This window comes from Bidens hawaiensis, unplaced genomic scaffold, assembly GCF_021521415.1.
Source record: "Bidens hawaiensis isolate Kalapana, Puna unplaced genomic scaffold, B.hawaiensis_p1.1 tig00052372_1, whole genome shotgun sequence".
NCBI lineage: Eukaryota > Viridiplantae > Streptophyta > Magnoliopsida > Asterales > Asteraceae > Bidens > Bidens hawaiensis.
The window spans coordinates 55129-127217 of NW_027499414.1; the positions used below are offsets into that span (position 1 = coordinate 55129).

Genomic DNA, 72089 nt, shown 5'->3' on the forward strand with positions numbered 1-72089 from the left:
TTTGTAGAAGACAAGTGTTTTAATTGATTACCAAGGTGTCACGAGTATTTGAAAAATTCTGGTATTTTAAGGAACTAACAGATAAAATTTAGTCCTGTAAACGAACCGAACGATAAAGAACAGCGCGTGATCGCGTTCTTTTAACTTTACCGATTCGAACACGAACAAATAAACGAACGAATTTTCTTGCCCGTGTTCATTCATTAAGAAATTGAATGTGTTCATGTTCGTTCACTAAAGTATATACGAACGGTTCACTAAAGTATATACGAACAGTTCACAAAAGTAAACAAACGAACACAACCGAACATATATTAACGAACAAAAGCTGAGCTAAATCCAATTAGAAGTAAATGAGAACAGCATGTTAGGCCTAAAAAGTTATTAAAACTAGACTAAATTGTAATGGGCATAGAAAATTTAAATGAATATATTAACGAAGGTAAACGGACGAACTAAAACAAATGTAAACTAACAAAACAAAAATGAATGCAAATGAATTGACAAACAAATATAAACGAACGTAAACAAATGTTCAAGAACATAAATGAACGAACTAGACATGTGCTCATGTTCTTTTGTTTATTAAATAAACGAACATGAACGAACTTCCGGCCAAACGGTTCACTGAAAGTTCAGCTCGTTTACAGGCCTTGATAAATAGCTAAAAAGAGACATTTTGTGAAATGAGTTACATCTGATTAAAAGAAAGGGTAAATGGGTAAATTTAGTTCTTCCCTAGATAATGATTTGTTTAACAGAAAGGTAAATAGGTATAAATAGTTTACCCTAAGATGCTTATACAGTTGTTCCATATGAGTACCAAAGTTATTAAGAAAAACCACAGGGTCACCAAGACAAAGAAGCAAAGTCACCAACGGATAAGCAACCTAACATAAACGAACAAAAACAAGCAATTGTTATAAACTTGTAATAAAAACTAATATAAGAAAGTCATGTAACTAAACTTACAGCTATATGCTTGCTCTGTTTATCGGTCCAATTCATAAGTTGAACTCGTATACGTGCAACGGCTTCATACCAGAGAGTAACCGCAGGGTCCACACCCGGTGGAGGCCAGTTGCCTTTACCGCCATCTGCAAGTGGTGCTAATATGTTTGACAGCATATTACAAAGAGCATGATAAAGTTCACTCTTTCGTTTATGAGGTGCACGATTAAGTGGATTGGCTTTCGCTACAAAGGAAGCTGACGCGTTTAACGCACCCTCGGTCTTCACCTGGCAAAACGTGTATATCAGAGTAGTATATTGTATTATTGTTCTCTCGAAAATAAATAAAATTAAAATGTACCCCAAGTTTTAGATAACGCAATCCGTTAATGATACTGAGGGTTTCACTTCGAGCGGCACTGGTATCGATTCGCCGAGTGTTAAGTTCCATGAAAAACCGCTCGGTTACAGGGCTAAATCTGTTGAAGGATAGTACATATGGATATGAATTTTTTTACGGTTTATAAGTTGGGAACTGTGTCTAATCGAGAACTTTGTATGGTTAACCTGATTCTTGATAGAGCACCGAGGAGTTGTGCAACTAAGTCGAGAAGGAGACCACGCAAATCAACCAGTGAAGGATATTCAACCTGACTAACAACCCTGCAACGAACAACTTTTCAGTTTTGTAGTGGGTGGATTATCTGGAATAAAAATATTGAAAGAATATGAAAGTTATAGAGCCAATTTGGTGTTACCTGTCAGCATTTATCAGCCAATCAAACACAAAGTTTTCAAGTCCGATCCAAAGTTTTTCTGTAGAGACAGTAAGCCTTAGGATATCATGACTTAATTTACAGAAAAAATGAAATTGATTATGCAGATGCTGAACCTGTGAGTCCTTCTTGTGGGCAACACTCCACAAAACGAATACATGCTGAGCAAAATATACACTCCACTGCAAGCTGCTCCATTCAGGGGAGATAATAGTTAAAGATCAGATAATGTATTCAAATCTCAGAACAATCACTGTTTTGTTCATGCTGTTCTCAAATTTAATCACACACATTTAGCCTATCTATTGTTCTCTGGTTAATAACATGGTATCAATAGCATAAAGGTTAAATAATGCATTCCTAAACAAGGTAAATAGCCATAGTGGCCTTCAGGGTCAAGGCATACAAACCTTTCTTTGAAATGTAGATGCATCATTTGCACCTTTTGGAGACTCGCTGAAAAAAGAAACAAGATATCACATGGTCAAACTACATACAAAAAGAGTCATGCGATACATGTCTCTGAAACCAGTCAGTGAAAATGTCAACGAAAAAAAATACCCATGAATCATATACAAATGTTTGCACAATACAATAGAGTTTACAGACTCACGTTTCTCTCCAACGAAGAAGTGCTTCAAGAAGAGGTACAGGTGTGTGCCGTGCCACCATAGCTAACGAATCCAATACTTGCTCATAGGCAGGGTCTGACGGCCTAAGGTATTGTCCATCCTGTAGTTTCCCGCATTTGATAAAAGAATAATTTCTCAGAAAACATTCATATGAAGTTATGAACCAACGTATGATTATAAAGATTAAAGAATAGCATACAGAAAACAAAATCTAAAAACATTCTTTTTATGGGCTATAAAACGAATACCATAGAAGCATCCGGGAGCCATAAACTTTAACAAAAAAAAATCAATCTGAAACTAAGTAGAAACAAACTTTCACATGCTCCTTAGTCCTTTTGAGTTTTGTCCAATTGTAAAGGTCAATTATAAATAAAGGTCTCAGCATTTACTACAATAAGTTCCTTACCATTTAATACTAGCATTATCCTAACCAATTTCAAGGTGTTGACTGTAGATGTTAACTAAAACCAGACATTTACTTAATGTGAAGCAAGCGTCCCATTAGCTACATCGATTGCATATGAAACTCAGTCCATTGTTCATGGTTACTTTTAAGTGTGAAATTATATAGCATGTTAGATCAGTTAAAAGTTACTTAAAAGTGAATACCCAATAACTTTGTTTACAGTTTTGCCCCTAGACGTAACATGAAATTCCAAAGAGATATCCCCTTGAAAAAACCTATAATACCAAACGCCTCAAAAGAATGCCTTTACTTCAAATGCGTTGGGGGACATAGATAGAGCTAAAATAGGATTGTTATACAATCGAAAAGTGGATACATAAATAGGAACATAGACGAATTTAGCAACTCCTATGATGATAATTTTCATAGACGAAATCGTCATCATACAAATAATAACATTAATATATCCTATAGGCCAGTGATTTTTATTCTCTACTATAGTACAACGAATGAAACACCTATTTCATTATTGTTACGATATCTAATATACTCCGGACAACAAGATCCAACAGCCGGAATATAGTGCATTAAGCAGATATGTTAAAACCGAACCGAACTGAACTCGGATTGAGTCAAACTTGTAAGCACCTAAATAATCACTTATACCTATGCATATGCTAGATCCATATAAACCTAAAGTCCTCAAATAAGTACAAGCAGATACTAGAACCACCGTATATGAGTATAATAAGCTTGTAATTATAATTGAAAGTAAAAGACAATGTGTGTTGTTACCTGTGCTTGTGCAGTTTCAATTCGACGTCTGGCAAGCGGAAGAAAGCGTTGCAGCAGTGCATCCACAATCAGCTTAGCAGCAATACCTGCCTTCATAATTAGGTTCGAATTTGAGCTTCAATTGGCCAGTTTGAAGCATCAATTGTGCCAATTAAGTTCGGAATGGAGAAAAGCCCCAATTTAATTTAGTTTAGTTGAGTTGAGAAAGCCCTAATAAAAGAGAGAGTTTATAGTAGTTTTGGCTACAGATGGAATCGTGTATGTGGCTTCATCCATCTGATCTGGAAAGAAAGAAAGAAAGAAAGAAAGGTTAAAACCGTTTTTTATTATATCAACTACTACAGTTGATTAGTAGTCTGACTCTACAGAGATTCAAAATTTTCAAAACGTTGTGAACGGTTGGTTCGCGGTTTATACTGGTAACCGGTCATATGAAACCAGACCATACTGTAAATGTTAAATGCATGTTAATGTTTTTTATTATTGATTATTAGATATATTTTGTAATATATGTTAGATATAGTTAAAATTTAATTGAACATAATCTTTTTATTACAAATAACTTGGCTATACAACTTCAAATTAACCTAATTGCAGTATGATTCCTTTTGTGATCTTTGTTGTTATTATTTTACGTCCTAGATCTTCCATTAATATTTACCATATATGTGGCTAAAGTTATCAATTTTTATTTATGATCCTCTCAAGTATATTATTATGTTGGTGTTTAGTTAAAATTGATGGTGCATTTAAATTAATAATTATTTTAAACTAAATTTATTACTAAAGTTTAAACTGTGAAACCAAACTGAAACCAGGCCGTTAGTAACGATTCAGTTTCAACTTTCATGGTTGAGTTTGGTTTTGGACGACAAAAAAATCAGTATTAACGGTTGGACTCGCAAGTTTAACTTAAAAACCATCAAAACCAACACTGCACACCCTTACGTAACATATTAATTTATTTAAAATGAAAAAAATTATAACAATATCATACCCAAATTAAATAGAATAAAATGCTCGTTTTTATGGTGTGATTTTTTTATTAAAATATTAACGTTTGAAAAGGCTATAGTCATTTAAAATTTATGGGTGGAAAGTTAGTTTACAACTTAAATTAAAAACATAATATGATTAAAGATGAGGGACTAAACTTGTAAGTTGAATGGATTGTATTTAAAAGACAAGTTTACCCTTACTAACACATATATCTCATGCTTTAAGTGTTGTAAATTACTTAAAAATGGGTGTCTTAATTGGGTAAAGCTAAAATACAAAAGACAACAAAAATGAGAAGGGTGAGAAGGAATCCAGTCCATTGATCTTATATTTGAATGACTGAGATTAATTTAATAAATAAAAATTGATGGAAAGGGCATGAAGGTAATAACTCATCTTTGTTGACTTTCTCTATTCACATGCAAGGCACATGTCAATTCTCACATCATTTTATAATGTCTATAACTTTTTCATATGACGTTCTTTTAAAAAAAAATTCACCATAATAATAAGCGATTTTTTATCTTTAATATGAGTATCATATTGTTATATAAAAATAAAAAAAATTAATGGGTGTTTTTAATTGTGTTTTTTTGTTGTTCATTGTGTCTTTTGGTTGAGTTTTCATATGAATTGTATTATAGATTTTGATCATTATATTTTTCAATTGGTACTCATATTAAAGACAAAAATTAAAACAAAGATTACGTCATTGTGTCGTTTTGTTCGTCATTAACTTTTAGTCATTGTGTAATACGTTCATTGTCTTTTATTCGGATTGACATATGTCAAATTCATTTAATTTGAGAAAAACAGTATTGTTTTCATTGTATATTACGTTCAAGTCATTATGTAATATGTTGTTTCTATTGTGTTTTACGTTTCAAGTCATTGTGTTATATATATTCACCATTGTGTCTTACGTTTTAGGTCATTGTGTTATACGTATTCACTTGTGTCATACGTTTTAGGTCATTGTGTTATACGTATTCACCATTGTGTTTTACGTTTCAATTTATTGTGTAACATGTATTAACAATTGTGTTTTATGTATTAGATAACTTGTTATTTTATCATTATTTTTACATATTACTATTACACAACGGTGTTATTATCATTTAATAAAAAACATAATGATGAGTTGAAAGACACAATGACGAAAAAAGACACAATGATAATCGAAAAGACATAATGGTGTGCGAAAAGACAATGACGAAAAAAGACACAATGATAAGCGAAAAGACACAATGGTGTGTGAAAAGACACAATGATGTGCGAAAAGATTCATTGACGAAAATAAACATGACGAAAAAATACACAATGATAAGTGAAAAGACACAATGGTGTGCGAAAAGACACAATAACGAAAAAAGACACAATGGTGTGCGAAAAGACACAATGACTTGATTTTTGTTTTAAATTTATATAACAAAAATCATACTCATATTAAAGATAATAAAACGCTTATTATTATGATGAATTTTTATTTTTTTTAAATACAATACGAAAAAGTTATAAACGTTCTAAAATGATTGGGGTATTAACATGTGCCTTGCATGTGGAGAGAGAAAATGTATACAATTACCTCTATACCTCTTTTTTTTGTCCCCACTTGACACATGTCAATTATTTATGGCTTCTCACACTTTTTATTTTTGTTACTCTTTGTAGAATAACTTGACCCGTCTTAATTACCCTTGTTTGGTGTATTATGTATAGTATAGATTATTATTATTAATATAACTTTTATTATCATCATTATTATTATAACTTTTATTATTATTTTTGGAGAAAATTATGGTTTGTGTGTAATATGGGCAGGATACCCATGAACCACTGATTCTTAAATTGCACATATTGAACTCATGTCGTTTTCCAATTGTCGATATGAGCCACTACATTGGTTAACCATTTAGTTTCAATGGTACTTTAGTGGTTAGATAAATAATAATAATAATAATAATAATAATAATAACAACAACAACAAATCATCATTTCATAACCTGCACATCGATCTCTCTTTTCCATCCACCACCACTCTCTCTCACTTCCCTAACTCCCCTTCATCCATCTCATTCACCAACAATATTCACCATCACAAAACCCTCATCTCTTTCATTATAATCAAAAATTGGTCACAACCGTTACCCGCCATTATCTTCATCAACAAAACACTACCGGCCACCATCTCATATCAACCACCACCATCGGTGCCCCCTCACCAATTTCGTCGCCGGTTGGCAAAAGCCGACGAAAAGTAGGGTCGGCGGTGGCGGTCCAGTGGTGCGGGTCTGTGGTGCCGTCTTCATCGGAGGCATGGAGACGGTGATGGTGCAATGGTGACGAAGACGGTGATTGAAGAGGTAGGTCCCAGCAGAGCCCAGTTGGTCCCGCAAGACTAACCTTGAACAGGGACGTCTGCGCAAAGGCCATCTGCTCCCGCAGGACCCACCATGCTCAGAGAACCTTACGCGCAGTACGCAAGCTGTACACGCAGGGAAAGCCTCCCAATGGTAAAGTACCCCGCCTGTTCCCGCAGTTGCGGATACAAGCCATCAGGGAAGGCTACCCGCAGACAGCAGGGCTACACGCACAAGACACTAGATACTTCAGTAGTCACATGAAGGAATGAGCAAGGCGGGAACAATCCCGCCTAAATGAGCCAGTCTGTATGATTCTGAAAGATCTTTTGTACTATACCTACCAAGGTATGGATAGGACAGACGATCTGACCAGAACAGCCCATGAGCCAATCACAGGGTGACAGCTCACCGACAACAGTGCGAGGAGGAGCACCCTCTAGTACTGTTTGTCACTATTAGCCGCTGCCTACTCACCAACCCTTACTGTGGGGCATGCGCAGCCTACAGTTGGTGGAATAGTGTTACTGTTGGCCGTAACCTATTCACCAACCAGCATGGCCTGCGTACAATCCACAGTAGGTGGGACGTGCATAGTCTACAGTTGGTGGAATAGTGCAGCCGACTTTGTTACTGTTGGCCGTAACCTACCCACCAACCAGTATGGCCTGTGCATAGTCCACTGTTGGTAGAACAGGAATACTATTCAGCCGGCTGTACCTTCTAGGAAACCTACCTTCGGCTATAAATACTCCAACATCTTGGAATGGTAAGACCATCTGCTATCCAGTTATCTAGCAATCTCTTAATATACACTTATATTCAGAGCAACCTAGTCTGATTCTCACGCCGGAGGGTGGTCACAAGGAGGAACCCCCCCTTCTCAGTGACGAGCTTACGGTGTTTGTTTTGCAGGTCTCCTGAAGAACAGCCTTCTCAGCTAGATCTCATCCGTGGGAAACATTACTTAACCCCCAGATTATCTATAATCTGTACCAGGTCCTGGCCGATTTTATTGCAGAAGTCCCCGCTTCGCGGGAGAAAGAGTGCCAGGAGGAGGCTCAACCCTCCCCAGCACAGGACATCAATGATGTCTGGCGACTCCACACTGATGGAGCCGCCAGTAACGAGGGTTCAGGCGCAGGGTTAAAATTAACCAACCCAGCAGGCCAAGAATATACTTACGCTATTCGGTTGGATTTTCCAAGTACGAATAACGAAGCCGAATACGAAGCATTCTTGGCCGGTTTGAGAATTGCGCGTAAGATGGGAGTGAAAAACTTGGAAGCCCACGTGGATTCCATGCTGGTGGCCAACCAAATAAATGGGACGTACACGGCTGTGAACGACACAATGGCCCTGTACCTCGCCCAGGCAAAAACCCTCATGCGTGATTTTAATGATTGTAAAGTCATACACGTCAAGCGCAGCGAAAACAAATCTGCGGATGCGTTAAGCAAGCTTGCGTCACTAGCCTTCACCCATTTGGGAAAGGACATCCGCATTGAACTCCTCGAAGCACCATCAGTCCCGCACAAGGAAATTTGTGTCATCCAAACCGGTACAGAAACGTGGATGACACCGATAATAAATTACCTTGCAGCATGAACACTACCGGAGTCAAAAACACAGGCAAGAAAACTACGCTGTAAAGCACTAAATTATCAACTTATCAATGACATCCTTTACAGACGTAACTTTCTTGGCCCACTCTTAAGATGCGTAGACAACCAAGATGCTGATTACCTCCTAAGGGAAGTACACGAAGGCATCTGTGGGGTACACGCAGGTCCCCGCGCTGTTGTAGCCAAGCTAAACAACGCGGGATACTTTTGGCCGGGGATGCATACGGATGCACTGGCATACATCAGAAAATGCAGGTCTTGCCAGCTTTACGCACCCAACACGCACCGCCCGAAGAATGAACTTGTTCCAGTCACTTCTTCATGGCCATTTCAGAAATGGGCCATCGATGTGACAGGCCCATTTCCCACGGCAGCAGGAAATGTTCAGTTCCTAGTGGTAGCCATCGACTACTTCACCAAGTGGATAGAAGCAAAACCTTTAGCCCAAACAACCGCAAAACATATCAAAAAATTTATTTGGGAATTTATTATTTGTCGTTTTGGACTTCCACAGAATTTGGTGAGCGATAACGGCACCAACTTTGCTGACAAGAAGCTACAACAGTGGCTAAAAGAACTTCAAATCACCCACACCTTTACCTCAGTGGCACACCCGCAAGGTAATGGTGAGGTGGAAAGAGCAAACAAGAGCATCGTCGATGGCATAAAGAAAAGACTCTTGAAACACAGATCCGGCTGGGTGGACGAGCTTCCGCACGTCCTTTGGGCAAACAGAACGCTGAAGAAGGCCAGTACGGGAGAAACCCTGTTCAGTCTCACTTATGGCACTGAAGCCATGGTCCCAGTCGAAATTGGTTTACCCTCACCAAGGGTCTTGATCCAGCCAGAAGACAATGATGCGGAAAGACGGTTAGACCTTATGCTAGCCGAGGAACGCAGAGACTTAGCCGCAGTGCGTGAAGAGAACTACAAACGACAAATGCAAAAGTACTACAACACGCGGGTAAAACTCTGCAACTTCAAGATAGGAGACTACATACTGCGTAACAACGAGGCTTCAAACCAAGAGCGCCCGGGAAAGCTGGCCCCGGTTTGGGAAGGGCCATACATTATCAAAGAAGTCCTGGGAAAGGGCGCATACCGGCTCGAAAGGCTCGATGGCACTCCCATCCCAAGAACATGGAATGGAGCTCAATTACGCAAATGTTATATGTAGATCAATTCCAAAACTTGTAAAGAAAAGGCCTAGAGCCACTTCTAATGGAAATGATTCTCCTTTCATAATGTGTTTACCTTTATCCTTATGAACTTCCCGCTAGTGCCGGTATTTACCGCATAAACGGGGAGAAGTAAGTCGTTACGTGTGTAAGGCGGCAAAACCCGCATAAACACAACGTTAAGGGAAACCTACACGCAGGTATGATGTAAGTAAAGTTTAGCCATCCTTGTAAGTGCAAGTGACGGTCCTACCCGCACAATCACGAACAAAGAAGCAAAACTTCAACCTATCATCTACCACGTTCAAAGGTTATCCTAAAAAAAAAAAAAAAAAAAAAAAAAAAAAAATGAGGAAAACCTACACGCAGGTCAGATATGGGTAAAGTTTAGCCATCCTACTAAGTGCAAGTGACGGTCATACCCGCACAATCACGAAAGAGGAAGCAAAACTTCACACCTATTATCTACCACGTTCAAAGGTTAACTTATCCTCAAATAAGGTAAACCTACACGCAGGTCAGATGGTAAAGTTTAGTCATCCTACTACGTGCAAGTGACGGTCCTACCCGCACAATCACGGAAGAGGAAGCAAAACTTCACACCTATCTACCACGTTCAAAGGTTAACTTATTCTAAACACTTGGAAAATTGCTAATTTAAACTTAAGTATGTAAGTCATATAACGTTTATAAAGCAAGGAATCCAATGAATCAAGCGGTCTTAGCCGCGCAAAGATTTACATTTCATAAATATTCGTTACAAGAATGGCCGGGTAACTACCCGCCTACAAGAAAGTAAATCTATACAAACTAAATCTATCCTAGTAGCGGGAAGGGATCTTCAGGATCAGGCTTCAGGGCCACTTCCACTTGGACCAGCGCCGTCAGTAGAGCGTGGCTGTTCAAGATAAGCCTTAAGGATAGGTAGCCCGTCATCAGCAGCAGCAATTTCATTCACCTTCTCCACCACCGGATGCGGGAAGGCGGCGTATTGATTTACTGCTTGGTCATATATGGATTCAGTATCTACATTGTACAAAGGGAAGTTGGATGGCGGGACGCCTTTCTCAACAAACCCTAGACCAAGCAGGAAGCCGACCCGTTCCCCATTCTCGTGAGAAGCGTTGAGGGCTGCGCTCATTGCATCGTCGTAAGACGTCTCTGAAAAGACCCGATGCACAACCTGCATAAGAAAATATACAAGTGTCAACACCCTATCTACAAAGAAAAGCGTGAAGACATGAAAGACTTACCTGAGACAACGCTTCTCGAAGAAGCCATTCCTTGGCAACCAGAGCTTCTTTAAGGGCGGCTTGAGCTTGGGTGCAGGCGCGTTCGGCTTCGCTTTTGTTAAGGTTGGCAAGTGGCACTTCCTTTGCGGCAGCCTCTTCGACGCCCTTAAGCTTCCGCTCTGTATGGTCAAGCACGCCCCTCTGGTCCAAGATCTCCTGGAGCTTCTTGGCATCTTCCATCGCCAAGGCATCATGAGCGCGTTGGAGAGCCTCTAATTTGGCCTTGAGCTCCTCGTTCTCCACGCGTAAAGGCTCAGCAACGGCTTCAGCCTTGGTGGCCCTCTCGGTCGCGTTCCTCGCAGTCTCCTTAGCTAGCCGAAGCTGTTCGTTAACAGCTTGGGCAGCCTTGGAGCGGGCCTCGAGTCGCGCTTGAACCTCAACCTCGAGGGCCTTGAAGGCCTTCTCCTTCTCCGCAGCAGCTGCGGACAGCTTTTGGTTCTCCTCCTGAAGAGCCCGCGCTTGGGATACTTCTTTGGCATGAGCTGCTTTCAACTTGTCATTTTCACGACAAAGCAGCTCGACGCGCGGCTGCATCCGGGCTTGGAGAACTCGAAGCTCGTTGGTTAGCCTACCCTCCTGGTAGCTAGCCATGGCTTCCCCCAACGCACCATGGGGAGCAGCGTGGCGAGCCCATTCCACGCACTCCACAGGGGTACGAAGGGTTGTTCCTCGGCGTATGTTCCATCGAGGAACATACACTTCATTGGAATCCGAAACTGCAGAAAACAAAAAGCAGTTAGGAAAAGATGATAAAATATATAAGTAGAAAAGGGCCAAAGGAACCCTACGCACCTGTAGGGTCAATTACAGGCCGATAGCCGCCGAACCCATCACCTGAACCCAATGGAAATCCATCCAAGAGGTCAGGCAGATGGGAAGGTGGCGGAAAGATGCGAGAAGCCCCACGCGTACCTGAAGGACCGGCCGTCGTTGCCGATGACGGGGGCATGGTAACAGCCGCCGTAGTCGCCGCCGCGGTCGCTGCCGCAGAATCCGCGGCAAAAGTAACCGCCGGCTCAGTGAAGGATGCTGTAAAAATTGCACTCACAGCCGGCGGTGACGTCATCTCGGCTGGAACAGTCGGCTCAGAATGAGCAACTGAACCAGCGGAAGCAGGCGCAGGCGCCTGGGTCGACGCCTCAGGTAGGCTGACCAAGCCTACCGTCATTGGCGGAGAGGTTGTACTCGGCCCCTCACCCTGGAATGCGCCAACATCCACACCTGCGTAAAGAAGAAAAGTGTTAAAAAGACTTGAAGATTAAACTAAGAAGATAAAAGCTAAGAGAGTTGTACTTACAGGGTTTCTTCAGCTTGAACGTACGGACGGGCGGGGACGAACCCGATGGAGCCGGTCTCTTGATGCCGGTCACCGTCGTCGTCATTGGTTCTCCAGAGGTAACAGTCGTAGCCTCCGGAACAGTGGTCTTCTCACTACCGGGCTTCCCCCCCGCCTCTTCACTATCTGACTCAGTGTCAGATAGGAGCACTGGATCGGCTGTGGAGGCCGCCTTCTCCTTCCCTTTCCCGCCGGCAGCCCGCTTCTTCCGCACTAACGAAGGACCATCTGCGGATTCCTCAGAAGAAGACAGGGTGTAAGGAATTCCAGCAGCGGGTACAGCACTGAGGGGTGGAGGAGAGAATAACGCCTTACCTGGCCGCCGGTGGCTCAGGATCTCGTGGCCCAGCGGATAAACCTCCACAAACCGATCCGCTGTTTGCTCCAGGATGGGCAACTCGTTCTCATCAAGAGCACGAGTACCCATCCGCACAGGATCGTCAGCTTCCCGCGGGTACAGGAGCGACTCCAAATTGTTCCCCTCTGAAAGAAAAGAAACAGTTAGAAGACAAACTCATATCAGCAAGAAAGACAAGACATACCATAAGGAGTAGAGTTCAAACCGTATTCGAGAAGGATGGGAACCTGAGACGCCTCCTTCCACACCCGGCTCATCCCCAGCATCACCATCCCGGACTCCGCAAACCGGTAAACCGGAGATTGGACCAGGGATATCTTCGAGAACCATTCCGCCTCCTGGTAGTTGGGGTCGTGAAGGCTCGGATTTGCTTGGCCATTTTTAAACTTCATGGCAAGGGGGACGGCGCGGGCGGATATGTAGAAGAACTCCCGCTTCCACGATCGGAGACTGCGCTCGGTCGCACAAATCTTTAAACCCTTGATACGGGTTGTCAGGGTGTACCACCCCTGGATGCACCTCCAAGTATAGAAGGTCATCAGGCGGTCCACATGGGGCTCGATGCCCAGAATCCGGCACACCCACTCGAAGTGGCGAATCTTGGCGACCGCCATAGGGTGCAGCTCGGTCAAATGAACACCGTGCCTCTCAAGGACACGGTAAACAAACTTTGTCAATGGGAACCTAAGATTCCCATAGACAAAGAATGCTGCATAAACCCCGATCTTGCCTCTGGGGGCATCGTACACGGTCTGGTGGGATTCAGGAAACTCAGGCTCGAGAGGATCGAGCATGAACTTCCTAACAACATACCGGTACTGATCGCCGGGCAGAGCACACTGGCACTCGCCAGCAGTACTCCTATCATCGGTCGTAGGCTCGAAACATGTGAAGACATCTTGCAAAAGGAAGAAGAAAACGATTTCAGGGGAATGCTCGACTAATTAGAGTATTCACCGGAAATCGCTGTAAAGATGAAGAGAAAATGTGAAAGTATGAATTGGAAAGGATCCTCCACCCCCTTTATATACTAATCGCAATTAATGCGGTGAATTTAATGCGGAGGAGAGAGAAATTGAAGGTGCAATGAAACTATGACGCGTGGCAAAAAGCAACCTGGCAACAGCTGTCAAAAGGACGCGTGCCAGTAATTTCGCGGCCACGCGCCCGAAAAATCGCGCCCACGCGCTTGAAAAAGCGTCTGGAATGACCATGTACTGTCACGTCACCATAACTTCCTGCACGTCCTGACACAGTCAGAAGAAACCGTCGCACGACGTTTCAGATGTTTGGACTGTTCTTATCCTTACCAACCTTTCGAATTTCAAAATTCAAAATTCAAAAAGATTCAAAAGTAAGCGGGAAAATACCCCTTACCTTGGCAACCAAGTAACCATAAGACGGATGCGGGTACAGTGTTAAGGCAAAACCCTTCACATACCTAGCACCCGCAGGGAATTGAAGCCAAGAAAACCCCGGCAACAAAGTAACTATAAGGCGGGTGCGGGTACAGTGTTAAGGCAAAACCCTTCACATACCTAGCACCCGCAGGGAATTGACGCCAGGGGTACCTTGAAAGTAAAGTAACTGTAAGACGAGCGCGGGTACAGTGTTAAGGCAAAACCCTTCACATACCTAGCGCTCCGCAGGGAATTGAAACCAAGAAGGATCTTTTGGGCAATGCTTGTGGAAACGGAAATAACATCCCCGCATAGCGGGAACGTCGAGAACTACATTGTTTGAGGCTCCAGGATGGAATTGGTGGTTTAAACATAACTGATCACTATGTTCAAAACCACTAAAACCTCAAGGAGAATCCACACAAGTGAGACTCAACGCTCCTGACTTGCGAGAAGGTTACATACCTACCCGCATCATACCCAAAGATCAAGCAAAAAAATCGGGAATTTTTGCAAGTGACATTAGGAAATCCGCGGGAAGAATCCCCACGGAGAACCTTAAAACTAAAAACCTTTTCAAAACCCCTTGCTTAAAGTCCAAAAGTTCACCTCACTTTATTGAACATTCATGAGAAGAACATTGGACTGGGGGGACTTGAAGAGGTAGGTCCCAGCAGAGCCCAGTTGGTCCCGCAAGACTAACCTTGAACAGGGACGTCTGCGCAAAGGCCATCTGCTCCCGCAGGACCCACCATGCTCAGAGAACCTTACGCGCAGTACGCAAGCTGTACACGCAGGGAAAGCCTCCCAATGGTAAAGTACCCCGCCTGTTCCCGCAGTTGCGGATACAAGCCATCAGGGAAGGCTACCCGCAGACAGCAGGGCTACACGCACAAGACACTAGATACTTCAGTAGTCACATGAAGGAATGAGCAAGGCGGGAACAATCCCGCCTAAATGAGCCAGTCTGTATGATTCTGAAAGATCTTTTGTACTATACCTACCAAGGTATGGATAGGACAGACGATCTGACCAGAACAGCCCATGAGCCAATCACAGGGTGACAGCTCACCGACAACAGTGCGAGGAGGAGCACCCTCTAGTACTGTTTGTCACTATTAGCCGCTGCCTACTCACCAACCCTTACTGTGGGGCATGCGCAGCCTACAGTTGGTGGAATAGTGTTACTGTTGGCCGTAACCTATTCACCAACCAGCATGGCCTGCGTACAATCCACAGTAGGTGGGACGTGCATAGTCTACAGTTGGTGGAATAGTGCAGCCGACTTTGTTACTGTTGGCCGTAACCTACCCACCAACCAGTATGGCCTGTGCATAGTCCACTGTTGGTAGAACAGGAATACTATTCAGCCGGCTGTACCTTCTAGGAAACCTACCTTCGGCTATAAATACTCCAACATCTTGGAATGGTAAGACCATCTGCTATCCAGTTATCTAGCAATCTCTTAATATACACTTATATTCAGAGCAACCTAGTCTGATTCTCACGCCGGAGGGTGGTCACAAGGAGGAACCCCCCCTTCTCAGTGACGAGCTTACGGTGTTTGTTTTGCAGGTCTCCTGAAGAACAGCCTTCTCAGCTAGATCTCATCCGTGGGAAACATTACTTAACCCCCAGATTATCTATAATCTGTACCGGGTCACTTAGTGTTTCTTCAGTGATGGTGCAACAATATGTTCTTCTTTTAACCCCTAAGTTCCAGTGAGTTTCAATTGTTGAAACATTTTCCGGTAGCCGTCGTTTTTCCGGCAAGGTCTCTCATTCCCAAAACGGGTAGATTTGGGATTTGATAGATAACGTTAAAACTTTGTTTGGAAGTAATAATGGTTTATGTTTCGTGGCCATTCATGTTGGCGCTTTGAACTGAAGAATGAAATAATGCCCATATCTTTAGCTGACTCTCATTTAGAGGAATTTTGACCCTATCCACTTCTATAGGCTCTCCATCTTAAAAGGGTTGGGCTTGACTTCGCAAATGAAATTCTTAAAAGCCCGTTGCAACCACCTTTCAAGGGCACACACCACTTTCTTTTTCAATCTCTCATCTGGATAGAAGTCTATTCCTCGCCATAAATGGATTCAATTCGAGCAATGCTTGAGGTAATCTTAAATATATATAAACGAAACCTTCTTATTTTTTCTCAAACCATCATATTGCATTATTTGTAAATTGTGGTTTCTCATGCATTTGATCCGAATTAATGGGTATGGGTCTCACCAAACCCATATAACTATTAAACGAGTTATAACATCTCATGATATTAAAATTTAATCTCACCAAATATTTTATATGAAAATCCTATAAAATAGGGATATACTAAAAATTAATATCTGATTTTTTAAAAAAAAAATGATATTATTTATAATTATGAAACAATTTTATAGTAAAAAATAAGCGGGTCGTGGGTCTCATCAAACCAAGATATCTTTTAAACGAGTTATAACATCTCGTTTATTTGTGAAATTCTTTCATCATCAAACCCTAAATATATTATTAATTTCCTTACAATAAGTAACATTAAAATACAAAAAAATATATAAATATTAGAAACGTAAAATTTAAAACAAACCCCGCAATAAAAACCTAATTTGATTTCTCAATATGGATTTAGTTACATTAGCGATTCCTTTTTCTTTTAAGTTTAACTTAAATAAAAAGTTTCATAAAATAATATCCAAATTATAACAAATGGACATAAACGAATAAATATAAAAATTAAGTAGATAATTCATTCAACGTTTCATTGAAAAATGAACATAACCCAACATAAATTAATCAGCATAGGTTCAAGTATATTATTAACTTCTTACAATAAATAAACTAAAATAAATATAAAATACATTCACAATATGTGAAACGAAAATTTAAAACAACCCCCGTAATACGGGAGATAAAAACTAGTTATTATATAATCATGCTTGTTTTTATTGTCTGAATCAAAGCCCTAAGGTTTTGTTTGCAATATGTGTTTGTCAAACTCGAATTTTTGAAATGATATTGGGTCAGTTTCTAGGGTTCTTGTTAGGAGAAGGAGATGAACTCAGACAACTGTTGGAGTTCGCAGAACCACTGCTTCCAACTTCTATGATTTCAATCTTTACAATATATTGAGTGGATTCAGTATGTTTTGTTGTGGATTCGGTATTTTTTATTTATTTTTTGTTGTAAGTTTGATTTAAGATTGTTGGTGAACATGAGGATGGATGATTTTCGAGTTTAGATTTTAGGGTTCTTCAACATTTTGAAGATATGGTGATGAAGATGAAGATAGAAGGGTAAAAGATAACATTTTTTTTAACGGGTCAAAGCAAAGTCAACTGACGGCATGGAGCATTTTGTGCCCGCCGGGAATTTACGGGGGGGTCAATGCACGCAATTTAAGAATCAGTGGTCCAAATGTATTCTGCCCATATTGTCACACCCCGAAAACCCATAATGATAATTCAGCGAAAGTCTTTACAATTAAACATTTTCGGGCGGTGACAATTGCCGATAGCCGATCACAATAACACAATGTTTAATATATAATATTAAACATATTTATTCAAATATCAGAGTCTTACATAGTTTTTATTATTAAAAACTACAATACGATCCCATACATAACTTTATTCCAACACCCACGCCTCTTTCTGCTCCTCCTCGTGAAACCATCATTTACCTGTAAAGCATATTTAAATAATATTTTGGTCAACACGAATGTTAGTGAGTTATTCCCGAGAAAAATTTATTATATAAATATAGACAATTTGTATATAAACAACACATGAATATAATAGTGTACGGCTATTATACTCCTAACAGTACCGATCTGTACGTGGTACGGCATAATAACGAAACCCACATTTTACCTTTAAGCACAAAAAGTGTTAGTTGTAAACTAGCTAAGAGTACAACGCGTGTATGACTACCAATTTGATAACTCGAAACATACCATACTCGAAATATTCCCACTTTTAACCAACGCGAATGGAAGTGGGGGGCATCACCCCGATAGATCTACCAACATTTTTGTGCCCTTACTAATCCGGTTAACAGTTATTTAACCAAATTGATTCATCCCACAATAACGTCAATTTGAAAAGTATAATGTGTTTTCAAACATATATATAAATACGAATATATATATATATAATATGCTTTTCGGAGGAAAAACTCACATTCGATTTCAGTAAGCGCCCAGATGCTCGTGTCCTATATTAGTACTCGTTCATTAATTCTAAGTTCGGGTTTGACCAAACTTTGTTAACTATATATATATATATATATATATATATATATATAACCTTAAACTAAGAATTCACACAAGCACACAAACATATAAAATTACTAACTTATAATTCTATAAATAAACACTTAAAATATAAACAAGTAATAATTAACCAATAACTGTTTTATTTAATAATTTAAATTAAATATTATAATTTATAAAAAACTACTCCTTTTAGTTGCTGGAGTGTTATGAAAATTTTAAGTTTTCATTTTATTTATAATTTTGACTTTATGTTAGTCGGTTTCGTCGGTTTTGAACTTAAAAACGAACAGGTTGTCATTTCGTGAAAATTTTTAGTTTTGAATTATCAAAAACACATTTTATATAGTTTTTAGTCATATTTTATTAGTTTTTCCATAAAAGTGATATTGTTTTACATTAGTTACGGATTTCTTAAAAACGTCAATTTTAACGTTTTCGTGTCAGTTTTCGCGACACGAACCTTGTTGGTTCAAGTTTTGCTATCTTTGACTTTTATTATACTTTAACTTATGTTAAATATAAGAATTTTATGACTTTAGGAGCTGTTTTAAAACAGTTCCAAAAACTCATGTCGGTTGACGTTAAAAGTCAAACTTTCCGACCGTTAATGTTGCCGACAAGCTATCTAAGTCATAATGTCAAAACCAAACGATTTGGTACAACAAATATACATCTAATAACAAGCAATTATCATATCCATGTTTGATCATGTAGCACCAAGTAAGTACACAAAACAAATTTTTACCACACATACTCAAGCCTTAGCTTAAGCTTTCAACAACACAATGAACATGTTATTTCTATAATTTCTACTATGTGTTTATGTATCAAACTTTTCAGATCCTAACAACCCATAATATCATCTTAATCCATCCCATCATCATCCTTTAAACACTAATTTTCTTAACTCTTTAACAACAAAGTTTTCATATTTTGCAATTCGGTTATTTTAACAACTTTCATTCACTTCAAGCTTTCAATTGAAACTAAGTATAACTTATATTTATCTCATTCAACTAGTTTGATAGAGAACTCTAACAACTTATTATACACTTAGTCTTAGATTTTCCATTTATCAACTAACAAAGTTACTATTATTAGCAAGTAGCAATTTAACAATTCAAATAGCAACTCAACAATTTTTATATTAGGGTTTACTAATGCAATCCTAATCACAAGTCTTTAATTATTTACACAACATTATGTTTATTAATCAAACCAAATTATTAAACATCTTGTACAATTTCAAAAAGTTTCTTTTATTAGTAAGTCTTAACATCAAATTCTTGTTTGTTTATGATACTAATTTTCATGACATCCTAGTACTTCTAGTTGATTTTATTCCATTCTATGTGTCATATTTGTGACATTCGTCAATTTCGGGTCCGATTTGTACTCGTTTTGTGATCTTTTATTATGTAAACTGACCCGTTTTGTAAACCAAAACTTGTGATACAATCAAAATGATGGTTTTTATGTTATAATATTGTTTTAGACTTGTTGGGTCTCGAAAACATCATTTTCAGTCCTTAAAACGCGTTAAAAACACTTAAAACCAACTCTGGGAGCCAAAACTGTCATTTATCAAAGTTTGAAATTTCCTGGCCACCCACCCATCGCGCTACGCGATGGGGGAGACCATCTTGGTCACGTGGCGCGATGTCTAGCAGACCAGCAGCTGCATATTATGTTTTCTTGTTTGTTCTATTATCCAAAATCCGGTTTTTACCCTCCAAATCACTTGTTTAACCCATTTAAGCTTATCCTATAAATACATGGCCCTCTCCCACATTAATCTCTGCTCATAAATTATTTCCTCACTTAAATTCAATGTTCTTTAAGGTTGTTTTTCATTGTTCTTGAAGGTTTGACTTTCAAAAGTCAAACTGATCAAGTCTTGCATTTTAATTAGTTTACTTAGTCTTAATTAATATTTGAAACTTATGGCACAACATATATATAATATACACCTCTTGTTACCTTTGGTGGTCATTTTTCCGGTCTCGGTCGGTTGAGTGTCGGGCCTCGTAAGGCAAGGCTACATGGAGGACTTTCGTAGTCCTTGATATATATATATATATATATATATACTTATATAATTTGTTTATACATATTAACATGCTTAACTTCTGCTCATTTTAGTTTGTACATCATATTTATAAAGTTCTATGGTTATGGGTTTGAAGAGACTAGCCTCGGTTTAACCGTAAATAGCTCTAAACCGTAAACCGAACTTGTTTACTAGTTTTGTTAAATAATTGTTTAAACATGTTTTATGTTAGATTTAAGTTTTTAAAATCATTTTTATAAGTTCTATGGTTATAGGTTTGTAGAATCTTACCTCCGTCTTAACCCAAAACAAGATCTGAACCAAAAACTGAACTTTTATTTAAAGACTTTATTATTAACCTTTTGGTTGCAAAACTTAAGTATCTTCATTTATACATTGTTATACAAGTCCTTTGATATTTGAGCATGTGGCAATCATCCATAAACTTATTGTGAGATGGAAACCGAACCGAACCGAACCGATTTCACTCGCTTAAGACACACAAGTGTGTTTCTAGCTATCAAGACTTGTATATTTCTTTAAAAATAATTTATAAACTGATTTTAATTATTTTCTTAAAGTACTTGAAATGTTGAATCCAACTTGATCTTATAACAAAGTTTGGACCGACAAAACCGAACACTCGCTTAACGGACGTTGTTAGTTCTAAAACAATAGAACTACATACTTGGTTAATTCTTATTAAATTTTATTGAGTTATCTCATAACATTTATTATTTTGGAAAGTTGACTTTGGGTCACTTTTGTATTTGTTTTATCATGTAACCCGACACGTTTTGTAAACTGAAACTTATGATATAATCAAAATGATGGATTTTATGTTACATATTTGTTTTAAACTCGTCGAGTCTCGAAAACATCCTTTTCGGTCCCTAAAATGCCTTAAAGACGCTTTAAAACAACTCCAGTGGCCAAAACTGCCAATTCTGAAAGTTCAGGATTTTCCACCAGGCACCTTAGCGCTGCGCTAACATCCATACCCTGGGATGTTAGCGCCACGCGAAGGGAGGTCTGCACCAGCTCGATTTTTTGGCCTTTTATGCTTTCTTGTGCTCATAACCAACCCAATTTCATGCAAGACTCTTTATACTTGACCACTTCAACTTACCCTATATATACATGACAATCTCCTTCATTTTACACCTGCTCATACTCCAAATTCGGTCTCAAATTCAAAGATCTTAAGGTTGTTCTTCATGAATTCTTGGCAATTTTACTTTCCAAAGTCAAACTAACCATAGTCTTCCATTTTAATCAACTTGTTATCTCTTATTAATACTTGAAGTTTGTTATACAATATATATATAATATACACCCCTTGTTACCTTTGGTGGTCACTTCTCCGATCTTGGTCAGTGGAGTGTTGGGCCTCGTAAGGCAAGGCTATATGGAGGACTTTCGTAGTCATTGATATATATATATATATATATATATATATATACTTATATAACTTGTTTATACATATTAACCATGCTTAACTTCTGGCCATTTTAGTTTGTATATCATATTTAAGAAGTTCCATGGTTATAGGTTTGTAGAGACTAGTCTCGGTTTAACCGTAAATATCTAAACTGTAAACCAAAATTTGTTTACTAGTTTTGCTAAATAATTGTTTAAACATGCTAATTGTTAGATTTAAGTTTTTAAAATCATTTTTATAAGTTCTATGGTTATGGGTTTGTAGAATCTAACCTCGGTTTTAACCCCAAACTAGATCCGAACCGAAAACGAACTTTCATTTAAAGACTTTATTATTAACTTTTTACATGTAAAACTTAATGTATTATCATTTCTACATTATTATACAAGATCTTTGATATTTGGGAATGTGGCAACCATCTAAGAACTTATTGTGAGATGGAAACCGAACCAAACCGAACTAAACCGATTTTCACTCGCTTAAGGCACACAAGTGTGCTTTTAGCTATCAAGAATTGTATATTTATTTAAAAATACTTTATAAACTGATTTTAGTTATTTTCTTAAGTACTTGGAAATGTTGGATCCAACTTGATCTTATAACAAAGTTTGGACCGAAAAAAACCGAACACTCACTTAACAGATGTTGTTAGTTCTAAAACAATAGAACTGCATACTTGGTTAAGTCTTATTAAATTTTATTGAGTTATCTCATAACATTCACTATTTGGAAAGTTGACTTTCGGTTTGACTAATTATCAAGACCCGAACTAACAACCCGAACACTCGTTAAAGCCCGTTTTAGTATCTATATTATAAAAGGACTTGCATTCTTGCATCTTTACCCCACCTTATTACTTAACATAGGTTAAGTAAATATTAAGGCTAGATACTTTAACCCGGTTTCGAGCAAACTTATATTTTAAAGGACTATTGTTATAATTTTTTAAATAGTTACATTTTAAACCTTGAACTTTAATTGTTTACATTTCTTTTATTTAAAGGCTTTCAAGACAACCTTTCTAATTCAAGACTTTCTTTTATTTTGGCTTTGCTCGTTAAACCCCGTCCTTCCGGTTACTCGTCTTTTACCGATCAAGTTTATTACTTGAACGTGAGTACATTCATACCCCGTTTTCCATCTTTCGTTTTGGGGGTGATATTGCATATCTTATTCAAACTAAATGTTTTATACTTGAGTCTTAAACCATAAACTCTATTTTATGTTTTACTTAAATAAATGCTCGATTTGGTGTTCTATGCTTACACGCTTATATGCTAATGTGTTTACCGCTTTTGGAGGGTTGGTTTATAAATCCTAAGCTATTTGGTATTCTATTATAGCAAGGTGTCGTTAATGTATTCTTATTAACGATTTCATACAAAATCCTAGACTATTTGGTATTCTCTTATAGCATGGTGTCGCTAATTTATTCTTATTAGTGATTTCATTTATCCTGATTGTTGCTGTTATTTATCGTTTTGTATACAACTTGTGGCATTTCCTATTATATACATATTGTTCAAAACTATAAAATTGCTCACCAACCTTTGTGTTGACAAACTTTATTTTATGCAATGTCACAGGTTTGACTTTTAGTTGACTCGAGGCTTGAAGGAAAATGTAATCAAGACCATTAGGATATTAGCAAAAATGAACAAAATATTATTTTCTATGATTTGTTTTGGTTATTGTATGAACATGTTATGTGACTTCTTATGATTTTTGTGAAATTAAATGAGTTGATTAAATATTGACACTTTAATAGTGTCTTGTGTATTTGGGCAATCCGTTGCACCCCGGCATGTTCCGCCGCCTTTGGTCGGGGTGTGACAAGTTTGGGTTTGACCAATTATCATGACCCGAACCAATAACCCAAACACTCGTTAAAATTCGTTTTAGTATATATATTATTAAGGGACTTGCATTCTAGCATTTTTACCCACCTTATTACTTAACATAGGTTGAGTAAATATTAAGGCTAGATACTTTAACCCGGTTTCAAGCAAAATTACATTTTTAAAGGGCTAGTATTATAATTTCTTAAATAGTTACATTTTATACCTTAAACTTTAATTGTTTACATTTCTTAACATTTATTTATCCTAAAGACTTCCAAGATAACTTTTTCTAATATAAGACTTCTTTTCTTTTAGGCTTCGTTCGTTAAACCCGTCGTTCCGGTTAAACTCCAAATCATCAATCTTTCAAGTTTATTACTTGAACGTGAGTACTTTCATACCCCGTTTTTCATCTTTCGTTTTGGGGGTGATATTGCATACTTATTTCAAACTAAATGCTTTATACTTGAGTCTTAAACCACAAACTTCATTGTATGTTTTACTTAAATAAATGCTCGATTTGGTGTTCTGTGCTTACATGCTTATATGCTAATGTGTTTACCGCTTTTGGAGGGTTGATTCATAAATCCTTAACTATTTGGTATTCTCTTATAATAAGGTGTCGTTAATGTATTCTTATTAACGATTTCATACAAAATCCTAGACTATTTGGTATTCTCTTATAGCAATGTGTCGCTAATGTATTCTTATTAGCGATTTCATTTTTATCCAAACTTATGGCTATTATTTATTGTTTCGTATTCAAGTTGTGGAATTTCCTATTATATACATATTGTTCCAAACTATGAAATTGCTCACCAACCTTTGTGTTGATAAACTTTATTTTATGCAATGTTACAGGTTTGACTTTTGGTTGACTCGAAATCTTGGAGAAACGAAATCAAGACCGTTAAGATATTAGCAAAAATGAACAATATATTATTTGCTATGTTTTGTTATGATTATTGTATGAATATTGTTATGTGACATTATGATTTTGTGAAATTAAATGAGTTATTAAACATTGCCACTTTAAATAGTGTCTTGTGTATTTTGGCAATCCATTGCACCCCGACATGTTCCGCCGCCTTTGATCGGGGCGTGACAATATTCAATCACTTTATTTGTCTTCTTTACTCAACACAAAGGATCCACTTTATAAGCAAATCAAGAATATTGGATTGCATGCATGTGTAAGTAAACTTTTTAAAATAGTCAAATAACAAATCTCTACACTACTTTTGTCAACCCTTTTACAAGATTCTATTATTATTTACTTTCACTTTTCAACCCATTATTACTTACAACTTTTTAAGTAATCAACTAAGTGGGTTTTCAAAATTATCAATCATTCTTAACCATTTTAACAATTAACAAGTTAACAACTTCAAACCATTACCCAAACCAAAACCCACGGCTCAATTGAGTATTTTTACCCATAATCCATTTTCAATCTTTTAACCATTTACACACTTACTTTTACCTTTATATCCATACTCAAATCCATTTATTCAACAAACTCAAGTAAGCTTAATATCGACAATCTAAAGCAACTATAATGTGACCATAACAACTCCTACAATCAACTAAACTCATCTTTTACATTCACACAAACTCACAGCACACACATGCATGCACATCACCAAATATACCAAAATCAAGCTTTAAACACTATATAATAACTAATATACCCAATGTTAAGGTGGGTTACCTTGGATTTTTGGTTTGGTGACTAATGGAAAGATAATATGGTCTTGTGCTAGCTTGTAACTCCTTCCTTGATCTCCTAATATCTTGTTCTTGCTTAATCTCTCATCCAAGACATCTTAATCTTCAATAATATGGATGTATAATAATTTAAAATGGTGATATGGCGAGAGGGGAGGGGGCGGCCGGTTATAATAAGAGAGGAAGAGGGGTATAGGGTTGTGAGTTGGATGGTAGAATATGGATGTGTTCATGTTTGAAGCTTCCAAGTAATCCTTCAATCATTATGTGTGTGTATATATCTAATTTAATATTGGTGGGTTTGGGAGGTGGGTTGGGTTGTGTGTGGGTGTGGCGGCCGAACGGGGGGGGGGGGGGGGGGGGGGAAGGGTTGGGTAAATAATAATGTTTATGGTATTGTTTAGGTGTTAAGATTTAACGTATCTCATAATTTACCTAGCCAAACGAAGTCCGTTTTTGATAATTTTTGTCAGACTTGAGCGAAACTAGATTACAGTCAATGTCTGCCTAAAAACTTAATTTTCTGAAAAACTTGATGCCGGGTTCTTACGGTGTCCTCTACTGGCTTTCGGTTACTTATTATCTAATTTTTGCGACGGACCTTCTAAAATTAAGTTTATGTACAATGTCTAATATCCCAATATAAATTTTAATTATTCGAGGTCATCTAATCATGTTTACGAATTTATTCGTTTCTAAGTCGTTACCTATGGTTAATCTGTGCAGTGTTTGCTACACGCCAAAATTGAACTTTTTCGGGTTCCATAATTTAAAACTCAACTAAAATCAAAGGCTATGGTCAAAAATATTATTCCTATATATTTATTTCACTAATTAATACACGATTATGGTTAAGATAATTACCAGATTAGTCTAATTTTTGGCAGTTGTCACACATATTATATAGGGGGGTGAATTATAATTATCTCTTGTTTTTGCCTTCCAACTATCTCCCATCCGTACACAACTTTTTATAATAATAGTTTTTAAGAGCCAATATTTTTAACAGCGTTTGGGCGCATCTTAATACCGACTCTTCTTAGACGGGATGTCAACTGTTAATATTTATTTGGATTTTAGATGTTCAAGACAGACATGGCTCACCTAGAAATGTCTTCAAGGAAGAAATCCTATATTGTGAGAAAACCCCCCTTAAGTTAGGGTTTAAACTTAGGACATTAATAATTAAAATAACAATAAATTATATAGACTATACGGAAACTAAGACAAAAACAAGAAACTATCAAATATGTGAGAACGACTATATAAACATGCATCCTATTAACAACCAACTAACCTCAGGATCTGACGAAGTATATGACATCGGGTATATAAAGATAACGACTATCGAGAATGTTAAGGGGGACTAGATCACATGGTTAGTCTCACTAACTCTCCTAGACACACCTAAGGTAAAGGCCAGATAAAGCACGTCGGGGTAAGGTCTACAAGGGGTATCCAAATGACACATCACGTGGTTAGTATCATTGTCACAATTATCATGCTAAAGCTAGTACTATCATTTAAAGGGATAATCAGGATAACTAAATCTAAAGCATTATAAAACTTTAAGCCATAGGAAACCTAAATCGAACTAGACTTTGCTCGACAGTCACGCAACATAATATTAACCGGATAAAGATACCAGACGACTAGACCCTCCTATCTCATGGTCAGACTCAAGGACCGTGTAAATAATTACATAATAGATAACTATCAAGAATCCTATGGTGGCGTCTACCATAAAATAACCGAAAACACTAGGTAATTGATCTACGTATAACCCTAACAAACACAACACAAAATCATGCAATTAACGAGACTAGATTCAAGTATAGCAATCAATATTAATAATTAATACATAAACATATTTTGATCAGAAAAGATTCAGACTCTCAATAGAAAATACATCACATACTCGTTACAACTTGAAAAACTAATTAAAAATTTAAAACACGTTAATAATCATTCTCAACTAGAAAGCATACAAATTTAAATTTGGTTGTTAGAAGTTAAAAGAAAAATGATGTGAGTTTTAGGGGTGTTCAAGAAATCCGAAATAAAAAAAAAACGAAATCCGAACCGAAATCAAAACCCAAATAAACCGATCCGAATTCTTATTCGGATATTCGGATCGGATCAATCCGAATATCCGAATAACTAATTCGGATTCGGATCGGATTCGGATATGGAAATTTAAAAAATTCGGATTGTTCGGGTTATTCGGATATCCGTTTAATCCGAATAAAAAACATGATTTTAGTGCTATTTTCCGGTTTGGTATATTTATTAGACTATTAATTGAAGTTTAAACTTAAAATTTGTGTTAAGAGTAATTCGTATTTTCCGGTTTATATGTTTATTGTGATTCTAAACTATTAAATGTTAGGAACAAAAAAATAGGAAATTTTTTTAGGTTTATTTCGGATTATTCGGATATATCCGAATCCGATCCGAATTGAATTCGGATAGATTCGGATCGGATAGGAATATTCCTAATTCGGATCGGATTTCGGATATGGTCTAAAATTTTTCAAATCCGAATAACCCGAATAATCCGTTATCCGATCCGATGAACACCCCTAGTGAGTTTATGTGGCAAAGGTTTACCATTTGGATTTAAAACAATACATGGGTATATAGGTGGCAGCAATGTTACCACATGGGTTCGAAGATTGCCATAAGGTGCCATGTCCACCCCTATAAACGAACACAAGCCAATTTTAGTAGCAAAATCCATCATAACAAAGTTTGAATAAACATAAACAACTATCAAAAAACATAAAGCGAATGATAAACACACTTATTAACACTCAAATCTTCGATTTTGTATCCTCTCGCTTGATTCAAAACTCCCAAACTTCAACATCTCCGTGTCCACGTCATCCTCAGCCATCTCCAGGTCGTTAGAAGTGAAAACGGGTGAAAAATCGTGACTTTAAATAAGTTGAGATGAATCTGCCTCGACAGACCGATGGCGGACCGTCGGGACAAATGACAAAGGTCTGTCAGGTGTCCGTGTCTCAAACTAGTATGCTCATTAAATGACGCTAGCCAACCGATGTAAAGTCACATTGGTCTCGGTCAGCTAGCGACAGACTGCCGAAATAGGTGGCAGCGGTCGCTGGGAATCTCTAGAACTAAATGTTCTTTGTCGTTTTATGCATCCAACAGAACTCTCCCTGGACCTCACTTCAAATAATAAAAAAATAACGTGACTTGCACGTTTACCTACAAATTCACAAATATAAACAATTAAGCATACATTTCCATCGAATTCAAGGCAAAAACCAGTCACTATAAGGATAATTTAACGATAAAACATAGATGATTAAGCACACATCAATGGCTACAAACAAAAACCAAGTTAAAAGATATAAATGATCTTTTGTTCCTTGTTTATAGGGTATAAATGAGTGAAGCGACCAAGTTTCGTTAGACTTGAGCTTGCCTCGGGTTAAGTTCGATGTCCAAGGCTTGTGTTTGGTTTGGCAAAATTATTATAAATTTCAATTCAGTATAGACTCAACTCGATTATTATTTATTTAATTATGTTCATCATATTGGATATTACTATTTCGAACTATGAGCTATTGAGTGATATAATTCAAATGAACAATTTTATTAATAAACTCCTAACTTCTATTTTGATCGCGAAGAACAGTACCATATTCTAAAGGATAAACAACTATGCCTACTTCTAATGACGTGACATATGACATGTAAGTTAAAATGTACGTAATTAAATGTTATCTCGATAGTTAAAATGTATGCAATTAAATGGTATCTCAATCTATACAAATACCCCATAGAGAGATTCACACAAATATTATTATTATTATTATTATTATTATTATTATTATTATTATTATTATTATTATTATTATTATTATTATTATCTTTTTTGTTTTATTTTCACTTTTCTAAGTTAATTGACACTAACTTCTAAATTTACTCCTAAACTACATGCCAATTTATCAGAATAGTATATGCAATAACCAAACACATTTGCTTCTTGATCCTAATGTTACTGATTAAATTGTCAATATAAATAACTAAAGGTCAAGAGAGAACAATTTGAATTATCAAAATGTATGGTAAAAAAGCTTGAATCATTACTCTCAAGTTGGATTTCATTTAAACCAAGTTAGATTTAATATACACATTTACACCTCTTTTGATTCTAATTAAACATGATGAATTGCTATGTTTGTACTTTGTAGGCATTTTTCAAATATTCTTTTCATTTTCATGGCCAACCGTACGTCACATAAAACATTGGTATATTTCACATGTATCATCCCAAAAATTTAGCAAAATTTCATAATATCATAAAATTCTAAGCTTATGTTGTTAGAATAGATTCTCAGACCCAAAGCAGTTCATTCTTTCCACCAAAATTTACTGCAACATGAGGCTGCATACAATTATAAATAACATATTTGAACCTTTTAAGATTCAGCAATGCTTGTCATCTTTTTCAACTGATTTTGCTGTAATTCTATTAACCCAACCACACCCGAAAACTCTTCACTTGCAAACGACATTGTACTATCTTCTCTAACCAACCGCTTCTGTTGCAGCCTGGCTATAGCCTGTGAAACCTCCCCAATTGACGGTCGTTTTCTTGGTGTTTTATGCAAGCATCTGTGTGCTATATGCGCCAAGCTTCTTACATCTTCAGGATCGCACTCGCCAGCAAGCTTATTGTCAAGTATTTCATCGATCCCATCTGAGCTCATTCCAGCCTTTTATATTTTTAAAGAGGAAAAAAAAACAAATTAAAGATGTGTACATTGAGTCTAAACTAAAGTCTAAATAATATTAGACGATAAAAAAAACAAGTCAAATACAAGCACCATCGACATATCAGTAGTATCAATCAATCCATGGATCAACAATGCACCATTAAAATATTAAAAATGAACTGTACTTAAATTTGGGCTTAACAGTTTTAAAATATGAAATCAAATTGATTTAAGATTAAAACCAGTGATAAATAAATTTGAGCAAATATATAAACAAACATAAACGAATGAACAAAAATGAACAGATATGAACGAACGTAACTGAATGAAGACAAACAAACGCAAAATGAATGAACATAAACGGATGTTCATGACCATAAACACATGTTCACAAACGTAAACGAACGTTCAGAATCGTAAATGAACGAACGGGACATATGCACATGTTCGTTTAACTAAATGACCAAAAATTGAAAAATGTATATTCACGTTCGTACATTTATTAAATGAACAAAACATAAACAAACTTCCCACCAAAAAATTAACTGAACACTTGGTTCAACTAAAAGTCTAAAACAATATTTTACAAAGAAAAATCCTAAATCTAGAGGCCACAAATCATTTACATACATTCAGAACGGGCCAGATAATGGGTCGAGACTATATTCAAATGCTTACAACTTCCAAAATCATTTTATTAGCAAAAAAAGATTATTCTTTTGAGAACAAAATGCAAGAAAATGCACTAATAACTTGTTTTGGGATGAACTCATTTTGACGGGTTATTTTAACCTGTCTGACCTGCTCATTTTGGCACCTATACCTAAAACAATTACATGATTTGGAGATGGATGGTAATAACTTACTAGATTGACATAATCAATGAGATTTTGTTGTGGATGAATGGCAGTAATGAGCTCAAACAATATGATCCCAAAACTGTAGATATCACTTTTCATTGTGAACTTGTTTGTGGATATATATACAGGATCAATGTACCCGTATGTACCTTTAAGCCCTGAATTCCTACCATCAAAAACCTCTTCTTTCGATAGACCAAAATCAGCAACCTAATCAATATTGTATTTTCAGGTCAAATACGCATCATTTTTCACAACATTGCAAAATATGAGAAAATCAAGCAAATGGGTTGAACAGAACCTTTACCTTGGCTCTTATTAAGTGGTCTAACAATATATTTGCAGACTTCAAGTCTCGATGTATAACGGGTGGAACTGCCTGCAAATGTATACATGTAACATAAGCGCCCATTGTTCAACATGTAAAACCATAAAACAGGACAATAATGGAGAAAAAAGTCGGACCCCATCGTGAAGGTACTCTATTCCATGTGATATATCGAGGGCAATTTGAAGTCTTTCTTGCCAATTCAATGCACGTTTTTCTTCATCTACATGCGGTTTCAGAACATAAAAAATTGTAAATATATGAATAAAGAATCTAATTTCTATCCATATTTGGGCATTATAAGCCTTATACTATATCGATTGTGGAACTTATAAAAACAAAAAGAACCACATACTATATAGAAAACTTGCCAAGCTTCCATTACTCATGTATTCATATATTAGCATGCGTTGTCCTTTATCTACACAATACCCGACTAGATTTACCAAGTTCCTGTGGTGCAACCTTCCCAGAAGAGATACCTGCAACAAGACTATCTTGAATTGTACCCAAGTATATATAATATAATTACACACATTTTCTTTACGAACAAATCGTATATTACACACAGATCTATACTACCACCCACTCAATCATGTAACTATTATTAACCTAAGCTTAGCTTCTACGAAACTTTTAGGCGATATTCTTTAAGGAGTTCTTAGTTATAGTATCTTTTTTAGGTTTAACTTCATTATAGTATGAATCACAAATTGCATACATAAAGAGCCTATACAAGCCAGGTAAAGCTAAGGTTTCCATGAGAACATACAATCCCGGAAGAACAAACTCTTTACAAGCTAAGCAAAGGGTTGAGTTTTTGCTAAGCTGAGAAAACTCTTGAATCTAAGTAAGGAGCACATAACCAGAAGCCATAAATTTATCTCACAATTCACAAACACTCCTTATGAATAAACAAGTAATGTGACTTGGGTTCTTTTTTCTATTGAGACAGAAGGAGCAACATAACCAGAAGCCATCGCATACCACCTTTCAAATATGCTAAATTCCTACATTATTTATTTTTTAAAGCACTTTATCTAGGTCTTTTTGTTAAATATATTTTTCAATGTGGACTTTCTGATTCGCTGAACATTATGAATCACTTAAAAATCATTAATCAGTCAACATAATGAGAAAAGTCAATTAATGGCAATTAAACTATTCTGATTTGGCATATTCCAATGGGCCTAAAGGTAATTTGAGAAATTACACCGAGTGTGACATTACCTCAGTTTGAAATTCGGTCTCCCCTTGTTTGGAATCAGAAGCAAGAACTTTCACAGCAACGACTTCACCAGCAGGCATTGTTGCTTTGTATACTGGACCAAAAGACCCTTGTCCCAAAATAGTTGTAAAATTTTTTGTAGCTTTTTGTATGTCCCTGAAATGGGCATAAATGTCATAACAGCCCAAATATATATATATATCAAAAGAAGATTAAAGCTTGTAAAATTTCATACTTGTAAGAGTATCTTGGTAATCCCGATGCTGAAACTAACGGTTCTTTGTTGTGTCGGTTCCATTTAGAGAGAGGTGGCGTTTTTGCAGGATATGTTGAAACTTTAACCGACACCGAGCTTGAAAAAGATTCACTCAAAATGTTACTCGTGTCTAAACCGTTTTGGCGTATAGGAAGAGTTGATGCACTGTGATCATTTGCACACTTTCTAAGATGTGCGCGCCTTTTGTACCATCTAACGCCAAAGAATCCAAGTACTGCTAGAAAAACACCAACCGCCACACCGACACACACTCCAATTATTACTAAATCCGCTTTACGAGCCATGTTTTCGGTATCTTTGTAGCATCAAAGATAACATCTTGCAAGTTTCAAGTTCCAAGTGTCATCAAAAGATCAAATTTAATTATTCAGTTAACTCCTGTAGAAGAAATAATAAGACAAAGTGATTATTGCGACGTTAACGAATATCAATAATCAGATAGTTGGTTACAATGAAGTGCTTTAGGTTATGGTTAGTTAATAAAGCTTCCCCTTTTATACAAGAAATCCAATTTTGTTGTATCAACTACTTACCTGCTCCTCAATATCATATTATTTAAACCCAATAGAGTCAAAGCTTATAGAATCAGCACAAATTTGACTATTTCAAGTTTACAACTTCAAATAAAGTGTTTGCAGGAAAACTGATCTACCAAATAAAATCGAATTAACCGACATAACCGAACCAAACAAAAAACCAAGGGGTCGGTTTAGTGATTTTCTCATAGCCGAAATATTCAAATCGGCTTCGGTTATGTCCAGATTGTTGACAAATAGGGAAGACATAGCAAGCAGCATGATTACTATTTATGAATTATGATCATACAATGGCAAAAAGATGCATAAACACTACTGAATTCAAAAGCAAAAGGGGCAAATTGGGATGAAAAAAAGAACAGTAATTGAAATCCCATGTGAGCATCCTACGCATTTAATCGGAAATCGACACAAATACGCAATTCAAAGCTTAAAAGTAACATGAACTAAACATATGACATAAAGGTTGACCATTGACCAACACAAAGCCAGCAATGAAAACAAATTCTTTTTAAGGATGTTTAAATCCAAGAAACACCCAAAGTTTCAAACTTTCGAAGGTTTATCACATAATGATTCTTGATCCCTTTAACCTCCCAACAATCCAACTAAATCTGAAAACTTTTTAACCCATGATCCATAAATTACAAAACCCATAAACAAAAGCAATCAATTACTACAAATCAAGTACAAAAGACCAAAATGAACATAATTACAGAAGATATGTTCAAGGATCTTGACCTGTGAGAGAGATCGGCGAATTGCGAGAGAGTTGTTGAAGAATGAAGACTGAGTCGAGTGGTTTATTATTTATGAAAATGAAATAGAAATTGTCAAGTTGGGTGATTTGTGATTCAACTAAAGACGGCGTTGCTGGACGGATGATTGGGTGTACATACAAACTGTTATTTTGAATTAATTCAAGAATGTATGGGGGTTCAATTAATGTGTGTGGTTTGGTTGGTGTTGGATTTCTCGTCAACTGAAGGTCTATACACAACCTAAGATCATTTCAAAGTATAAAAAGTTTTATATAAATATAGTGTAAAGTGTCATTTTTGTCCCTTTGGTTTAACAAATAATGCGAATTTAGTTCAAAATGTTTATTTTTTGCATATAGACCCTCCACGTTTCCCAGTTCTTGCCAATTACATCCAAATCACTAACCTTGTTAAATTTAATCGTTAAATCAGGGTTAGACATGTCTTTTCACTAATTCTTTATTATAATACTTATTTCGATGAACTGCGATTTTCGTCTCTCTGGTTTGCCAAAATCTGCAGTTTTAGTCCAGTAGATTCAAATTTGTAATTTTCTTCCCTATGGTTTCATTTCACTTGCAATTAAACCCGAATTCTCTAATCTCGTTAAGTCTGGTCATTGAACCCATCAGTGTGTCCTTCACGTGATGGGCAGTTTTGTTTCTTCTTTTCTCCTTTTTCCCCAAATACACCCATCTCCTCACGTGAGGGGGCTTGCGAATTAGGACTGAGATTTATTTGGGGAGAAAAACAACAAAATTGGTCGTCACGTGAGAGGCACACAAATGGGTTAATGACCTGACTTAACGAGGTTAATAAATTCGGGTTTAATTGCAAGTGAAATGAAACTACAAGAACGAAAATTGCAAATTTGAAACTATTGGACTAAAACCGCAAATTTGGACAAACCACAAGGACCAAAACGGCAGTTCACTGAATAAGTATTATAATAAATAAATAGTGAGAAGACATGTCTACCCCTAACTTAACGATTAAACTTAACGAGGTTAGTGATTTGGATGTAATTGGCAATAACTTCAAAACGTGAAGGGTCCATATGCAAAAAATAAACTTTATGAACTAAATTCGGATTATTTGTCAAACCATAAGGATGAAAATGACACTTTACTCATAAATATATTTTCATAAGTTTATTTTTGGAAATGTAATAACTATTGTAAATAAATATTTTTAATACTTATTTATTGCAAAAAAAAAATAATTAAACTGCATGTAAAAAGAGAACCAAATTATTATATTTGGCTATGTAATAGTTATTATAAATATAATACTTATTTATTGCAAAAAAAAATAATTAAACTACATGTAAAAAGAGAACTAAATTAAAACTCAAAGAAAAATAATTAAACGCTTACGTCCGTTGTCAACATATCTTTTTACATGGACGGGGGCGTATTAATGTATAGCATGTTGACCCAAACAACCAAATCAAACGAACTTATCAAACAATCACGCGATATTGGGGTAACAACCCGCGACTCTTTTCATATAATCAAACGGACTTAACAAACGAACTTCACGAACTTATCAAACGAACATGGAGATGAGACTACTTGACTCTCTCTCAACTCTCTCTCAAAACTAATAATCTAAACCCTATATATAGACTTACTTAAATTGCTCTTCAAGAAATACTTTTCCTAAACCTACTACAGTTCAATTTAGTAAAATATAACATAATAAACCCTTAACTTTATTAATATTCAAGGTTAATCCTTCATTCACCCCCTTAATCTTGAATTGTATTTCTTCTTGCATTTGTTCCTCCTTTTCAACTGACTATAGCATACTTGCTTCACCGATTCTTCAAACTTAACATTCGTTCCTTCAGTACTTAAATTTGAAACCACATTGTCATTTTCTTTCTCGAATCGCTTCTTCTCATCAACTCCATCAACTCGTTCTTAATCAATACTCTCACGAACTCCAAACAAATCATTCGGGATCGTTCCAAACCGAATTTCCTTTACTTTCATAATCGATTTCACATCATAACTTTCTTTCTTTTCATCTTCAAAGTTGTTAGAATTACAACATACCTGAAGCTTGATGTTGTACGTCTTATTCAGATTTCTCTGAACCTTCATCAACAATCTCTCTTTCTGATCATATAGCTTCAATATCCCATTGGCTATTTCAATCTTACATCCTTCTTCATCCAACTTTCCCAAGCTAAGAAGATTGGTCTTCAACTTAGGGATATAGAAAACATCACAAAACGTTTTCTTTTCACCAGTCTTACTTACCACAGTCACATTACCTTTACCTTTGATTTCAATCTCGGATCCATCACCAAACTTCGCTTGACCTGAAACTTATTCATCGAAGGTAGTAAAAAACTCTTTCTTTCCTGACATAAGATGACTTGCACCATTGTCTAAGTACCATGTACTTTCATTCTTTTCATCCTTTTCAAACACACCATGGATAACCCTTTTCTTCATTCAAACTTACTTTCTTTATTAAATCAACTGCCACGAACAAAGAAGGATCAACGTCATCTTCTTTCTTTGTCAAATTCACTTCATCATTCCCTTTGCTTGGTTCCTTACATTCATTCGAGTAGTGCCCAATCTTATCACAGTTGTAGCACGTTACATACTTCCTTCTATCTTCCCATTCTCCATGGTTTTTTTTTATATTCACCCCGTTCATCATTCTTACGCTCATCATTCCATCTTTGGTTCCCTCTTCCTCGTACGTTGTATCTTCCACGACCTCTACCACGTCCTCGGTAGTTTTCAACTTTCTTTTCGGTTTGGGTGAACATGAGCTGACTTTGGGATGAACTTCCATTCATAATCTTGAACTTGTTTCTTTCTTCATATGCCTTCAAACGTCATTGTTTCGATGTCTGCGAGTAGCTCCATCGAAGAAACAACAGGTAAATATTTATCGGGAATAGAGTTCAAGAACTTTCTTACCAAAACCTCTTCTTCAAGTACTGCTCCCAAGCTCTTGTACTTTGATTGTACTCCACCCAACTTCGCAGCATAATCATCAATACTTTATGTCTCCCCCATCTTCAATCCATCTAACTCGGTTCTTAGCATTTGAACACGAGCTTTCTGAGTTCTTTTTGCACCAAGATAACGAACTCTTAACGCTTCCCAAACATCTTTCGGTTCTGAATACTTGGCTATCTGAAGCATCACGTCTTCAGGTAGGGTTTGAAAGATAACACCCAAGGCCATAAACTTCTTTCTTTCTTCAATTCCATTCCCCTTTTCCTTATCAATAGCATCATGTAAACCATTCACACCTAAAATAAAGTTCACCATAACCGACCATGACGTGTAGTTGGTCGAAGTTAACTTCGGTGCTTGCAAAATAAAACTACCTATCGATTCTTTCACTGTTCCTGAGCTTCCTGCTTCTTTATCACCCGCCATAACACAATCCAAACGCGATCAGTGACGATTTTAAGTATTCAACAACTTTTGTCGGCAACTCCTTCACGCATCAGCAAAAAAGAAAACCCAAGTTGAAAGTTCAATTTGATCAAAACAATCACAATAAATAATAATTTGCTGCTCAAACAATCACAACATGACAAAACCAATTGTTTCCACGTAAGGCAGTAGAGTTGTTCTATTTTCAATGCTCAAAAAAATTAATAAAAAGAAAAAGGACAATGAACTACTTCCTTTTTTTTTGCGGAAGTCTTGAAAACAAATCCGATGCACCAAACCCTTTTATATGAATCTTGGTTTCCAAGGAATTAATATGTTACTTCTTTGCAAGAAACCTCAACTGAATTATCTTCAAACAACGATTCTTCCAAACTCTTGAAACAGGAAACCCACAAACTTTTACAAACAACAAGCCTAAGATCTGATACCAATTGTTGGCCCAGACAGATCAAACAATCGAATCAAACGAACTTATAAAACAATCACGCGATATTGGGGTAACAACCCGCGACTCTTTTCATATAATCAAACGAGCTTAACAAACGAACTTCACGAACTTATCAAACGAACATGGAGATGAGACTCCTTGGCTCTCTCTCAACTCTCTCTTAACTCTCTCTCAAAACTAATAATCTAGACCCTATATATAGACTCATTTAACTTGCTCTTCAAGAAATATCTTTTCTAAGCCTACTACAATTCAGTTAAGTAAAATATAATATAATAAACCCTTAACTTTATTAATATTCAAGGTTAATCCTTCATAACATGTGTCGTGCTAAAGTCGCTAATACCGAGTGATTCATAAATTAGTACTCATATTTAGACTAGCTAGACAAAGCGAAACATGACATAAATGTCCAAACTGAAAATATCCATAACCCTGACTATGACTAATCTTATTGCTTCGTCACGTTCCTTTTAGGCTTCAACTTATAAGAGGTGACTAGGTGAGCATGAAGCCTCGTTCCCTGTGGTAGCAACAAATTCTTTGTGCCATGTCTTGTTGTCTTGTTTATTTTATCTTGCTTCTCCATGTCACGATAAAGACAACGAGTCATATGATGGTGTTGTTGAATGTGCCGCATGTATCCCAAAACTTCCTTTGATGGTGCTCTGATACCAATTTGTTGGACACAGGGTATTGAAATTGAGGGGATTTATGTGTTGGTTTCGCGAGTTTGGTCTAATCACATGTGTGATATTCAAGATAGTTGTAATGATTATAAATGAACACAAAAATAGATAAGTAAGCCTAATTAGATGTATTGAATTGATCAAAATGATCTTGGTATTAACACCGATTATATAACATCCTATATACAAATAAAAATGGTGGGTATTTGATGACAACTATTTATAACGATTATTATTAAGAGTGTTCAAAAAAATCTGAATTATCCGAAATATTCGAAAATCTGAATTATCTGAAAATTCAAATATCTGAATATTCGGATAAGGATTCGGATAGTGATTTTGAAATTTTTTCGGATAGTTCGGATCTATCTGAAATATTTTTTAGTTATTAAATAATAAATATTATTTATAAATTATGGATAATTTTTCGATATTTCGAATAACTTTTTGGATATTTTGGATAATTATCGGATATTTTAGAACATTTTCGAATATTTCGGATACTTCTGATAATATTTTTTGATATTTTGGATATCCAAAATATTTTTAAAAGTAGTTTTTAAAATATTTTTATAATAACTATTTTTTCATATCCTTTCACTATTCGGTCAGATATCCAAACTTCGGATATCCTAAATTTCGGATTCGAATAGTGAAATCCACTATCCGACTTTAAACACCCATAGTTATTACGCCGACCTAATATTTCAACCATAATCACTTAATTACCCAACATTTAATAATCATACAGTGACTTAAAGTTTATAATAGCACACACATATCTCAATACAAAAATAATACTATGAAACCTAACTAATGATAGTAAGGGGGTTTTGGAATTGATAACTTAAATTATTGAGAGTCGTATAGAAACTATTTGATGGTTCTCAAATATTTAACTGAATGGAACTTAGAACAAACAAGACCAAAGTATGATTTTGATTGTGAATTTCATAAACCAAATTAGCTAGTATACGACCAAATGATTGGTAAATCACTTCTGCATATGTAAGTCTAGTTGTCAATATACTTTTCAACTATTGCTTTTGTTAGCCACCAGTCTCCCTGATAAGCTATCAATGATGTGAAATTGTCATTGTGCAAGGCCGACCATAGCAATCATTCCCATAGCTTCCCGTCAATTGTCATTTTCTTTTTCTATCATCCGCTTACTATTGATTCACATCCTTAATGAGAACCATTACCTTCTTATTCAGAATATAAGAAAGGATTTCAGATGATAGAAGCAGAATTTTTTTATATGGGTCATTATTATGTTATGGTTAGAATTACGTTAGAATTTTTGAGCTGTGTCATATACGCAAAAAATTTAAGCTTTTAGGCTAAGGGTAATGGGGCTTGATCTCACCCCAAGTGATCTAATACAAATCCGACACGCAGGCGCTGATGTACCACATGATCAAGCCCCATAGAGTTAAGTGGTCTAGGTGATTGGGGGCTTGATTGAATTTTTTTTTGTTACACACAAAGATACTAAATTAAAACATTTCATTGAAACATAAATAGAAAGGAAAATAAAAACATAAATTTAAAATGCAACAAACTCTAAAAAAATACATAAAAATAGCATTTTTATTTTTTTCGCCAATTCTTTCTGAATACGATCTTTTTGTTCCTCCAATATCGTTTGATCGGATGGCGGTAGGTGGCTATAGTCTTTGGTTAGAAAAGTCAAACTCTTGAACCGGTTTTTTGTACGTCGAGCTTCACCAATTGAGAAGAGGTCACTTGGCAATTCCTTAATTTTCTTTCTATAGTCGTCATAACCAACCAGTTTTTTTCCCACGTTCCCTACCCGGGGGGGGGGGGGGGGCTGCAACCTTGGTCTTTCAAATGACCTTCGGACAAGTTTAGGTCGAAGTCAATTTGATTCTCCGACCCAATCGATGAGACATATTTGCCGGACGTACTAGTTTTCGTGCGTTTTGCCTATTCGCCAAAGTCCTTCGCACATTGTTGCATCCATTTCGAGCACTCCTTAACAACTCCCACAAATAGCCCTCGTCAAACGTCTTCACCAACCCATACCTCCTAAACACCTATTGTTTCCATTCATCACAAGTGAACTGGTAAGCCGAGAGATCATCGGTCCCACTCGGCCGCATTCGGTTAGCTTTTCGGTTTGTAGGTTGGTAAACAATCCTACAAATTTACGAATATCGGTTCACCGACCCGATATCATATTTTTGGTACGATCCGTACTCCCCACTTGCTTATAAAAACATTCCCGAGCCTTGACCCAAAAAACTCAACGTCTTTGAAAGTCAGCTACAAAATAAATAACAAAAAATGTAATAATTGCATACAAAAACTAAAAAGATATATTAAAAAATAAAATTCGAAAAATAGTTAACCGCGTTCCGATCTTGGGATATTTCAATCCAACCATTTGTTAACGCGAGTTTCTCTTCTTTAGACCACGGAGTAACCTTCCGCTTACTCACAACCGGTGCCGATGAACCACCCGCTTCTCCGGTTTTCTTCCCCGTATGTCACACCCTCAAAATCCACTAACGGAGTTTTACCGTCAGAGGGTGTGAACTAACAGGATCGGAATCATTAGTTATAATCAAACCATAAAAACGTTTAAATGCAAATAAGTGCGGAAGCGTAAACCATATAAATAAAGATGATTCAAACAATGCATGTTCCTAGACCGCGCGCCCGCCTCGGCTACCTGAGAATAACATACTAAAAGGGTCAACACGAGGTTGGTGAGTTCACAAGTTATATAAAAATAAATCGTTTAGCGTTTGCGTTCAGCGTTTTACGTTAAGTGTCTTGCGTAACCACGTTACGGCGTTTAAGCGTTTTGCGTAACCACGTTACGGCGTTTAAGCGTTTTGCGTAACCACGTTACGGCGTTTAAGCGTTTTGCGTAACCACGTTACGGCGTTTAAGCGTTTTGCGTAACCACGTTACGGCGTTTAAGTGTTTTGCATTACCAGATAGTGTTATGTCAAATTATATATCGATAGGTAGCTAATCTATACAACAAGTATCGCTAAGTGGTTCGCGACCGAAGCTGACTGTTTATCAAGTGCCCGTCACCAGGTCATTCCAGACCATGGTAAGTGTTAGCCAAAATTACACCCACTCAACCTCCAGTTGAGCTTAGCGTCGGGTGGGGTTTGTCAAACCCAGTAGTACTACTCAACAGTGACTCGCTATTCCAAATATTAACCGGTCCGATGTGTGGGACTTCAAATGTTACGTTTGCCGCTTAGCCTTTACAAGTGATATATAATTTATAACAAAATCTTAAATATGCGTTTATCTCAGAAAAATGCGTTTATCGGAGTATGTTATCTCCCCCAAGTGAAAAACGTTTGAAAACAGTTCAAAGAGCGGGGTAAGTGAAACTCACTGTTTGCGAAGAATTTCCCAAATTAGATCACCAAGTGATGCGCGTCGTAGAACTCTCTTTAGCGTTCTAAATTAACAAAGAGATTTTCTAAGTGTCGGAACGTTTAACGAGTCTCTAGACTCGGCACATAATACCTATGCACATAACATGTGTCGTGTTTCGTTTTGTGGATCGTGTGTGACTTAAACAAGTACACTTGTGATACAATACGTGTGTGAGCAATTACTTTCGTGTCATGTATAAACAATGTACATCACTAGCAAATACTCCCCGTAAGGGCAATTTAGTCAAAATACGACAATTAATTAGCAATTACTCCCCACAAGGGCATCTTGGTCAATTTATGACAATCAATTAACAACTATCATATTTCATGCAATTTCACAACAATCAGCAGCTAATTTCATCGAGACAGAATTTCTACTTGAAAGATTGTACTATTTCACCGATCATAACATCTCAATTAAGTCACCAAAAATCATCACTGAAGCATACATGTCTTAGGTTTCCAGAACATATTTTATTTTATTTTTATTCCACATAGATTTCTCATAATGATCAAGACACTACAGCAAACTCATATCAGTCAGATTCATGCGCAATAGAATGTTATTTGCAATTCCCGTTAAACGAAAAATCTAATAAATGCAAGACCACTTGGGTTAGGTTCCTAACTCAATAAGTCAACTTCCAGAAGTGGAACCAACCCAATTGGCCTCGTAGATTATGAGATATAACATTTACAAAACAACCTAACAGCAGGTCTAACAATTCAGCTTTGCACCACGTTTTTGTAAAATCATAAAAGTTAACTTTCACACGTCCAAAAATTACAAATTTATATTCTTTAGAAACTAGACTCAACCTAGTTTACTGTAATATCAATTATCTCAATCAAATTCCAATTTAACATCCCGTTACAGTCATTCAAACATCAACAACGCAATCTGTCCAGAAACTGTTTGCATCCAAACTCAACAATTTAACAATCTATGAACTATCATGCATTCACATAACACTCTAGACTCCATAAACAATATCCATGCATATCAATTACACCCAATAAAACTAACAATTAAACATAGAGGATGCGTAGAATAGTTGTTTATACCTTCCTAGCACCTTAATCTTCAATCAAACTTGAAAGATCTTGAGTGTGTGTGTGTGTATATTGATCGATCACAAGGAGAGGGGAGAGGGGATGGCTGGCCGATTTGGGGTTAGGGAAAAGGGATGGGAGTTAGGGTTTAGGTTTATCATGTATTTATAGACTAATATGTTACACCTTGGCCCCTCAACTCCTAAGTATTACTTTTTCTAGAACATTCTATCATAACTTGCACCTTAAGTTAACATTAAGTATTTCCTTTTTCTAGAACATTCTATCATAACTTGCACATTAAATTAACATGACAATAATATTATCACATAACACATAATCCTAACACATAATTATCACATCATTAGTGTTTTAGTGTGTTTCATTTATTCATCAATCGTTTGCGTTTCGGTGCAAATCCCGAAAGACTACTACACATGTAGTAAGTGTTAAGCGTCATTTAAACCCTAGTTTAAATGTAATGAAGTTTGCGTTATAGATTCAATAAATCTAAAGTTTGAATTGACGGAGTTGCGTTAACGGAGTTAACCTGAAATTGACGATTGTCACACCGTACCTTTGTGGGACGTTTTGCGGGTTTAGCCGACACCGATTCCGGCTCCGGTTGTGTCTTCGGGACCGAATATTCGGATTGTAACATCTCGGAGTTGTAAAAAGTCTCGTTTTGAGAATACATGAAAGCTTGAGACAATTCGTCATCAAAGTAGTTCAATCCTTCTTGAAATTGAGGGTCGTTGATGTTGAAATTACCCGAACCCGGCATTGTTATAAATTTGAGAAATTTATAGAGGTTTTGTAAATAATAGTAGAGAGATAGAGAGTGAGATTGGCGTGTTATTTTTATAAAATGAGGTTGTTATTTATAGTGGTAGTGGTAGGGTTTGTAATTAAAATTAAAAAAAAACTTTTTTTTAGAACTCAAGCCCAACGGCTCTTTTTGAGCAAATCAATGTCCAACGGCTAGTTTAGCCCGTGGTCCGCTCGCCCCAGGCCTTAACGCCCCTGATCGCGTGAGGGTGGTAGTGGTGTGCGCGACCATAGCCCGCTGCCGCATAGTTCGTGCCTCTTGGATGACGCCCCATTACCCTTAGCCTTTGTGTTGAATAGCCTATAGGTTTCCTCATTTTAGTCGCGCTTTTCTCAAGTAAATAATCCTAAACCATATGTCATATACATAATTATGACACTTTCAAGTATTATGATTCACAAAAAGAAAAGTCTTACATATATGTGAATTAGTACCCATGGAATAGAAGCGTCCACCTACAAATTATTAGAATCATATGATCAATTGTTTTAGAAATCAAATAAACCTTCAAATAGCCTCTAGAATAATAAAAACACTTAATTAGCTAGCACGAAGCATAATGTGTCTCTTCTTGATTTGTCGTTATCAATTGAGCCGGAAGGAAATAATCCGTTTGGTAGCAAGTTTAATTCATGCATGTTAACATCCATAGAAACTTGACTAGTTAATTTTGTGTTCTATATATTTTAATTTTCGTAACTTGTAATATAACGTATTGTATTTCTTTCTAAAAAAGCACATGAAGCGATATCTCCACACTTTTATTTTGACAAATTTCTCGCGACTCATCTTTAGAGTGAGTCATATAGTGCGCTTTAAATTTAACTCCACACCACCAATCAAAATGTTAAACATCCCAACACTTCTCAGCAACGAGGGCGCCAAGAGCACCGGCACGCGCGGGGTGAAAGCAACAGGAGGTAGGGTCATAAGTTTTTCAACCAATCACATTCACTTATTAACTTTTATATTAAAAGAAAGTTAAATAATAATTGTGTCGTTAGTAGAGGTGCAAACGAGTCGAGCTGCTCGCGAGCTACTCGAGATCGGCTCGTGAGGCTCGATTGAGCCGAGCTTAAACGAGCCCGAGCTCGAGCTCGAGCCTAAAAGAGAGCTCGTTTAATAAACGAGCCCGAGCTTCACTTATCGAGTTCGATCCGGCATGCGAGCTTAAACGAGTCTGTCATTTATATATTTTTTATAATTATATATATTAATATATACATATATATTTAATAATTAATTGATATATATAATTTTATGAAAAAAAAAACTAAATATCATACATTATTTTATATATAAAGTTATAATGAAAAATACATATACAAATATAATTATAAATATATAAAAAACAATTAATAAAGATTAAAACGAGCCGAGCTCGAGTTTGAGCTCCGTATAAGTTAAACGAGCCGAGCTCGAGCCTGGTCGAGCTCGAGCTCGGCTCGGCTCGTTTGCACCACTAGTTGTTAGTTAAACCATTACACCTATTTTATGAAAAATTAATGAATGACGGTATTGAAAGCTCCTCCACTATAAATACTCTTACCAACGAAATTCCGACAAATCATTTCAGCAACTATAGAGGTAGGGTACCAAAAAGACCCAAATACCCCTAAGGAACACCCGCGAGTCAATCAGAAGTCCTTCATAAGGTACCCGCGGGACATATGAACCATCTGCATAATCATTTGAGGAAGAAACACTCTCATAACACATGCGGAAGCATTCTAGCACCCTCAAGAGTCATCCGCAAGAAGGAATACCCTTCCGCGTAAATAACCACGAGGTAATGCTTCGGGACAGCTGTCAATAACCAATCGTCTTCTAGAAGATTTGCCAAGATGCTTTCTTGGGCAATACGTGATCCTTCGGCTAATCAGTGATCCTTCGGGTAATACACATGGTTAATATTACCCCTTAACCAATATCAAATGGACACGTGTCTAGGTTGTTATACATGCACATGCAACGTATAAACTGAGCCCGTCATATGAGGACGCGTGTCCAGGCGGTTATAAGAGCATCTTCTCAAAGGACAGCTGGCCCAATCACCTTCCTACATCCTTCGGCTATAAATACCCTCTCGATCATCATGAGGTATTCATTCACTCCCACTGTACTCTCTCAATTTACTTAAGTGCATTATCTTCATCAGAACTGTACTTATTCTCACGTCGGAGGGTGGTTACGGGAAGACCCCCCTCTTGTCCTTCCCGTAACGAGCTCACGGTGTCTGTTTTGCAGGACTTCGTCACTGGACTTTAGGCAATTGGGTTCATATCGTGTTGACACTTAACCGTATCCTACATTGTTGACTCATTAGATCTAGGACCCATCAGTGGGGAGTAGATCCTTGTTTCTTCATTGGCGCCATCCGTGCTTTGTTAGAACAGTAATTCATTTTAATTTCGAGTTACGATTGATTCTAGGGATTCCCTCTTTTGGTGGATGCCTAGGATCAAACCTGGGCTGTGGTGTTATGTATATATAGGTGTTTAGGAGTTTAGGAAAAATAGCCAGTTTGTCATTAAAAAAAATGTAATGCAAACTTGCATAGTCTCAAAATCTCTAAATAACATATATCATATATGATCATGATACCACCAACTTTTTACAATGTAACATTTATTCATAGATGCCAGTAAGTGTCATAGCATATGATAGATATATAATAAAAACAGCATAATACATAAGTGTAAAACACTTGCTTCAAAAGATAATTCAACAATAACACTAATATTATTATTATATAAGTCAAGGCCGGGATGTTGGCGGGCCGGGAGGGACTCCGGGAATCGGAGGCAACGAAGGCAGTGGCGGTAGAGGAATCGGGAACGCTGGTGGTGGCGGTGGCGGTGGTGACGGAATCAAAGCTGGCACTGGTGGCAATGGCAGCGGTGGAAACAACGAAGCTGGCGGTGGTGTCGGTAAGACAGGCGGAAGCAATGATGGCGGTGCTGGCGTGAAGGGGAGTGGCGGGAGTGTTGGCGGTTGAAACGGAAACGGAAACCCAAATGTTTTTTGATCGGAGAGAGTAGATTTTGATGGTGTTTGGTGTGTATTGGGTGGTGGTGGGACTCCGGGGATCGGTGGAAGCTGCGGGACTACTGGCGGAATGGGTATATCGGGTACTGGTACTGGAACGGGTAGTGGAGGAAGCATGCCTCCACCTATGGGTAATGGTGGCAAGTCTTGTTTTATGGCATTTTTTTCGTTGCATAGTTGTGGTTTGAAAGTGAAGAATCCAGCTGAGAAAATGTGACTTCCGGCTTTTTTTGACTTGAAATGGATATCGGACGAGGTGGCGGTGGCGGCCACCGCGCAATATGGGTTGTTGCTGCTGATTAGTTTAACTGAACATCCTTTAACTTTGTCTATGTTTTTTCCGATGTAACCCGGTAGTTTAGCTTCGAACTCGCCTTTGTCGTTCGTCTTGACTTCTTCGTGGAATCTCGGGTTTACGCCTTCTTTGCCGCATTCCACCGCCACCGTCGCCCCTACACAAACAATTCGAGATAGACTAATAAGACTGAGTTTTAACCTAAAATACAAACAACTCCTCCTAACATGATAAACGCATAAATATTAAGAGTAAGTAAGCTAAAATAATTATTATTGGTTTATAGTTTTTGAATTAAAGTAATTTATTAAGCTTCTTTACGTTTTTTTATTAGAATTATTCTATTTCAAAAGATGAATTACTACTTTAATCACTACTTTACTAATATGCTTTAGTTAAAAAATTATTTACACGTTCAGTAGATTTTAATTTTATATATACTGAATCCCACACGTATGATTTAAAGAAACAAATAATATTGTCGAATAATAACTCTTAGTAGCAAAAAGACAATGATAGAGCTATAAAACTATAATATTTTAATAATTATTCTAGCATATATACAAACAAATGACAGAATAATAATTAACTAATTGATATATCTAATAGATTATAAACTTGGTTAACAATGGTTAAACCAAAAAATAATAAAAATTTGAGAGGAATACACTAAAGAGGTCTAAGATAAAGTAGAAGATATATCCAAACCTGAGATGGTGGACTTGGGTACTTGTTGAGGGAAGCAAGTGTCACAGTACACAGTTCCGGTTAGAATGGCGGCAGAGTGGTGGTGTCTTGCACCGGAGACATCAGTGATATTGATGAAGAAACATAAGCCGACAAGCAGAATGAATGAAAAACCCCATGAACACATGTTGGAAATTGTGTGATTAATTCGATCTTCTGGTGAAGAAAGAGTAAATTGAATTTATTTATTTATAGGGGAAAGAAGTTCACGAGACTTGGATTCATTATGTGAGTCATGCAGAAACCAGTATAACTCCAAACTAAACTGGCAGTGAATATGTGTGTGTCCCTTGTTAAAAAACTATATTTTATTACATGATTTTTAGTAGGATTACATAATTTTAATAATAAATAGCTAAAATAACTGAGTAGTTCATGTAACAGATTAATTTTAATATACTCAAATCAGCTAAATACACTTGGACTTGTTTGAAAATCTTATACTGAATCATTATGATATAACATACAAATCATTCAATATATTTATGAAATTTACCCATTAATTCCACATGAACCATTAATACGTGTCTTTTTAATAAACCAAACACACTTTACCTATAACTGATTCAAAGGTATTATCTTAATGAAATCATTAAGGTGCTACCAAACAGTCTTTCAAACTAATGTTTTCTTAATTGCCCAATTACAACCCGAGTTTGTTTTGACTGTCTAATACTCAGTTTGCCAAAATCAGGTTCACCTATATCACTCTCAGTTCAATATATTATAAACAGCCTTTTAACCCTATTTTCTTTATGACTACTTTATTCGACTATTTTTATTTGATACATAAAACAATCAACATCAAGTATACATATATATGATTCGGTTCGAAATTAACATCTTTACTAAGATGTTAAGTTTCAGGGCGGTTCTTGTGCCGTGCAGTGACACGAGGCCCAAATTTTTAAGGGGCTCAAAAGGTTTTAGTTTGTTGTTTTAATAGATAAGCAACCCAAAAAAAAAAACACGTGAAAACTACACTACCGGGAAATCGGGAATTCGATCATCAATTGGAGAATAGGATATCATGCAAGGGCCAAGTGATCTAAGCAGGCTACGTGAATCTAATGTATGATTAGTTGATGAGTTTGACCTAATTTTATGCTTGAAAAATTGAATCTAGATCTTAGGTATTGTTTTAGTAGAAGGTATGATTTCTAAATTTATATGCTTGCAAAAGCGAATATGTTATGCTTGACACAAAAGTATGATTTTACTTTTAATTTCTTCTTAATCCTAGAAATAAAATGTAAGGGCCAAGCGATCTAAGCAGGCTACGTGAATCTAATGTATGATTAGTTAATGGTTGATTAATTTGTATATACTTTAGTTCATTTATTTACTAGTTTTAATTGTTTATTGTGGGAACTTTGATACTTCATATGTGTTTATTGTATTTCAGGTCACAGACGTTAAAGTGCTTAATTTGGACCTGTTGAGGCACGAGATGAAGACCCGGGACGTTCAACACGTGAAACGAGAACATAATATAAAAATTCTGTTGAGAAGGCCCATCACGATACGCGATGGGCATGCCTGAAGACCCATCGCGTATCGCGATGGGTTACGAAGACGGGAAAGTTATGTCGACCTTATCATTCAGTAACCATTTCCAGGCAGTTTCCAGAGCTGAGAGAAGGCGATTCCATCATTCCAGTTCATACCGAGACCCTATTCATGCTCCAAATCATCATAATTGAAGATTCCATGATGTCGAGGCTTGGCTAATCTCTCCGATTCATTCCCGAGATGTAAAGTTTGTATTTTATTCGGTTTTTAATGTAACTAAGAACATACAATTTGTAATTATCGTTGATTGATCTATGAGTATTGATATTTAGTATTGCTGTGCATTCAATCGGTTTAGGTTTAAGTTGATCAGAACGATTAGTTTGTCGGTTGCTATAGTAATTGCTCATAGGGTTGATTTAACTAAATTGAATACACAAAGCACACAATTGCCCTTAGTTGAGTCACACTGGCAGATACCGTTTGATAACCAGTGTCGTGTGTTAGCGATTGTTGGTGCCTAAGTAACTCGTTAATCAGTCTTTAGTCAGTCTGTGATAATTAATCGGTTAGATTGAATGAGAAACTGTTAAATTACATTCTTGAACCCCGGGGATGATTCATCTTTGTTAATTGCTTGAATTTGTGAAATTGATTAATCAGTATTAAAACCAACTTAATTGCTTGTGTGATTAGCACTAAAACTCATTACTTCATAATATTAGAAATTAGTTACACGATTATATTGACCACATACTCCTTGTGTTCGACACCATACTTACCCTAGCTTGCTAAGGTGATTAGGAACTGATATTAATTGTTTTTTACTAGATTGCGACAGTCTAGCATCATTAGTCGATGAGTTTGACCTAATTTTATGCTTGAAAAATTGAATCTGGATTTTAGGTATTGTTTTAGTAGAAGGTATGATTTATAATTTTATATGCTTGCAAAATCGAATAGGTTATGCTTGACACAAAAGTATGATTTTATTTTTAATTTCTTCTTAATTCTAGAAATAAAATGAGTTTTTTAGTTTATAGGTAGTTTGATGATGAAATTTCTGGATTGTTTCATCCAGACTCTTTTCTTCCAAATTGAAACCGATTATTTCTGTAAAGTTTTTATTATTATTATTATTAACTTAATTGAGGGAAAATGTTTTGTGTTGGTTTAATAGGAGCTTGTATAATAATATTTAAGTTTTTTTTTTGTTTAAACATGTTACTTTTTTATTTGATGCTGAATTTATATGAATCTCATGAGTTTTGAGTTTGCTCTAGAGTTGTTTTTTTTGGGTGGGGGTGGGGGGGTGTTTGATTTGCTTTTTAATGATTGAAGTTGTTAAAAGTCTTATTTACGATCGACAAGGTTCCAAGATAGACTTAATGGATTGGCAATGATATCTAATGAAAATGAAATAGAAGACTTGATCGATAGCTTAGCTTCCCAAAACGCTAGGAGAGCCTCAAGATTCGTTTACGTTCCACCATTTTGTTACACTACTTTTGTTTTGTTTATTTATTATAATTGTATTCGTATCATGATTTTTTGATATATAATTGATGAGTTTATATTATTATAAGGAGGAGGCCCGGAATTTATCTCACACAAAGCCTAAATTTTTTTTATCATTCTCGAAGACGTGCCTGCTAGGTTTAAGATAGGGTAAATCTAGCTTGTATTTGTGAAACTTGGTTTTATCTTTTAAATAAATAAAAAATAATACTAGCAACAAATAATTAGAAAGGTAAACTTAGTTGTATTTTTTAGTCATTTCCAACTTTAATAATTATATTATTTTGTTGGTATGTAGCGGGATTGCGGGTATTCGCCAAAGAGTGCAAATGGGACCCAAATGGTTCACGGGGGTGCTAAGTTGGCCACAAATTCCATGAGGCTGTCAGGCTAAGGGTTTGATTCATGGCCATGGTCATGGCTATCCTTTCAACATTCTTAGATAACATATATAGCCAGCCATTCACCCATCACCCATCTACTATCTTTACACGTGTCTAAAGATAAGTTAAAGGTATATTTTTATAGTTTTATTTATCATTTTGTTAAATATTGTTACCCACTATCATCACTTTTTTGTAATCTTAATATATGTGTAATTAGTCAATGATAAGTATCTATGTGCGCCAGAGAAGGCCCAACCCGTATTCTCAAAACCACCTTTCGATCGAGTTTGACTATTTGTTGCTTGGTTATTGTCTTAAGATGTTGAGACGGGTGTTCTTTGATCCGGATGGTCATCCTTGAGCATTAGTGAGTGCATTACGGATGAGGAATCTTCCGTACCACGTTGATAAGATTAGGTCTTTGTTTGATACATATAGTTGTCTGTTGTATTTGACTGTCTTTATTAGTTAGTCGTTCGTTCGTATATACATACACACATGTAATTTGTTTGACTATATGAAAATAAACAAAAAAAGTCCCTACTTCTCACAAATAGGCATGGTATTAGGTCAAATCTTTGATTTCGCTCGATTACCCCATTCATCTTATTTGATTTCAAATGTGATTTGTCAGCTTAGTTTTCTCTTTTTGTCGTAAGGTATGCTTTCTAAATTCAATACATTTTTCAATTTCCGTATCTTTTTATCGATCTCAACTTGACCAATTGTCAATCTTATTTGTTTCGATTCTCCATCTTGTTCCTCTAGCTTGTTTGTTTGAATCATTTTAACTTGTTCTTTAAAAGAGCTAAAGCAAGATAGAAATTGAATAGATCAAGCATGCTTTTCAATATACAAAAAAAAATTCCCATTTTAATGAAAACTTTATGGATTATATATAAAGGTTAAACCACACTTTTTACAGAGCTCAAAATCTGAAGAAAAAGACTAAGAAGATAAAACTTACCAAAACATAATGTTCGTAAACACACAGCTTAAGATTGAGGACAAGACGCCCAAGATTGCTCGGACGGTTATAAGATTGAGGACAAGACGCCCAAGATTGTTGGACCAACCGTCCGAGCAACTGTGGTAGATGTAGTCACTAGATTTTTGGGTTTTTGTTTTGTGTCTCATATGTTGGTGTAGTGTACTAGTGCTATGCGTAGTATGGTGATCATTACTCCGGCCTACATAAAATAAACATTAATCATACATACACATTACACACTACTCAACAAAGATTCTAAGGAAATAAATCACCGAAGGAAATAACACGACTCCATGACTTGATACAATATTGTTTTCTTACGAATCATAGTTAGACATAACAAGATAGAATGATTGCTATAATCTTTTTAAGAAAATAATAATATAAAAGCAATATGAGTTGATGCAATATTATGTTTTTTATGGAATAAAAGGGACATTTTTGTTTATAAGTGGAAGCTTCTTTTCTTCTTCATGGGAATTAAATTTTTGTCCATTGGCAATGGCATTATAACAATATAACAATACGTCTTATTCCTTCACTCATGAGGATGGAATTAGATAATATTATTAAATAAATGATAAATATAGCTCTTAAGAATATGGCTAACAAGATTATCATATTTAAGCATCCATAATGCCATGTTTTCAGATTATCAGTCTAATTAACACGATTTTTGGGATAAATCCTAGTTCAAACAATTCATTAGTCCTTATAACCACACGTACATTTTATATAGGTTATATCTATATAATCTTAAATATATATAAACGAAACATTTAAAAGCTCTCTGGTTGCTCCCTACATTTTTTCAAGCCATCAGATTGCATTATTTGTAAATAAAGGTTTCTTATGCATTTAACCCGAATTCACGGGTATGAGTCTCACAAAACCCAGATAATCCTTAAACGGGTTATAACATCTCATTAAATTAAAATTAATCTCACCAAATATTTGATATGAAAATCATATACAATAGGGATATACTAAAAATTAATATATGATTTTTTTAACAAAAAGATGTTATTTATAATTAAGAAAATTAAGTTAAAAATTAAGCGGGTCATGAGTCTCGTCAAACCTATATAGTTTTTAAAACATGTTATAACATCTCATTTATTTGTGAAACCATTTCATAACCAAATCCTAAGTATATAACTTCTCTACAATATATAAAATTAAAATCCAAAACGTATATATAAATATTAGACACGAATAATATAAAACAACCACGTAACACGAGAGATAAAAACTAGTATAATAATAAAGCTTACAAGTGAATAGATTCACTATCCATCCTTAGTGAAGGATAAAAGTCACACTTGTTTTTTAAATTGTTAATGCAATGGTGTATACTTTGTGAAAAACATCAAATTGTTAATGCAAGGTGTTGGATTGCGAGTCAAGGAATGAAATGTACCTAATTTTGGATAGAAATATGGTATGGCTATGTAAAGCAGAAATTCAAAGTAAAAGAATATCAAATATGTCACTTAGGAAGGGAAACATCAGGTTTCGAAGACGGAACTTTTTGTTAGAAGGATAGACTTGTAACCTCCGGTATTTAAAATATCAATATGGGTGTAGATGGGCTTAAGTTGAATAATCAAGGGTCTATGATAAACGGGCTTGAGGGTGGGCTTTGGAAAAACCCATGGTTTATATAACAAAGCATTAAATATATGGAGGAAAAATTACCACATTTACACATTGGAAAACACATACAAGCTCTCACCTCACTTAAACGAGTGTTTGGTTTCGCCCTGGATTCAATATACGAAGACAACAATGTTCAAATCCGTTCATTACATCAAGGAAAAGTGAGAGGACCGGTATCAAACAACATCTACAAGTTCGGATTCTAGCTCCGTTCACATTCATGATACGTTTCGTTAATAAGGTGTCTTTAACGAGCTTAGAATTTGTTGGAAAGATATAGAATGTTAGATCGGGTCTTGTAGATCATGAAAGTATAGATCTTGAATTCTTGATCTTATAACCAACCTAGGACCTAGATCTCGTCACTTGACATGGTAGAACTGGATGACGGTAGGTGCAAGTTTCTCCACTTGCAACCTCTATTGCATCGATGGTGGTCTAACTAAAATATCTAAGTCAAATAGGTTGGTCAAGTAACAAGTAAAAAATGTCGGTCTCTTATACGGGTAAGAACTTTACATATGTGTAGGTGTTTGGATTCGATACACATCTACCTGTTAAGATGTTGAGATGAGTTAAGTTGGAATCGTTTGTCGGCTTGGTAAAATCGAAGGACCACAAGTGAGAATTTCTCCAACCTCTATTGCAGTCATGTCGGTCTAATAGACATATCTCAACCAAACAGGTTGGTCGAGTAACAAGTAAAATTTGTTGGCTTTTTATATGGGTAAAAGTTGTGTTATTTTGAAACACAATTTGCCAAATATTGTTTAGCGAGTCTAACGTGACAACTTTTTATACTTGTCAGAGACTCAGAGTAGATACGGATAAGAGTTAAGAGTTAAGTTTACCCCGGAACACATTTTGCGCCCAATATTGTTGCATACCTAACTCATGCAATAAGTGATAAGTAGGATGCTGAAGAAAAGAAAATGCAAGGCAATCAAAGAAAGAAGTCGACAATATTAGAGAGGTCATAAAACAAGTCGACAATTTGTTTTCCCTTTATAATTGACGACAACAAGTAAATGCATGAATTCTTGGAGAGGTTTCAAAATTCAAGATTTCAATTCATCGTCTTTATTCTTTAATGAAGTTGATGATATGAGATTTGGCGTATTTTAATTTTTCTGTTATGCATGCTAGGCTAGTTATCTTGTAGTAATTACAATGGTATGGGAGATTTTATATTCAGTTGTTGTAAATATATACAAGTGTCGTAAATATTGTCATAATCATATAAAGTCGGTTGTGTGTTATAGTTCAACAAGATAATTGTATCAAGTCGTAGTGAATACTACAACGTTATAGTTGATAACATTTTGAGAACGTTGTTTTAGCTCAATGAATTAATTAAAGTGTTTTTGTTCATTACAATGTTATATTCTAATGAATTAACGTGTTTTAGTTTGATAAATTAGAGTGCATTTTAGTTCATTGTTAGACACATGGTATAAAGAGAAAATGTTACACTCAAGATCTACATGAAATATTTTGTGTTTATTACAAAGAATGATTCTTGTGAAATGACTACTCAAGACGGTTGATACTTTAGATGAAGATAATAAGAGCATACCATAGTGTGTTTTAATTCGTGATTGATTCTCAACAATATTGTGTTTTAGTTATTGATGTTGTTACTGGTGTGTTTTACTTCTTTTGTGTTTTGATGATCAAAGGAGGGCTTAAGAGGGAAAATCAACATATTGTGTTTTAGTTGATCATGATGTTTAACATTTTGTGTTTTAGTTCATAATGTTCAACATATTGTTTGCTAGATTCAATAAAGATAACTAAGCAACATATTGTGATTTAGTTCATGATGTTGTTCATGGATGTTTCACTGTGTTTTAGTTCTTTTGCGTTATGATAATTAAAGGACTCAAGAGAGAAAAATTCAACATATTATGATGTTCAACACATTGTTCGCTGATAAAAAGAAAAGACGAACATATTGTGCATAAGATCCGATCGTGTCAAAGAAAGTAGTTTGTATTTTTATTTAGTTTTTTATATATTTAACAAACGGCCACAAACATGGGTGAAAGTTGTGATGATGATATTCATGAGTTATGATAAATACAAAGGAGGCGTTTAAAGTTCAAGTGCTCTTACAAATCAGGACTGAATAGTGAAAGAAAGAAATAAAAGGGATACTATAAAGAAATGAAATAAAATTGGGATGGTTTGATGAAAAACTATTCCAGAAAATATAGTATTTTGTCTTGTGGGAAATGATGTCTTGGCTATGCTCATTTCCACCAATTCTTTGTAGGGGTCACGATGAGTGAGAAAATAAAAAAAGAAAAGGAAAGAAACAAATTAGTGGAGATTTGAGATTATGGAGACCCAGTGACTTTAAAATGGAATTATGACTTTTCAAGTTGGAATATGATGATAACAAGTTTGTTATAAAAATATAATGTTTGGCTTTTCTTTCTTGCATTGGTCAAGGACATAGATGGATGCGTAGTTTAAAAAAAAAGAAAAGAAAAGACAGGCCTCTTATTTATTTATTTTTAAATAGCCAGTCATATATGAGAACAAAGTAACAATTATCTTGTTAATGGTCTTCGCCGTGTTGGTTAAATCAAATGGTGTGTTTTACAATAAAATATGGAATACCTAAATTAGACATAGAAATACTTTAAAATTTGGCGGAGCTACCACAATTTTGAAGTTACATAAATATTGAATACTTAAATTACGACATCAAATAGGAATGCAAATTATGTTAATCAACGGGAAAATGTGGAATTTGTGTGTTATAGTTGGACCAAATCGTCTATGGCGTGTTACACATGGTTCATCTCATTCAAAGCTTTTCATCGACTCATAATGAGCTCTGTAATTTCATTCGTAGCAATTATGCGATTTCTACCATATTTTCCACTTTCATGTTGGGGTATTAGGGGTGTATGGAAACTAAGGATGATATTGGTACCGCATTGGTACAAGAAATACCAATTATGAATTTATGAAAAAGTGTGTACCGAATCCATCGGCACGATTACTTGCTATCAAATGTTGATCTTTATATGGTATCGACACCAAGCCGGTACTGGAAATACCAATTCCGAACTACTAAAAAAGTGGGCGTCGAATCCATTGGTACGATACCATTACTTGTTTCAACATGTTTAATCTTTATACGGCATCGGTACCGATACCGAAAATACTAATACCAAATTTTTGAAAAAGTGGATACCGAACACCGTATCAAATCTATCGTTATACATTTTCGGTACTCGGAAATGTTAATCTCTAAGGAAGATTACGGAGAATAAAACAATCAATGATGCATTGGTATCTCATATTTAAAAAATTCCACAAAAATTTATTAGTAGTGCATGAAGATCATAATCTCTCTACTATCATTATTTTCATTATTAAACTGCAGTTAATTAATAATAAAATATCCCATTATTTACCAACCAAGGTCTACGTCACCTCTCAATTATTGTGGCCATGACTATCCCACCCAACTAAAACCATATAATCAATTCACAAACATTAATTGATCCAAAGTAAATTAACCAAGATGTTCAATGGACGAACAAGCACCACTACCATCTTATCACTAACACTCATCATGCTCATGATGATGATAATGATCAAAGACTGCCACGGATGGACTGCGGCTAATTGCAACGGCAGCACCGCGGCCGAGTGCCAGCTTCTGGTGGACGAAGACCAAGAGTTTATGATGGACACTGAAGAACATAGACGGATTCTGGCGGGAAACGGAGGTCATATCAGTTATGATGCTCTACATAAGAATAATCCGGCTTGTGGGAACAACTGTGCTGGCAGATATGATCCTCGTGGTAGGAAATGCAAGTTATATGATTATTCATGCAAGTGATTGATTATATATATGGGAATGTTTTGGTTTGTGTTTGTGGGTGATGTTGTGATGCTTTAATTTGCTTTACAGTTTGATATTGGATCTTGAATAAATTTTGATGATATATGAAATGGTATATCATTTGTGGTAATTACTAATTACTGTCTGGCGACCAAGGGAATTTGGTTAATTAAATTGTGTTGGTGTTGTAATGCTTTGGTTTTAATAATTGATTGGTTTCTTACAAAGGATATTCAATTCTAAAAAATAAAATGAAATGGCCACTGATTTCCTCACAAGCACTGCCGCCACCACCGTCATCAAGGAGACTTGTGTTGAAAGTAATTCTGATCTCATTAGTTTTTTAAAGTTTAGTAAATCGCATATGTTCTTCAAGGAATTAATAAGACAAAATCATTTTGTTTAATTGTTATCATTGTATATTTGAGTTCTATTCTTTTGTTTAACTGATCCTATCAAGAATGGCCATCAAGCTGATTCTTGATGAGTATATTTAGTCAACAATTTAACAAGTTGAAAGTAATATGAAGTTTTAAAATTGTATGAATAAGATAATTTATAGTTAGACCAAGTCAATGTCTCAAATTCTCGAATGAATGAAAGCCAAGTAAGTGAGGAACAGCTAACAAGACACCAACACCCGAAGAACACCCAAATCTCTAGAAAAAGATTTTGCTAAGTACTTTCTATAGATCTTAAACTATGTTGGGTAAAGACAACCCGTGATTGATCAAGAACTTTTTTTTCTTTTTTTAACAGTGGTCGAATTTCTCACATGTAACGTTAAAATTTTCCGTCGGGTCGGTTTGGTGGTTCAACAATTTTGGGAGCCCAAGGAAAATTCCTAAACTAGGGCCCTTTCATAAAATTCTTTATAACTTCGCTTACAATACTAATAGGCTAAAATATGAAGAAACTAGCTTATGGTATAATGCTTTTGCTACAACAGTGCACTTAAAAAAATACGTATGTTATGCGATATTGCTACAACTAATTAAGGTGATAATTTCATTACATACAATTTAAGCGTGTCAATTTTGGTATGCTATCAAACTGGTGCAATGTATAGGATATTGTTTTTATTTAGTTTATTCTCTATTACTACTATGTAATCCCTTTCATGTTTAAGGGATCTCTTTTTCTATCTATGATATAATTCTCTTGAAAGATTAATACAATAAACCAACTTCTATATGGTATCAGAGCATTTACTTGATCCACTACCTTAACCCTAAACCAACTGCCGCCGTCCTCCTTCACTATGGCCGGCGACAAACCAGCCAATCAAAACACCAAAACGAACAACGAAACAAACCGCTATTCCCCCTTAAGACACCTGAAGACCTTTAGAAAATCATAATCTGGTTTTTTATTCCAAATTATCTCAAGGGGCTTTATCCTTTATGACTTTGGAAGGAAATCAGTTAATAACATATGTCGCGGTTAAAATACATTCGCCCTAAAATCTTTTAGGAAGACTTGCACCAATTCTTAAGGCATGAGCCGTGTCAAGTAGGTGCCTGTGCTTCTGTTCAACAACCCCACATTGTTGAGGGATATGAGGACATGAGGTTTCTAACAAAATTCCCTTTTCACAATAAAATTCTAACATATCGTTAGAAATGAATTCCCCACCATTGTCACATCTTACCCTCTTAATTTGTTTTCCAAATTTAACTTCAACCATCTTATGAAAACTTTTGATACATTGGTTAGCTTCACTTTTATGTTTAAGAAGAAAAGTACACACGACCCTACTAAAGTCGTCAACTATTGTAAGGAAATAGCTAGCCATTGTGTATGACGATGCCCGATTAACCTCCCCAAATATCACAATGAATTAATTCAAAACAAGAAGTAGTCTTAATAAAATGGAAGGAAAAGGCAATCTAGTGTGTTTTGCTCTAGAACAAGAGTCACAAAAATTACCAAAATCAAACGTACTACTTTTGAGAAACTGTATTCTAGCAAGTTTTCCTTTTGAAGCATGACCAAGTCTTCTGTGCCATGTCTCAATCGTGGCAGTCATAGCCTTTCTCTCTTGAATCATCTTAATCTGGTACAACCCCCCTTCGCATCTACTCGCTCTAATCAAGTTCCTCCTCTGGAGACCCTTCATAACACAGAAGTTAGGGAAGAAGAATATGCAACATTGAAGGTCACGGCTAAGACGACTAACAGAAAGAAGGTTGCATTTAAAATCGGGAATATAAAGAACCCCTTTCACTTTGACTCCACCCGGAAACACATATTCCCCTTTTCCTTTAACGGGAATTATTTCGCCGTTTGGAATGATAACAGGCGGCTGAAGGGGAGTGTCCCTTCGATTAGTGAGAATGTTTAATAAATAAGTAATATACTCGGTGCAACCCGAATCAAGGATCCACTCACCTTCATCGTCTTCTTTAAGAGCTATATTGACAACTGGTTTTGTACCTTCAGTTTTACCTTCTCCACTAAAGTGCCTTAAGAATAGTTGGTAATCTTTGATGCTCAAACCTGGAATAGGACTTGAATCGGTTTCGACACATGCAGCCTTAGACTTTGCTTTTTCTCCTTTCTTCCCAGCCCACCACTTCGGATATCCGAACAATTTAAAACAACCCTCACGTTTATGACCGTCTTTATCACAAAAGGTGAAATGTTTGTTCGCTTCCTTTGCGGTCTTCACATCGTATTTTTCTTTATTTCGACCCGTATAGAGTTTTGAGTGGAGGCCGATCCACATTTCTTCATGTGAGTTTGAAACACAGCGGAATCTACACTGTTCTTTTTCCCATGGACACCACCCTTTGTTGTTCGTCCTCTGAAGAAACACTAAGTGAACCCTGGGCAGATTATAAATAATCTGGGGGTTAAGTAATGTTTCCCACGAGGATGAGGTTCAGCAGAGAAGATTGTTCTTCAGATGACCTGCAAAACAGACACCGTAAGCTCGTCACTGAGAAGGGGGGGGGGGTTCCTCCTTGTGACCACCCTCCGGCGTGAGAATCAGACTAGATTGCTCTGAATATAAGTGTATATTAAGAGATTGCTGAATAAGATGAGATATCAGATGATGTCCTTACCATTCCAAGGTGTTGGAGTATTTATAGCCGAAGGTAGGTTTCCTAGAAGGTACAGCCGGCTGAATAGTATTCCTGTTCTACCAACAGTGGACTACGCACAGGCCATGCTGGTTGGTGGATAGGCTACGGCCAACAGTAACAAGGTCGGCTGTGCACTGTTCCTTTACTGCCGGCTACGCACTGTTCCACCAACTGTAGGCTGCGCACGTCCCATCGTAAGGGTTGGTGAGTAGGCAGCGGCTAATAGTGACAAACAGTACTAGAGGGTGCTCCTCCTCGTACTGTTGTCGGTGAGCTGTCACCCTGTGATTGGTTCATGGGCTATTCTGGTCAAATCGTCTGTTCTGCCCATACCTTAGTAGGTATAGTACGAAAGATCTTCCAGAAGCATACAGACTGGCTCATTTAGGCGGGAGTATTCCCGCCTTGCTCATTCCTTCATGTGACTACTGAAGTAGTTAATGCCTTGTGCGTGTAGCCTTGCTGTTAGTGCGGGTAGCCTTCCCTGATGGCTTGTATCCGCAGCTGCGGGAACAGGCGGGGTACTTCACCATTGGGAGGCTTTCCCTGCGGGTACAGCTGGCGTACTGCGCGTAAGGTTCTCTGAGCATGGTGGGTCCTGCTGGAGCAGTTGGTCGTTGCGCAGACGTCCCTGTTCAAGGAGAGTCTTGCGGGTCCAACTGGGCTCTGCTGGGACCTACCTCTTCAAGCCCCCCCAGTACAATGTTCTTCTCATGAATTATTAATAAGTGAGGTGAACTTTTGGACTTAGCAAGGGGTTTTGAAAAGGGTTTAGTTTTTAGGTTTTCCGTGGTGATTCTTCCCGCGGTTTTCCTGATGTCACGCAGAAATTCCCGACTTTTCTGCTTGATCTTTGGGTGTGAAGCGGGTAGGTTTGTAACCTCCTCGCAAGTCAGGAGCGTTGAGTCCCACTTGTGTGGATTCTCCATGGGGTTTTGGTAGTTTTCAACATATTGATCAATTATGCTAAAACCACCAATCCCATCATGGAGTTTCAAACAATATAGTTCTCGACGTTCCCGTCATGCAGGGATGTTATTCCCGTTTCCGCAAGCATGGCCCAGAAGATCCTTCTTGGTTTGAATTCCCTGCAGAGTGCTAAGTATGTGAAGGGTTTTGCCTTGACACTGTACCCGCATTCGTCTTACGGTTACTTTACTTCCAAGGTATTTCTGGCGTCAATTCCCTGCGGGTGCTAAGTACGTGAAGGGTTTTGCCTTGACAATGTACCCGCACCCGTCTTATGGTTACTTGGTTGCCAAGGTAAGGGGTATTTTCCCGCTTACTTTTGAATCTTTTTGAATTTTTTTTTTTTGAAATTCGAAGAGTTGGTGAAAGGATAAGAACAGTCCAAACCTCTGAAACGTCGTGCGACGGTTTCTTCTGACTGTGTCAGGACGTGCAGGAAGTTATGGTAACGTGACAGTACCTGGTCATTCCAGTCGCTTTTTCAGGCGCGTGGGCCCGTTTTTTCGGGCGCGTGGCCGCGAAATTAATGGTATGCGTCCTTTCAACAGCTGTTGCCAGCTTGCTTTTTGCCACGTGTCATAGTTTCATTGCACCTTCGATTTCTCTTTCCTCCGCATTAAATTCATCGCATTAATTGCGATTAGTATATAAAGGGGGAGTGGGTTCTTTGTAATTCACACTTTCACTTTTCTCTTCATCTTCAGAACGATTTCCGGTGAATACTCAACTTTTCAGTCAAGCCTTTTCTCGAAATCGTTTTCTTTCATCTTCAAGATGTCGTCTCGTGATCTCGAATCTACAGCCGACGACAAGAGTACTGCTGGCGAATGCCAGTGTGCTTTGCCTGTCGATCTGTACCAGTACATCGTCAGGAAGTTCATGCTCGAGTCTCTCGAGCCTGAGTTTCCTGAACCCCATCAGACAGTGTACGATGCCCCCAGAGGCAAGATCGGGGTATATGCTGCATTCTTTGTTTATGGGAATCTTAGGTTCCCATTGACAAAGTTTGTGTACCGTGTCCTGGAGAGGCACGGTGTGCACCTGACCGAGGTGCACCCGAAGGCGATTGCCAAGATTCGGCACTTCGAGTGGGTGTGCCGGATTCTGGGCATTGAGCCCTATGTTGACCGCCTGATGACCTTCTACACTTGGAGGTGCATCCAGGGGTGGTATACGTTGATAACCCGGATAAAGGGTTTGAAGATTTGCGCAACCGAGCGCAGTCTTCGCGCGTGGAAGCGGGAGTTCTTCTTCATCTCCGCCCGTGCCATCCCCCTTGCCATGAAATTCAAGAATGGGCAAGCACTTCCCAGCCTTCACGCCTCCAACTACCAGGAGGCGGAATGGTTCTCGAGGATATCCCGAGTCCAATCTCCGGTTTACCGGTTTGCGGAGTCCGGGATGGTGATGCTCGGGATGAGCCGGGTGTGGAAGGAGGCGGATGCGCAAAAGATCCCAATCGTCCTTGAATACGGTTCGAACTCTGTTCCTTACGGTATGCTCTGTTTCTTTTTGTTGATTTAGAATCTCTTCTAACTTTTTCCTGTTTATTTCAGAGGGGAACGACTTGAAGTCGCTCCTGAACCCGCGGGAGGCTGACGGTCCTGCTCGGATGGGTACTCGCGCTCTAGACGAGAACGAGTTGCCCATCCTAGAACAAACGGCGGATCGGTTCGTGGAGGTCTACCCGCTAGGCCACGAGATCCTTAGCGCCAAGCGGCCAGGTAAGGCGCTATTCAACCCTCGACCCCTCAATGTTGAAACCTCTGTTGGAATTCCTCTAATCGTATGTTCTGATGAGGAATCCGCAGATGGTCCTCCGTTGGTGCGGAAGAAGAAGGCTGCCGGCGGGAAGGGGAGGAGAAGGCCTCCACTGCCGATCCGGTGCCTCGGTCTGATTCGGAGACCGAGAGCGACGAGGTGGCGGGGAATCCCGGTGGTGACAAGACCACCGCTCCGGAGGCTGCGACTGTCACCTCCGGAGAGCCCAAGAAGACGACGGTGAGCGGCGCAAAGAGGCCGGCTCCATCGGGTTCGTCCCCGCCTCTCCGTACCTTTAGGCTCAAGAAAACCCGTAAGTACAAACTTCCTTTTATCTTTTTCATAGTTTTCCATCATTAATACTTATCTTCTTTGTGCAGGCGTGGATGTTGACGCATTCCAGGGTGGAGCACAGAGGAGTACCTCTCCGCCAATGACGGTAGGCTTGGTCAGCCTACCTGAGGCGACGACCCAGGCGCCTGCGCCTGCTTCCGCTGGTTCAGTTGCTCACTCCTTTGAGCCGACTGTTCCAGCTGTGATGACGTCACCACAGGCTGTGAGTGCTATTTTTACGGCATCTTTCACCGAGCCGGCGGTTACTATTGCTGCGGATTTCGCAGCGGCGACCGCGGCGGCCGCGGCGGCCTTTACCATGCCTCCTCCGTCATCGGCAACGACGGCCGATCCTTCAGGTATGCATGGGGCGTATCGCCAACCTCTGCCACCTTCCCATCTGCCTGACCTCTTGGATGGATTTCCCTTGGGTTCAGGTGATGGGTTCGGCGGCTATCGGTCTGTTATTGACCCTACAGGTGCGTAGGGTTCTTTTGGCCTATTATATATATATATATATTTTTTATCATCTTTTCCTAACAGCTCTTTGTTTTTTGCAGTGTCGGATTCCAATGAAGTGTATGTTCCACGATGGAACATTCGCCGAGGAACAACCCTTCGCACCCCTGTGGAGTGCGTGGAGTGGGCTCGTCACGCTGCTCCTAGTGGTGCGTTGGGGGAAGCCATTGCTAGCTACCAGGAGGGTAGGCTAAGCAATGAGCTTCGGGTTCTCCTGGCCCGGATGCAGCCGCGCGTCGAGCTGCGTTGTCGTGAAAACGACAAGTTAAAAGCAGCTCGCCTTCAGGAAGTAGCTCAGGCGCGGGCTGTCCGGGAGGAGAATAGGAGGCTCTCCGCCGCGGCGGCGGAGAAGGAGAAGGCGTTCAAAGCCCTTGAAGTTGAGGTTCAGGCCCGTCTCGAGGCCCGTTCCAAGGCTGCCCAAGCTGTTAATGAACTGCTTCGGCTAGCTAAGGAAACTGCTAGGAACGCAACTGAAAGGGCCACCAAGGCTGAAGCTGTTGCTGAGCCTCTACGCCTGGAGAATGAAGAGCTTAAAGCCAAATTAGAGGCTCTCCAGCAGGCTCATGATGCCTTGGCGATGGAGGACGCGAAGAAGCTCCAAGAAATCCTGGACCAGAGGGGCGTGCTTGACCACACTGAGCGGAAGCTAAAGGGCGTCGAAGAGGCTGCTGCAAAGGAAGTGTTGCTTGCCAACCTTAATAAAAGTGAAGCTGAACGCGCCTGTTCCCAAGCTCAAGCCGCCCTCCAAGAAGCTCTGGTTGCCAAGGAATGGCTTCTTCGAGAAGCGTTGTCTCAGGTAAGCTTTTCATGTCTTTACGCTTTTTTTTTTTTGTAAATAGAAAAGGTTCTGATACTTGTATTTTTTCTTTTGTAGGTTGTGCATTGAGTCTTCACTGAGACGTCTTATGACGATGCTATGAGCGCAGCCCTCAACGCTTCTCACGAGGATGGGGAAAAGGCCGGCTTCCTGCTTGGTCTAGGGTTCGTTGAGAAAGGCATCCCGCCTTCCAACTTCCCTTTATATGATGTGGATACTGAAGCTATTTACGACCAAGCAGTGAACCAGTATGCCGCCTTCCCGCATCCGGTGGTGGAGAAGGTGAACGAAGTCGCTGCTGCTGATGATGGGCTAGCTATTCTTAAAGCTTTCCTTGAACCACCACGCTCTGCTGATGGAGTGGGTCCAAGTGGAAGTGGTCCTGAAGCTTGATTCTGAAGATCCCTTTCCACCATTAGCGTAGATTTTTGCTTTTGTATAGCTATCTTTGTAATATTTGAATTTGATGGAATAAAGATTGTGTTAGTTCTTTGCCTTGTTTATTTTAAGCATGTTTTGATCTAACTTAGCAATTTCTTTAGTACTTAGATAAGTTAACTTTTTAACGTGGTAAATTATAAGTTTGTTTCGCTTCCTCTTTCATGATTGTGCGGGTATGACCGTCACTTACACTTAGTAGGATGGCTTAACTTTACTTATATCTGACCTGCGTGGAAGTTTTCCTCATCTTTTCCTTTGAAATTTTCTAAGTGTTCAGAATAAGTTAACCTTTAAACGTGGTAGATGTAGGTTGAAGTTTTGCTTCCTTGTTCGTGATTGTGCGGGTAAGACCATCACTTGCACTTACAAGGATGGCTAGACTTTACTTACATCTGACCTGCGTGTAGGTTTTCCTTAAAACTTGAGATTTCTAGCGTTGTGTTTATGCGGGTTTTGCCGCCTTCCACACGTAACGACTTACTTCTTCCCCCATTTATGCGGTGAATACCGGCACATTAGTGCGGGAAGTTCATAAGTATAAAGGTAAGGCTATCAACACATTGTGAAAGGAGAATCATTTCCATTAGAAGTGGCTCTAGGCCTTTTCTTTACAAGTTTGGAATTGATCTACATATAACATTTGCGTAATTGAGCTCCATTCCATGTTCTTGGGATGGGAGTGCCATCGAGCCTTTCGAGCCGGTATGCGCCCTTTCCCAGGACTTCTTTGATAATGTATGGCCCTTCCCAGACCGGGGCCAGCTTTCCCGGGCGTTCTTGGTTCGAAGCCTCGTTGTTACGCAGTATGTAGTCTCCTATATTGAAGTTGCAGAGTTTTACCCGCGTGTTGTAGTACTTTTGCATTTGTCGCTTGTAGTTCTCTTCACGCACTGCGGCTAAGTCTCTGCGTTCCTCGGTTAGCATAAGGTCCAACCGTCTTTCCGCATCATTGTCTTCTGGCTGAATCAAGACCCTTGGTGAGGGTAAACCAATTTCGACCGGGACCATGGCTTCAGTGCCATAAGTGAGACTGAACGGGGTTTCTCCCGTACTGGCCTTCTTTAGCGTTCTGTTTGCCCAAAGGACGTGCGGAAGCTCGTCCACCCAGCCGGATCTGTGTTCCAAGAGTCTTTTCTTGATGCCTTCGACGATGCTCTTATTTGCTCTTTCCACCTCACCATTACCTTGCGGGTGTGCCACTGAGGTAAAGGTGTGGGTTATTTGAAGTTCTTTCAGCCACTGTTGTAGCTTCTTTTCAGCAAAGTTGGTGCCGTTATCGCTCACCAAATTCTGTGGAAGTCCAAAACGACAAATAACAAATTCCCAAATAAATTTTTTAATATGTTTTGCGGTTGTTTGGGCTAAGGGTTTTGCTTCTATCCACTTGGTGAAGTAGTCGATGGCTACCACTAGGAACTGAACATTTCCTGCTGCTGTAGGAAACGGGCCTGTCACATCGATGGCCCACTTCTGAAATGGCCATGAAGAGGTGACTGGAAGAAGTTCATTCTTCGGGCGGTGCGTGTTGGGTGCGTAGAGCTGGCAAGACCTGCATTTTCTGATGTATGCCAGCGCATCCGTATGCATCCCCGGCCAAAAGTATCCCGCGTTGTTTAGCTTAGCTACAACAGCGCGGGGACCTGCGTGTACTCCACAGATGCCTTCGTGTACTTCCCTTAGGAGGTAGTCAGCATCTTGGTTGTCCACGCATCTTAAGAGTGGGCCAAGAAAGTTACGTCTGTAAAGGATGTCATCGATGAGTTGATAATTCAGTGCTTTACAGCGTAGTTTTCTTGCCTATGTTTTTGACTCTGGTAGTGTACCTGTCGCAAGGTATTTTATTATTGGTGTCATCCACGTTTCTGTACCGGTTTGGATGACACAAATTTCCTTGTGCGGTACCGAAGGTGTCTCGAGGAGTTCAATGCGGATGTCCTTTCCTAAGTGGGTGAAGGCTAATGATGCAAGCTTGCTTAACGCATCCGCAGATTTGTTTTCACTTCGCTTGACGTGTATGACTTTGCAGTCGTTGAAATCGCGCATAAGGGATTTTGCTTGTGCGAGGTACATGGCCATTGTGTCGTTCACGGCCGTGTACGTCCCGTTGATTTGATTGGCTACTAGCATGGAATCCACGTGGGCTTCCAAGTTTTTCACTCCCATCTTACGCGCAATTCTCAGCCCAGCCAAGAATGCCTCATACTCGGCTTCGTTATTCGTACTTGGGAAATCCAGTCGAATAGCGTAAGTGTATTCTTGGCCTGCTGGGTTGGTTAGTTTCAGCCCTGCGCCTGAACCCTCGTTACTGGCTGCTCCATCAGTGTAGAGTCGCCAGAAATCATTGATGTCTTGTGCTGGAGAGGGCTGAGCCTCTTCCTGGCACTCTTTTTCCCGCGATGCAGGCACTTCTGCAATAAAGTCGGCCAAAACCTGGCCTTTTATGGCTGGTCTTGGCTTATACTTTATCGCGTACTCCCCCAACTCAATTGCCCATTTGGCTAGACGTCCTGATAACTCGGGTTTGCCTAGAACGTTTGCAAGTTTGAAGTTGGAGAGGATGGTGATTGGGTGACCCTGGAAATATCGTCTTAACCTGCGTGAAGCATGTATAAGTGCTAAGAATAATTTTTCGAGGGTAGAGTACCGGGTTTCTACGTCTGTTAGGATACGACTGACATAATAGATTGGCATCTGGATGCCTTTTCGCTCTACTAGCAGGACTGCCCCGGTTGCTCTATCTGTTGCGGAAAGGTATAGGATTAACTCCTCTCCCGCTTTTGGTGCTGTGAGCGTTGGGAGTTCGATCAAGCGTGACCGAATCTCCTGAAAAGCTGCTTCCGCTTCTGGTGTCCAGCGGAAGTGCGTTTTCTTTAAACAGTTTCTCAACGTTGACACGAAGGGAAACGACTTGTCCGCGTGGTTTGCCAAAAAGCGATTAAGTGCCACTAGTCGTCCATTCAGTGTCTGAGCCTGTTTGATGGTAGTAGGTGATTCCATTTTGATAATGGCTTCGACCTTTTCAGGGTTCGCTCTGAAGCCATCTTTAGTGACAATGACCCCCAAGAACTTCCCTTCTTCCATTCCAAAGGCACACTTGCTTGGGTTGAGCTTCATGTTCATCTTCCTGAGCGTGTTGAAAGTTTCTTCGATGTCTTTCAACATCGCTTCTGGGTCAGGGCTTTTGATGACCAGGTCATCCATGTAGACTTCCAAGTTCCTCTCAATTTGGGCATGAAACTGGCTGTCCATCAGGCGTTGGTATGTGGACCCGGCATTCTTAAGTCCGAATGGCATCATTTGGTAACAAAATGTGCCATCGGGCGTCCGAAAAGCGGTTTTGTCCTGATCATCAACGGCCATGTGGATTTGATGGTACCCCTTATACGCGTCCAGGAAGCATTTAAGGCGGAACGGTGCCAACGAATCCACCTTAAGATCAATTTCGGGTAACGGATAACAATCTTTGGGGCATGCTTTGTTCAAGTCCTTGAAATCTATGCACATGCGCCATTGTTTGTTATTCTTCGGTACCATAACGGGATTTGCAACCCAAGTTTGATATCTACTAATGCGTACGATGCCTGCGTCAAGGAGTTCCTTGACTTGGGTTCTACACGCGTTAGTTTGTTCTGGCCCCATTACTCTGCGCTTTTGTACGATTGGCGTAACAGCCGGATCGCATTTGAGTTTATGCTCTGCCTTACTTCGGGGTACACCAGTCATGTCAGCTGGTGTCCACGCGAAGATGTCAGCGTTTTTTTGTAATAAGCGCTTGAGTAAGGTGCGTGTGGGATCAACAACTGTTGGGCCAATGGAAACGGCCTGGTCAGGGTATTTGCCGTTGAAGGCCCATCTTTCTGGTTCGGTGATGGTTGGTTTAGCCATCTTTGGTTTGGGTTTAGATGAGACAGATGCGATGCATACCTGGGGAATGCCGGTGATCATCGCTACACCCTCAGCTGTTGGCCATCCCATCATGCCGTGGACTGAGGATACCACGGCGTTGAATCTTGCCATCCCATCTCTTGCGAAGAGAATGTCGTATGTGTGGTGTGGCTTCCTCATTACGACAAAATCCACGTCTTCTGTGCGTGAGTGATTCCCGTCCGTAAGAGTGACGGGGAAAGATAGGATGCCCAGGGGGGTGTTTGTGCTGCCATCAAACCCTTCCGTCGAGGCGCAGATCATTTCCAGGCGCTCTTTGTCTTCATCATCTAGCTTGTCGAAGAACTGCCTGTACATCACCGTTGACGAGGCGCCGTTGTCAGCAAGAGTGCGAGAAGTGATGTAGTGCCCCAGCTGGCTTTTGATGACGATAGGGCCTTCTTTGCTGGGTCCTCCTGGCACTCGCGGGAAGCGCACCTCAGCTTCCTTCCACGCGCATGGTTCTGTCGTTCGCCTTTTCCTTCCTCTGATCTTACCATGAATCATGTTATTGCTGATGTCAACGGGCTTTCGTCCATTGCCTCGGTACCGGTTGTCGTTCATTCCTCCCTTCTTGATTGATGCCACCAGGTGTGCCAGTCTTCCATCCTTGACGAATGCTTCAACAATATCCTTCAAGGATGTACACTCTTCTGTACTATGACCTTTTGTCCCGTGGAAGTCACATGATTTACTCTGATCCGCATTAGGTCGCTGCCGGATCATTGGAGCTTTTGGCCATGGTAGCTTTTCAGTGGCAAATATTTCCGTGACGCTTTTGGTGAGTGGCGTCCACCGGTGTTTTTGGCTTGAAGGGTGTGTGTTATTTCTTCCGCCAACAAGAGGGTGAGAGCTGGATGAGGTGTCAAAGTTTACCCTTGACTGCCAGATGCCTAGCTTCCTCCTTTTGTTCTGCCGGGCGATCCGAACGTTGTTTTCTCTAGTCCTCTGCGTGTAGAGGTGTGTACTCTGGGGAAGATCCCTTCCCAGTTGCTTCTCCGTCTCGGCAAAGCGCTTGGCCGCCGTCATGATGGCATCCCATGTTGATGGCATGCCGTCCTTACCCGTCAATGTGCGGATAAGCTCTGGGTATTCGGCGCCCTGGATGAAAGCGGTGCGAACAAGATCTTCACTTATGTTGCCGAGACTTAGCTTTTTGGAGTTGAAGCGAGTGATGAAGTCTAGTAAAGATTCATCCTCTTCTCTAACGCAGTTGAGGATCGTCCACTGTTCTTCACTATATTTCCTTTGCTGGCTGAAGTGTTGGCTGAACTTATTCTGAAAGTCCGCCCAATCATAAATGTGGTGGACCGGTAAACGATCGAACCATGCCCTGGCCGCGCCAACCAGAGTCATCTGGAACATATAACACCACGTGGGTTCCGTCCAGTTACTGACGGTTGCCCCCGCAATGAATCTGTTCAAGTGGTCGTCTGGGTCGGATAGACCATCATAAGTGCCGATGTTGGACATTTGTTTGGCACTTCTTGGGGCGATTGCTTCCGCAATGTCCCTTGCGAACTTAGACTTTCCTGCATTTGCAGCAGTTGGTCTAAAGGTTTTGGAGAAGTCACGCGGGTTTCTCTCCGCATTTGTTGGTTTAAAGGCTTCCCCAAAATTCCTTGTCGGCTGGAAGTCCGTTTCCTTACGCTTCCCTTTTGCCTTATGGCGAGGGTTTGCGTCGGTATCGGATTCTTCCCGCTCATCTTCTGAGTACTCGCACTCACTGTTCATATTGAGATGTTGGCGAGTACTGCCGAATTCGTCAGCCTGTTGAACTGAACGCAAGCGTTCATCCAACTCAGCTTGGAACTCTTTCTGACGTGCTTCGGCCCACGCCTTAACTTGATCTAGTGTTTGGCGAGGGACCCTCGTTCGTTTCTCCAGCTGGGCATCAGTGAACCCCAGTGGAATATTTACTGCACTTGCCCCGGCTTGGGTAACCGGGGTAGTGTTCGTAAGATTTGTATAACCGCCGGTGTTCCCAGTTGCTGGGGTTGTGGTCACCGGGGTTTCCTGGTCACTTACTGGCCTTGGGACCGGAGTAACGTTAACCATTTCTTCAGAAATTTTGAAAAAAACTAAGAATTAGTTCTAGCTTTTATGCACGGATGGCGCCAATGAAGAAACACTAAGTGA

At 38.2% G+C, this 72089-nt stretch overlaps 3 protein-coding genes across 3 annotated transcripts in view; all 3 read right to left on the reverse strand.

The window, feature by feature from the left end:
- Positions 1-3762, reverse strand: part of LOC143599571 (uncharacterized) — an 11755-nt gene extending 7993 nt beyond the window's left edge. The window contains exons 1-9 of the mRNA XM_077077487.1: positions 3564-3762; positions 2341-2459; positions 2138-2183; positions 1844-1916; positions 1710-1767; positions 1519-1614; positions 1313-1430; positions 973-1239; positions 789-890 (exon numbers count right to left, since the gene is read on the reverse strand). Coding sequence (XP_076933602.1) covers positions 789-890; positions 973-1239; positions 1313-1430; positions 1519-1614; positions 1710-1767; positions 1844-1916; positions 2138-2183; positions 2341-2459; positions 3564-3659 — 975 coding nt within the window. The 5' untranslated portion in view covers positions 3660-3762. The remainder of the gene's footprint in view (positions 1-788; positions 891-972; positions 1240-1312; positions 1431-1518; positions 1615-1709; positions 1768-1843; positions 1917-2137; positions 2184-2340; positions 2460-3563) is intronic.
- A 26055-nt stretch (positions 3763-29817) lies between these two features.
- LOC143599573 (calcium/calmodulin-regulated receptor-like kinase 2) lies at positions 29818-34331 on the reverse strand. The gene is made up of 8 exons (XM_077077489.1): positions 34167-34331; positions 32848-33267; positions 32615-32768; positions 31740-31866; positions 31522-31607; positions 31364-31435; positions 31063-31266; positions 29818-30196 (listed from the first exon to the last, which is right to left on the reverse strand). The coding sequence occupies exons 2-8, from the start codon at positions 33171-33173 to the stop codon at positions 29900-29902; spliced, it is 1266 nt and encodes a 421-aa protein (XP_076933604.1). The 5' UTR covers positions 33174-33267; positions 34167-34331; the 3' UTR covers positions 29818-29899.
- Positions 34332-46660: 12329 nt separating this feature from the next.
- LOC143599570 (uncharacterized) lies at positions 46661-48425 on the reverse strand. The gene is made up of 2 exons (XM_077077485.1): positions 48125-48425; positions 46661-47573 (listed from the first exon to the last, which is right to left on the reverse strand). The coding sequence occupies exons 1-2, from the start codon at positions 48288-48290 to the stop codon at positions 46831-46833; spliced, it is 909 nt and encodes a 302-aa protein (XP_076933600.1). The 5' UTR covers positions 48291-48425; the 3' UTR covers positions 46661-46830.
- Positions 48426-72089: the final 23664 nt, after the last annotated feature.

Excerpts from the sequence above, each read along its gene's own strand:
- LOC143599573 (XM_077077489.1), bottom strand. The coding sequence starts at position 33,173 with ATGGCTCGTAAAGCGGATTTAGTAATAATTGGAGTGTGTGTCGGTGTG. Across the intron at positions 31,867-32,614 it reads AGACCGAATTTCAAACTGAG|GTATCTCTTCTGGGAAGGTT; the intron begins GTAATGTCACAC and ends GTCTTGTTGCAG. Across the intron at positions 31,436-31,521 it reads TAGAGTACCTTCACGATGGG|GCAGTTCCACCCGTTATACA; the intron begins GTCCGACTTTTT and ends ATACATTTGCAG.
- LOC143599570 (XM_077077485.1), bottom strand. The coding sequence starts at position 48,290 with ATGTGTTCATGGGGTTTTTCATTCATTCTGCTTGTCGGCTTATGTTTC. Across the intron at positions 47,574-48,124 it reads ACCCAAGTCCACCATCTCAG|GGGCGACGGTGGCGGTGGAA; the intron begins GTTTGGATATAT and ends TTGTTTGTGTAG.